This window comes from Panthera pardus, unplaced genomic scaffold, assembly GCF_024362965.1.
Source record: "Panthera pardus isolate Hobbes unplaced genomic scaffold, ASM2436296v1 HiC_scaffold_6, whole genome shotgun sequence".
Lineage (NCBI taxonomy): Eukaryota > Metazoa > Chordata > Mammalia > Carnivora > Felidae > Panthera > Panthera pardus.
The window spans coordinates 113,794,510-113,866,598 of record NW_026526991.1 but is presented as its reverse complement, the minus strand read 5'-3'; the positions used below and the strand labels follow the sequence as shown (position 1 = coordinate 113,866,598).

General features: G+C 46.7%; 1 long non-coding RNA gene across 1 annotated transcript; it reads right to left on the bottom strand.

Moving 5' to 3' along the window:
- Positions 1-21,129: 21,129 nt before the first annotated feature.
- On the bottom strand, positions 21,130-58,700 carry LOC109276335 (uncharacterized). The gene is made up of 5 exons (XR_002084611.2): positions 58,504-58,700; positions 56,832-57,016; positions 38,731-38,943; positions 23,261-23,310; positions 21,130-21,680 (listed from the first exon to the last, which is right to left on the bottom strand). It is a non-coding gene; the product is annotated as an uncharacterized LOC109276335 (long non-coding RNA).
- Positions 58,701-72,089: the final 13,389 nt, after the last annotated feature.

The window sequence follows — 72,089 nt, the reverse complement described above, 5'->3', positions numbered from 1 at the left end:
CCCTGATACACAGCTGTCCCAATTGCACAGGAAGGATAGATACTAGGAAGAGTGTAGTGACTTTCCCTCCTCAAAGCCTTCCCAGAGCACTTTCTAGTCACCCCCATGAAGCTGTGTGCCTTCAGGGATGGGGGGAGGGCACTCACTTTGACTTGTTGATGGCACCCAGTCCTGAGGCTGGTCAGGTGGCATCTCTCCCCTCAGGGTTTTTGGTCATCTGTTTAAGGCAAATCAAATCCTCAGGAGGAGGAGGGGAGAGGTCAAAGGTTGGAATGGCTTGGCTCTCATCCTTCTACTCTGCTTAGCCCAGGAATATCTCTTCATTAGTGTTCCTCCTCTATCCCACTGCCACCCAGGGTTCTGGGCGAAGAGGCCAAAGATGCTGTTTCTGGCTCCTCCCCAGTGCTGGAGCCACTGGAACTCCTACCTCTCGTCCCCGCCCATCCAGCAAGTCAGCTCTGTGTCACTGCGTGGGCCGTGTCCATGGTCTTGCAAGGCCATGTCTGGGCTTGCTGTGGCCGCCTTGCAAACACACCCACATTAGCGGTGGGTGTCATCTGTGGGTTGTACAGTGTCCCTGTCAGGAATACCTGCGTACCTATTCAAGTGTACCTTCTGGAGGTTGCTGTTCGATACCTGTTATGGAATGGACTGTATTCCCCCCAGTTCATATGTTGAAGCCCTAACCCCGCCCCCCCCATGTGACTATATAGGGACTTAGAGGACCTTTAAGGGGGTAATTAAGGCTAAATGAGGTCATAAAAATGGGACCTTGATCCAATATGACTGGTGGCATCATAAGAAGAGGAAAAGATACCAGGGAGGCAACAGCACAGAGAAGAAGCCATGTGAGGACACGGGGAGAAGGTGGCTATCTGTGAGCCAAGGAAAGAGGCCTCAGGAGAAGCCAAACCCGTCAACACTTTGATCTTGAATGTTTGGCCTGAAGAAGCTGAGAAAATTAAATTTCCGTTGTTCTGCATCTCATCTGTGGTATTTCATTATGCACGCCCTAGAAAATGGATACAATACAGCTATGTTGTTATAATGGGGATACTGAGAAATCGAGATGGGAGGGTGGCTTGGGGGGAGGGAAGAGGGTGGGAGAGGGAAGCAAGGGGAGGCATTCTATTCTAAGACATCCACGCTTTTTAGTAAGACAGAGCTGGGCTGGGCTTGAAAAGCGGGAAACAGGACAGGGTAAATGCTGTTCAGTTTTGTCCGGATCCCACAGGATCTCCAACCTATGGGCTGCACCCTGCCGCTTTCCCCTAATTATCATTAGGAGCCTAATCCAGGGCCAAATGTTCTCCCATGGCCTCCCGTTTGCCAAGAGCAGACATCTCCAGCTGGGAGCGTAATGATGCAAGTCCCGCCGCAGCTGGGGACCCCCCCACGCCCACCCCTGTCCCGGCTGCAGACAAGTCCTTATGTTGAGCCCCTAGTTTTCGCATTGAAGTTGGAAACGCTGGCATCCCAGGCAGGCGTGTGTTAAGCCGGGACTAGGCACAAATAGCTCTCCGCATTGTTCGACTACAGCACGGCAACACGTGCCTTTTCAAAATAGCAGCGCTGTGTTTGAAATTTCCAAGCGAAGTCCTGGAGGGCGGGTATCTGTCCGTCTGCCGCGCCCTCCACTGTGTTCATTCTAAGGAGGTACGAAATTAGAACATTTCCGAAGGGGAAGGGAAGGCAAGACCATTAACACACAGCCACACCCCCACACCCCTCCGCCACCCCCCCTTCCTGGCGAGGTCCTCATCAGGCACACGGCCTACAGACAGGGCTCTGCTAAGAACTTGCCTTCTCCAAGCCACTGGGGTGGGCCCGTAGTGGCAACTGTGCGAAAATAAAGGGGGAGACTTGAAACTCCGTTTTACTGGTTGAAATCAGATGAAAAGAGCTAGGCTGTGCGAAAGAGGAAGAGAGTGGAGCGATTTTACGCGTGGGCCAGACTTCACAAAGGCAAGATCTCTCCGGTCTCGAAGCCACCTTGGGGTGCGGGAGCAGGCTCCAGTCCTGACCCACGGTCCTGGACTCAGCTGGGCACCGCTCTGTAACCCGCACGGGGTGGGACTCCGAGAGACAGGACCCCAGGCGTTCGGACCCCGGTGAGCGAGAACAGCGGTGCTTGGAAGTGACAGCTGGGATGATCGGAATTGTTAGGGGAGATTCCAAGAGGGCCAGACACTTCTAGGAGAGCCTGTGGGTGGAGGTGGGAACGAACCTTCCATCTGGGGAAAGAAAGACGTTTAAGCAACCCTGTCATGCCCCCCCATCAGCTCCGAGAGCTAAACAGAGCAAAATGCTGCTTGCCTTGGAGAAGGAAAAGAACTGAGCCCCGAAGCTGGTTGGCGTCACTCCTACCAGGGCTTCCAGACCTTCTTACAAATCAGGCCACCTGATTCCTACAGCTACCAGCGTCCCCGTGGCAGCTTTCAGAAGCAGCCCTGCCCCCCGCCTCGGCTGCTCCGAACGACAGCTGTCTTCTGCTGTGGATCCCTCACGCCACAGACATTCCACCAGAGGCCAGTGGTCAACTCCCGTATCCGTTCTGCTGATGTTCCGGCCAGTTTTCTTCCCCTTCCTGCTTCCTGCTGCTTCCCCCCTTCGTTTTCTACACAAAGTGTCGATTATTGAGCGCTTACGGCAACTGCACACTAGCCACTGGGTTGGGAGCTGTGTGGACTCTCGGTCATCACAACCACCCTCAGGAAAGAGGAGATTGTCCTCAATTTACAGAAGAAGCAACGTGGGCAAGGAGAGGTGCTTATTTGGACCAAGGCTGTGCAGGTAATTAGCATCGAGAGAGGAGCCCTGCACTTCTCCAAGCCTGCACCTCTCCCCACAACCTTTTAGGCCTGCCTGTGGCATCAGGACCGTGCAAGATTTCAAGATTGCTGCCAGACTGTAACCCCTCACCTTGTGGATTTCCAAGCCAGGGCCAGCTGCCCCCTGCCCCAGGGCTGGGGCTCCCCCATAGGCCCAGGGCCCCGCTTTCCTGGGGCACTTCCCAGTCCATGCCTCCACAAACTGCAAGGTGTTTGTGGAAGTGTAAGTAACCCCTCTTATGGGGATATTAGGGACCCAAGCCCACTTAGTCACAAAGGTGTAAGTGGCCACAGAGGGAAGGGGATGGCGTCTTCTAACAAGATCAGACAGAGAGCAGGCTCTTTAAGTGCACTGTTTAAAAATCTCAGCAGAGACTTTGAGCTTCCACGTGGGAAGAAAACCACCTGGGGCCAGGCTAAGTCTTGAACATGTTGCTCTCGGCCACACTGAGCCCCTTCATTGGCACCTGTCCCTCCAGCCGCAGACAACACGGCTGGCCCTGGCTAGGGAGGTCTCTGCACGAGCAAGCGGCCCCAGCAGGGCTCCGCTGAGAATGGACCAGAGCCCAGGGTCCAATACGAGGAGGAATCCAGGTCAAGGCTGCACCCTGAACAGAGCTGATGTGTTAACTAACCTCTGTAGTGCTGAGTTTCACATGCACCTGAACTCCTTACCGTCGGGGTCCCCCAAAGCACAGTGCCTCCCTGCAAACAAATGTCGATTTGTACACTTCCTTTACCCTCAGCTCATTCCCTAATCTTGCCCACCGTCTTCTTAAAATAAGCAAAAAATGGTTTGGGTGCCTTCCCCAAGTAGAGAGGAGAGGAGTTAATAAGCCCAGTGAGGGAACTGCAATTAACTATGGGATTGGTGTTACAATCAGATCCTGTCTGAAACAACACAGGGATTTTCCACGTTTGCTCGGGTTGCAAACTCCCTCTCAGGTTGCAGGTTAGCGCTTGGTGCAGCCTCGGTTCAGAGCAGAGGAAACGCACAGAAGGGGACAGGCTACTTGTTTCCTGGGGGGCAAGTCTGCAGAAGATAATGACAGCGTGAAGCCCTGGAGGAGAAAACCGGAAAGACAGACGTGTGTATGGAGTGACAGGAAGAGAAAAGGGGCAGGAAGCGGGAAGGGTTAAAGCTTGACAAGGCAGGACCAGCACCTGGCTGTATTTGCTCAGCTGGCCGGCCACCTCCCCCAAGCTAGGCCCAGGTCACACTCGATCAGCAGCAGGCTGGAGGATTTGCTCCGTGAAAGTGGCAGCTGCTCCCGGTTGGACTTTGCTCGAGCTCCCTGGGTAGAGAAGCGAGATGTCCAATTTCATGAGCATCTCACTGGCTCCCCAGGTGCGTCAGAAAATGGAACACTTCTTACCTAGTCACTGCCAGCATGCTTGCGGGTAAGGAGGAAGCGGATCAAAGCCAATCAACACTTGCTTTAGGAAAAGCATCCGCTGGCGGTAAGGATGGTCCGCTGTCTGGGTGAAGGGCAAGCCCGCTTCCGGAATCTGTGTGCTAAGCTGTGACCCAGGGGACTGGACAGCATGTCCATGGCTGTGGTTGATTCGGAAGTTCTGCCATGACACGGTCCGCCCGATTTGCTGAAGTGTAGTGATGTGATTCAAGGACGAAGACTTGTGTTTCGAGGGCCTCCCGCCATGCTTCTGACATTTCACGTTCCCTACTAGGAATACACGCATAGAAATTTAAAATTTTCTGAGTAATAAAAGGGAGTCCCTGCTTAAGAAATGTCACCGTAACGCTGTGACGTGAAGATTGATATCACAGTAGTATTAAGAAAAAACAGGATCGCCTTATCTAAAGCTGTGCCACTTCCTTTCCAAGCCATTACTAAGACCAGAAATGAAACGAACTCTATGTGACTTTAACCTTCATAAAGTGTAAACTTGGCCAATCTGTCAAGCAAATAGCACGTAGTTATTGTCTGCCTCCGGCTGGGTGTCACTGGACAAGTGTCTCGGAAGTGTGACACTTGTTTCTGGGACTCAAGACCTGCCGTGCTACAACCAGGACAGTCCCAGGCAAACCGGGATGGCTCGTCACCCTTGGTTTAACACACAAGTGGGCCCAACACGGGGATTCCTTTACTTTCTGCCGAATTAACTCCTGCCCTCTTGTCAGGGCTCAGTTAGGTCTTTGCACGCTCAGTGCCTGAATCTCAGGGTTTCCCCTCCGAAAATCTCCACGGTGCTATGACCCACCTAAATGCTCCCCTCCTTGGCACAAATGACATGCTGTGCTCCTGATACCCCAGCAGCAGCAGCACCTGGGAGCTTGTTCGAAATGCAGCATCCCAGCCCCCAACCCCAATCTGCACTTCTAACAAGATCCCCCCCGAGGATGGCATCCAAATTTGAGGCACAGTCCTCTCCCTTTCTCCAACTGATTTGAGAGACGGACTCGTGTCTTCTAACCAGGGTGTAAATGTCCGCACAAAATGAGGCTCTATCTCCTGCTGTGCTAGGCACGCAGCGGACACTCGAGTACCTTAAATACTTGGATTGCGCAAGAATGCTGGAAAGTAAACTGGCCGTGTGCTACGTGGAAATCACATCGTGCTCTCTTTGCTTCCTCAGCCTCCGACACCATGCTCTCTTCCTGTTTCCAGCTGCCTCTAGCCTCCTCTCCCTGGGCACACCTTATTGCTTCCTGCGGGAGTTAACAGACCAAAAAAGAACATAGGCACAAAAAGACGGTGTGGTGGCATCTTGGTTAGGGAGTGTGGACGTTTGTGATTCGTCTTGGCAGTTTGTGTCTGAGCCCCTCCCGTGTGAGGAGAATCCCCCAGCCTTGAGTCTTAGGGGAAGGCAGACAAAGCCTGGTTTATGTCTTCCTTTGTGGGCCATACTTTGAGTAGTAGGACCCTGGACAACAGAATGTCCTCAAGTGTTCACTAGGAGTGTTGGCATGTGACCTTGGCTTCTCCCTTCAGACACTCTCCACGCTGGTCCTTGCAGACAGAACTGGTTCTGCAAAGACTAGGAGCCCAGGCAACTACTCTCAATGGGGGTGGGGGTAGTTGTGCAAGATTCCCGGGGCAGACAAGGAGTGAGGCTGGGAGGGCAGAGCAAGGCGGAGGCTCCAGACCAGCAGGAGAGATTGTGGTTCTCTCCCCAGGCTAGTCTACAACAAAGTGATTTTGTGGCAATCAAGTTTCTGAGCCTGGTTCTCAGACTTTCCAGTTCTTCAGCTACTCGGTATACTTTCAATAAATTTCACTTCTGCTTAGATGGTTTCTTTTAAGAGCACTGACTTATAGGAGATAGATGTTCACTTGTGAGGGTAAGGACCTCCCTTCTGGATAAGGAGGGTTCCAGGTTCTCAGGAGGCAGGAGAAGCCAGGGGATGCAGGAAGAGTAATTAGTGCTTGAGAATCCAATCCAAGAAGTTACATTGTTTTGCTTTCCTACTACCTTCTCTGAGCACGAACCAATCAACGGTTTGATTACATTGGAAGATATTCAGCCAAGTCCCAGGGACCTATGGAATATCGCACACATTGTACTCTTTAACACAGGAAAAGAAAGTCACAACTATTTTCTTCACTTTGGAAACTGCTTGATCTGGCACAACAGAACTCAGTCAATCCATCAAAAAACTATGCATTGAACACCAGCCATGTGGAGACTTGGCTAAAAGTCTGCCCAGTCTGCCTGGTGGAGAACATCCAAGCCTCAACTCACAACACCCCACAACTGGGATCAGTTAGGCCCGTGCAGAGTCTGCTTTAGATACTTTTGAGAAAGTAAATGTCTTCCTAAACCTTCCGTTCACCCTGCAGTTCTTTTTCCTTCTTGTTGGGTGATGGGAGAAAGAGGACAGATACGGCATCCCCTGAAAGGTTTATTCACTGTGGCCAGAGCTTCGTTATTGAGGCAACAAAAAATCAAAAATCACAGAGGAAAAAAAAGTATCCTCTATTGTCCAGGAATTAAATACGCATGGTTGTTTTTTTGTTTGTTTGCTTTGTTTTGTTTGTTTTCCCAGCGGAAGCCTGCCTTTCACTGGCTGAAGTCTTTACATCTGTATAGCCTAGAACAGGAGGAATCGCCTCTGGGAGCAGTGAATGATGTGGTTCCTGAGTGTGGCTCGCTCCGGCCTGGCCTGGAGCCCCCGTGGAACACCCTGGAAGACTGGAAACCACTAGTCCCCTGAATAGATGGAAACTTGCAGGGGGTCAGTAGGACAGTACCCATTCCCCAGTGGGGACCAAAGGGCATCCGACACACTGACAGCAACATGGACCTGCTTCATCCTTCAGGACATAAGCCAGGTGGTCCTTCCCATACAGCGATGTCAGCTCAACTCAACGGACACTCTGTGAACACACTCCCTCGAGTGCTGCTGTGAGCAAGGGATTGGCTATCCGTGGAGTTTACAACTTGGTGACCCTCAGAGGCAAACTAGTTACGACGGAGTGGTCAACTTTCGTCTTTCCCAAGGATTCTTTTTTTTGGGAACTCATTGGAAAGACAGAACTAACGAGTCATTTGAAAAGTTTGGCTCACCCTTGTGTTTGGCTATTGGTGCATAACACCCGATCTTTTTTACTAACCTTGGAAATGCAGTCGACTTGGGGCTTCTGCTTCCTGCTTGGAAATTCTGCTGTAATGTCTCGTGCTCCAGCAGCTCTTATAGCCTTGGGGATGAAAGCTGTACCTGGATGGTGGTAGAGCAGAAAGGTGGAAAGAGACTGTCCCTAATGACTTCTCAGCGCTGTCCATGTCTGGGTTCCTTTACAAACAAGAATAAAGCCTGGATGGTGAAGCTACTGTGACCGGGTTTTTAGCTGAGTACAATCCTTAACTGATAAAGGCTTGTCATGGCGGCGCTATTCAAAGGAGAAAAAAGAATACTTACACATCCAACAATAAAGGACTAAGGTGCAGTAACATATAGTTGGCCAAATGGCTCTTTGTTAAACACTCCTTCATCCATTTACAAAGTATTTATTAAGTGCCTACTATGTGCTGGGAATAGTGCCAGACGTTGTCGAGCCAGTGGTAAATAAGCAGATATGGACCCTGTCCTCCAGGACTTGTGGAAGACCACGAAACGGAACAGAAACACGTTCCTGTACGGTCTACGATCCCGTTACACTGTGCTTCCAATGTCTGCCCTTTGGGCGGGACAACGTGAGTGGACCTCCCGGACTCCTCCATTGTGAGGACACCTGGGGATATCTCTCAGTCTTCTTTTCGGAACCTCAGTAAAACTCAAGTTTGAATATCGCACAGAACCCAAGAAAGATGCTTCCAATGCAGCGTCTTCTTCGGTGCAGGTAAGACTGTCTCGGGCAGGCTTCTTAACACAGGGTGTAGGATGGGCCGGGTTTGGAGGAAATGGGGGCACAGCGGCTGTCTAGAAGGCTACTGCAGTCACTGGGGTGAAAAAGAATTCCCTGATGCAGCGAAAGTAGGCAAGGAGAGAAGGGGACAAATGTCCAAAATGTTACAGAGAAGGAGTTTACAGGCCGCGGAGGCCCTGGATGCGGGAGCGTAAGGTGAAGGGGAGATTGGAAGGCGGCTGCAGATGTCCAGCTTGAAGACTCAGGACGGAAGTGTCCAGAGTTGGGGCAGGGAATGGGGGAGGAGGAGCGGTTCTCTGAGATGAAGCTAAGTTACCAACAGAGGAAGAGCAGTGGTTTTACACATTTCGTTGCGCAAAAGCAAAGCCCAGCAAACGCAATTCAACTGGTGGGCGACTTGTGGGCACCTGCAGTGTGTTTAGCACAGCATATTCCATAACCTCATTATCACCCACTGCTGGCAAATAAGCCGTCCACACTTCCCCTCCACAAGCGACGCTATTTTCAGACGTCTAAAATTTTTTGCTCCCCTTAACTATTTCGGAGGGAAAATTTCCAAGCTGTTGCTACAGACTTCCTAACTTGTGAGCTCCGTTAACACAAGCATCGTATTCTCTCATTCATCTGTACCATCCCTGCATCACTCATAATCCTTTGAATACGGGAGGTGCTCAGATCGAATGAGGGCATTTAGCTTTTCACACCAACTCAGAGACAGCGTGACGTACGTCAACTATGTCCTTGTGATGCTTTAACACATAGCCAAGTGTGTGTGTACACAATACATCCCAGAGACTCGTGTCTGCATTGCTCGTTCTATCCTCCCTTGATGGGTCTCTCGGCAAATCATTTATGATTTCTGCAGACTCTTCCTGTGACGATCTCCGCACCCCTGCCTTAGTATGCCAAAACCAAACAAGCAAGGGGAGTAGAAATCTCATCTTAGTAGAGCCAGGAGGGTCTGAGTGACAAAATAAGAACACGTCTTTTGAGAAAAGCCATGAACTTCCATGCCAGGTGACAGCACCAGCACCCAGCAGCTTTGCTAAGCAGGTAGCACACACTGGCCGGTCACCGTGCAAGGCCACCACAAAGAGTGCTTGGAGAGTATCTTCATCCAGTGTCCTTCTAGGGCAGGCACTGCTGTGATGCCCAGTTTGAATAGGAGGGAATCAGGCTGATGAGGTCCCATCATTAGTAAGTCACAGAGTCAGGATTCAAACTTACATCGTCGGACTCCTAAGCCCATGCTTTATAATAGGGTTTTACGCATTCCTGGAGGCCTTTGGGCTCTGCCTTTTTTCTCTCTTCCTCGTCCTCCTCCTCCTTCTTACTTCTCCTCCTCCTCCCTCTTCTCTTCCTTCCCCTCTTTTTCATTTTCATTTGTTTTGACATTCAAAGTTTTATTCCCAAGACACAAGTCTGCTAGGGCCCAACCTTCAGATAAGCCTTTTCTGTGTGATTTTGTATTTGCCCTCGAGTAGTTTAAAACGTGGCTGGAGACTCTGGGCATGGAATACGGCAGAAGTGCAGACAGCGTGTCTGGCTCAGCGACCCACTGCACGTAATGAAATTTGTAAGTCTTTAATCCCCACCACGACCTGTTTTCATTCTTCTCGCCCACCACCGCAGACTTTGGCGCCCTATATCCAGTCTTGATGGGTTTCCAGGTTTGTACTGTTTCTTTCCTGCCCTCCTTCCCTCATGTCCCCTCCATCAGAAATTACATGCAGTCTTGAAGACACAGTTCAGGGCACACCTTCGGGGTGCCTTCCAAGCTTCAGCTGCAATTAGCAGCATGTTCCGTGTTGCTTTTCTGCTTGACCAAATCTCTCCTGTTCGTCTTCTCTGGAGTTTATGATGGTGTGTTTCTCTCCCACTAGATTATGCCCAAGAGGCAAGAACGATGTCTCAACCCCTCTCCCGAGTCCAGAAGGGTGCTGTGCTCCTGTTTCTGTGTGTTGGCTGAAATCTTCATATGGGAAGACACTATGTCTTTCAGTATGATCACAGGTACGTAATCTCCAACACAAACAATGCAGCACTGGAGAACTTCAATGACTCTTGCTCTCCAGCATCACTCTCGGTAGGAAATTGCTTCCAGCAACATCGGCCTTGGCATGTGCTAAATTAAGTCGTGTGTCTTTGTCCCGTTCATGCTACAATGGGCACAAATATATGACGCTTTGATTCTTCTCAACAAGGGTCAAGATGTCTTATAATTTAAATTAATAAACCTTCAAAAATCATCTTACTGGGACTTTATGAAGCTTGCTTCAATCTAATACAATATTCAACGTTAAGTGACTTTTTAGCGTATTTGCTTGAGACTATGACCTATGCCAAAAATTACCAGAAAGGTCAGCAAAAATAAACTGGCGGCTGTACTTAAAGGTTTGTGGTACGCTGCCCAAGATATCTTCAGCCAATATTTTTTATGGCTGCCCAATCAGTGTAGGAAAGGTCAGCTAGTAAATCTTTCATAGCCTGCACTGAAAGTAGTCTTCACTTATTCCTTCTTACAAATGACTAGGACCTATCCAAAAATACGGACTGGAAGTATATCTCAATAAAAGTTTCAGGGAATTTTTGTGTGTTATTTACTTAGTTAACTCAAACACTTATCGGGGCACCTGGGTGGCTCAGTCCATTGAACATCAGACTCTTGATTTCAGCTCAGGTCATGATCTCATGGCTCATGGGATCAAGACCCACACTGGGCTCTGTGTTGGCAGTGTGCAGCCTGCTTGAGATTCTCTCTCTCTCTCTGTCTCTCTCTCAAAATTAAAAAAAAAGAAAAAAGCTCAACACTGGGAAGGGGAGGGGAAGAGGTAGGATCACACAGGGAGAAGGTGAGCTGCAATGAAGTCTTAGGGCAGCCTCAACCGACAATGTAAGGATTCTGAAGATGAGACAGCTCTGCAAAGCTGTCCTGAGTTGGGGTCAAGACAAACCAGGCCTTTATATCTCCATGCCAATCAATTTGTGGACATGGTCCGTTCCCAGAAGGGAGCATGACCTTGAACAAGGTAGCTTTACTCACCTGAGCAAATCTCCAAAGGGGACCAACAGCTGAGGTGGAAGGGGGCACGGCCAGCAGGTGGGGTAAGGAATCTCTCATTCCTGTAAAGGTCCATCACAGTGTCCCCCAGCTTGTGGTGACTGCAAACATGAGATTAAACGAAGCAGGAGTCTTTACGGTTGTCTGCTTAGAATCTTTCGTGGGCAAATATGTGCTATGAACTTCAAGAGGGGAATTTACTGTACAGACCTTCCCAAATTTACGTGAGCTCAGAGTACTCCTGGGGGTCCGTATTAGGTAACATTCTTTGATGTTAGGATACTTAGGGTACACGTGCACCAGCAATCACAGTGCCACTGGACAAGTGGGAAATAAAGGAGATACAAAATGCACTAGGGTACAAAAATGGAGTCCAAATGGATCACAGACCCTAAAACCATGAGACTCTTAGAAAAAAAGCATAACTGTAAATCTCTCTGATCTTGCATTAAGCAATGGTTTCTCAGCTAGAAAATCAAAAGCACAAGTGACACAAGAAAAAGAAAGACACCGGCCTTCACCAAAATGTAAAGCTTCTGTCCTTCATGGAATGCTTCAAGTAAAGAAGCAACCTAAAGAATAGGAGAACATACCTGCAAATCCTATCTCTGATAAGAGATTTGCACCCAGCATGTAAGAAGAGGTATTACCGCCCACCAAGAAAAAGACAAATAACCTAGTTTAAAAAGTGGCAAAGAATTAAAATAGACATTTGCCCCCAAACAGAGGTATGAATGGCCAATCAGCACATGAAAAGATGCTCCATGTCATGAGATATCAGGGAAATGCAAACCCAAACTCCCATTGAGACGTCAGTTCCCACCCACTCGGAGGACACGGTCAAAAAAACAATAACAAGTGTTGCTGAGGATGCGGACCGATCGGAGCCCTCCTGCATCGCTGGTGGGAATGCAAAATGATGCAGCTGCTCTGGAAAACACTTTGGCGGCCCCTGAAAATGCCAAAAATAGAGTTAGCGCCTGACTCGGCCGTTCCACTCCTGGATATATACCTAAGAGTGGAGACCTATGCCCACACAAAAATTTGTACACAAATATTCATGGCAGCATTGTTAATAATAGCCAAAAAGTGGAAGCCACCCAAATGTTCGTGAACCGATAGATGACCCACATGTGGAATATCACTTGGCTCTTAAAAGGAATGATGTAGTGATGCATGCTACCAGACGGATGAACTTGGGAAACATCTCGTTAAATGAAAGAAGCCAGACCCAGAGGTCAAATACTGTGCGATTCCATTGGTAGGAAGTGTCCGGAATGGGCAAATCCAGAGAGACACATACAGCAGATTAATTGTCAGGGGAGGTAATGGGGAGTGACCGCTGATACATATGGTATTGCCTTTTGGGGTTAACGGAAATATTCTAAAATTAGACCGCGATGAAAACTGCACAACTCTGTACACATACTGAAAACCACTGAATGGTACTTAAAATGGTAAAGCATATGTTAGGTGATGATATCTCAATAAAACAGTAGGGGCAGAGATGAGAGGTCCACGAGTTTTGTCAAAGGGCACTAGGGAAGTCTGTCAGAGCTCTCTTGCTTGCAAGTGATAAAACTCAAACTATATTAAGAAACTTTTAAAAGGAAGTGAGAAAGGAATTTGTCGCCTAGCATAGCTGGGAAATCGAGAGGTGCAGCTTGCTTCAAGGCCTCACCAGAGGCACCCATCAACCACAGACTGTTCCCCTCAGTGCCTAGCAAGTCCAGCAGAAAGAAAGCTGTCCTCCAAAATCCCTAGAGCAATCAAAGGGAAGAATCTGACTGGTGCTGCTTGGAATGCAGAGCTATTTCTGTACCAATTACTGGCAATAAGACAGCTAGCATATTCTAATTGGCTGTCCTAGGTCATGTGACTACCCCTGTGGGTGGGTACTCATGGGGGTGGGGGCGATGGTGATTTACAGTCTTCCAAGGGAATGGAGAATGCAAGCTTGATGTAAAAGGAGAAATGAATTTGCAGGTGAAATAGAATATAGGAAAAAAAAATAGCAAGGGAAGAGAATTCCAGAAGAAGGATTCGTATGATGCCCTTTTGGTTACCTGTGATTTTCATGTCACTTCCCCCCAACCATCAGAGTCCTTCCTGGAGGATTAATAGTAACGATATTAATCTAATAGTTTTACAGTAGTTTTATGTTCTACAATGAAGACTAATCAACTGTATTCTAAAAGGCAATGATTGGTATGAGGAATTAATATAGACTCCAGGTTAGGACTTAAGCCTTACGCAGAACTTCTTGCCTTCGGGATAATTTGGCTCAGCTGGCCTAGTGTAACCCACCCCAAGATCTTCCTTCTGCCTTTCTTCTCATAGCTCCCCTCCTTGGCCATCAAAGAAATCGGCACTGCTTCCCCACAGATCTAGTCTGTGCAGCTCAGTGAGTAGAATTAAAACTTTCTCAGTTGCCCAAGGCAGAAACTTGAAATCACCTTTAACTCTTCCCTTGACATGCAACCTATTATCAATTAGTAGAAATGATGCCTTTTACCTGTCTTGAGCATTGCCTTCTCACCTCTATTCCCAAGGCCAATGCAGTGATTTACCTCTTCATGAATTCCTGCTTGGGTGGCCATAATGGCTTCTCCTGGTGTTCCTTCTCCATCTCCTTAATCCATCCTTCATACTCGGCCACAGTGAACTTTTAAAAATGCAAATGGCTACACTTGGGCTTAAAATTCTGCTCTCAAGATGTAGTCCACTGTCAGTTCCCTTGGATGTATATTCCCAAATCCCAAACGAAGTCACCCAAACTTTGGTGCGTAAATAAAAACACCTCCGGGCCCCCAGCTCACAGTGATGGAAACATGGAGCTCTCGTTTATCTTCTTCGTCTCAGAAACCTGAACCAGCCCTGGATCCAACCTTCATTTATTTGTTTCTGACTTGGTCCCAGATGCCTTCAGTATAAATGTGAGGTATATCAAATTGGAAGCATTGACCGAGTCACCGAGAGACAATCAATGTGTTTTCAAGTGAAATAGGCCATTCTGTAGGGCTTGCAAGAAGAATAAGCCAAACCCTGTTAAACTCTCAAGTCCCTCTTTCTCTTTGAGGCTATAAAATAAGTCAAAACTGGACCTGAAGAGAAAGGATTTGTGAGAACAAGTTCCTTGGACAGCTGCGCTAGCAGGCCCTTCCTTCAAAGCAGGAAAGGGCGGGATGCGCCCTTGTCACCTCTAGTTGTACGCAGGTGGCTCCAGGCAACTATTCATAGACTTTAATATGTATCCCTGGTTTGGGGGAATAAGTGACGGAGTAGACTCGACTGGTGTCTTTCTACTGGAAAGTTGAAAATGGGAGAGACAGGCTGGCTAGCTGCTGATGAGCAGATCAAAACAGAGGTGGGCACCTGGCCTCAGCCTGCATAGCTAGACTTCGCTGGGACAGACGAAGTAGGATGCTTCCATGGCCCTGATGCGGGCCATGAGCAAGAGGAAGCCAATGATGACAGCTTAGGATCAGTTATTAAAGCCTCCCGGGGTGGGAGGGGAGGCTTCATTTTAGGTGCTACAGAAAGAGTAAATGACCAGCTAAACTAGAGAAACATCTACCCAGGTAAGAGATCTCTGGAGTCAGGAGGGGGAGTAGGGTTGAGAGAAATGGGATCTCCAAAGAACGTGAAAAAGTGTCCCTTCCGATAGGGAGCTTTCAACAACTGTCAACATTCGGAAAGCACAGAGCCATCTTAGGATGGCGTCCGTGAAGAAAAAACTTTCTTATTCCCGTGACCTGTCCTCCACCCCTGAACCAGCACCAGCCTGAGCGATAAAAGGTGGGGGAGAAGACGGAAAAAAACAGGAGATTTTCTGTGGAAGGCCAGACAATAAACATGTTAGGCTTTGGGGGGAGGGGGGGGGCGGGCATCCAGTCTCTGATGTAGCTACTGAATTCCGCTGTTGTAGTGTGAAAATAGCCAGAGATGATCTTTCAATGAATGGGTGTGGCTGACTTCTAGTGAAACTTCATTTACAAAAGCAGGAAGATGGAGCTCATGGCCCATACTTTCCAGATCCCTGTCCTCCCTACACTGTAGGTTTCAGGAGGGGAGGAGCTTTGTTTGGTTATTATTGTATCTGAAATGCACATTGTAGATAGCAGCAGTTTCTCGGTTACCTATAATGCAGATCTGGTTAAATACAATGAATCCTTTTGTTATCTTTCCATTAGGACCCAAGAGAAAACAGCCAGTATCCTTGGAGAGAGGAAACTAAACTAAAAGATACTGGACTGTAGTCAAAGGGCTTCTTTCTGTGAGGGTAAGCCACATAGTATGGGAGCACAGCAGAGCAGGTAAGCTTGTATAGGTTACAAAGAAGGCATATTCTAGCACATTAAATGCTATGCATAGGCTTATAACTACATCACAGAAATGTAAGCTTCCCATTGGACGTGGTTTATCTTCTTTATCTTTTCAAGACTGACTTAGCACCATATCCTGTACGTAGGGGACAAAGCTAAAGGGAAGACTAAATAAAAGAAGGTCAATGCCATTTATAAACAGCCAAAGGGATGTTCAAAAATGCATGTATGATTGAAGACAGATCTTTCCTGAGAAAATTCTGTTAATTAAAGGTGCGGTAGTAGAAGAAGGAAAGAAGCACCATCTGATGCCAAAGAAGCAGTTTTATCATTTGGAAGCTTATTATAATTTTAATTTAGTCCAGGTATGACAGCAAGACATTGTGTTAATGACACACACTTTTACAGGGATCCTTTTCGTTGACCGTGTTGGTAGCACAGGTTCTATCAGCATTGAGCTGCTGAGATCTCTGGGCTACATAGAAATGCTAGGTGCGTACTTGAATTGTTCAGATCCAATTAAAATTAACTACATACCTACTTTTCTCTGGGCAGGGGGATATAGCATACTGCCTGGGGGCACCAGCTCTGAAGCCAGACTGCCCAGATGTGACCACGGGCTCCACCACTCACTAGCTATGAGGCCTGGAGAAACTTAACCTTTCTATATCTTAACCTCAGTTTCCCCATCTGTAAGATGGAGAAGAAAAATAATTGCTTCACCAGAGGTTGTTACGAGGATTAAATAGAGAGTATGTGTTCAGTCCTTAACACAGTGCCCAGCCCATAGTAAGCGCTAAAAAAATATTAGCTATGATTATCATCCTATTTAATTTATCCTCACAATATTGCACTGACTTTGGTGTGATTACCATATCGTACCAAAGAGGAAGCTGAGGCTCAAATGGTTACGTCCCAGAAGTCATCAGTGGCCCATAGTCAAGGATAACTGGGTCAAGTTCATCACACCAGGAAGCCTCCTGGAGGAGGGCTGGGTCAAGTGCCATTATATGTGTGTCTCTAGCTTTGGTTCCAAATTTGCTTTAAAAAAGAATCTAATCCCTGTACTACACCATTTCCATCTCCTCTAAAAGTTAAAATTATTTATGAGAACTTCCAGGTAGACTTTCCATTAAAAGTACTAGATTTTCCTCTATAACAAAAGAAAAACTTATTATTCGAAAATAGCATTGCTTTGTTAGGAAGTGTAATAATAGTCATCGTTTTGTGTAGTGTCCCTGGCTGCTATTCAAAGCCAAGCCCACTATCCTTTCATTGTTTTTTCTTTAAATCAGGAAAGACCTGAAATTTGGCTCTGAAAATTTCCTTAATTTGTAAGAAGAAATATTCCCCTGGAAGTCCAGTTGTTATGACCAAAGAGGAAAAACAAAGCTCTAACAAGAAATGACCAGCACTGAAACCACGGGGTTTTCAGAATTAAATTGTTGAATTTGTGTCACATCCTTTCTTGGCCATTCTCTAGACATCTCTGCCAAAACTAACAAAAATCACTGCTTCAAGCAAAAATCTTCATAGGTAGTGACACTGATAATACCTCCCCATGCAGAGCCTCAGGGAAGCATCTGGATGGAGCTCAAAGACAGGGATGTGCTGAATCATTCCCCCAGGGAGGGGATTTCTTTAAAGCAGTTTCAGACAGAAGAATAGTCACCCTCTGACCTCTGAACAGCTTTCTCTGGCAATTTCCAGAATGTCTGCTTCCAGAAACATTTCTTCCTTTGTTTCACCCCCCATCAAAAAGCACTTACACAACACTCATTCACCTCTGGGGAAGCATCAAAGATGCAGGGGAAAAAATCATACATATGGTCCCTGTAGCCTTGGAATTTATAATCTGAGATGCAGACACGTGTAAAAAGGGTACACAGACAAGAAGAGGTATTATGCCAATACATGGCCAGACAGTAAATTACAGAACTTACCTTCTACCTACCTAATCTACTTATTCTCCTTCTGCCTCAATTTCCTCTTTTTCTTTTAATTGAGAGAGAGAGAGAGAGAATGAGAATGAGTGAAGGAGGATGCAGAGAGAGAGAGAGAGAGAGAGAGAGAGAATCTCAAGCAGAGTCTCTGCTCAGCATGGAGCCCTACTCAGGGCTCAATCCCGCACAACTCTGGGATCATGACCTGAGCCGAAATCGAGTCAGATGCTTGACCTACTGAGCCTCCCAGGCGCCCCTAAGTTTCTTCCTTATAACTGAGGGAGGTAGGGATTCCATCGGGCACTAACACTGTATGAGCTTAGGATGCATAAACCTCGAAACTGAAGAAAGTCACCCACACTCAAGTAATTCTCTGTCCAGGCAGATTAAAGGGAATCCACAAGCTGCATAGACTGTAGACGAGACAAGCCTGCCTAAACTGTCAGAATGACAGAAGAGATGGCTCTGGGCCCCAAAGTAAGAGACAGGGAAATATAATTTTCAAAGGTTTAGAATGAACTTGTATCAAAGTATTAACTCGTTAGTGAGAACCAGGAGGCCAGTCAAAGCTGGTTCGAAGAATATTTGAGAAAACGAGTTTTTATAGCACTGAAGAAAGAATTTTGGACTAAGATTTCTAGGGTAGGTTCAAAAGTGGTTCATGTCCAGAGGTCAAAAAAAAAATCACCATGTGGAGTTTCAGGCAAAATTTTAAGAGTTAACACATTGCTTTAGAGAGTCTGGGCCCCAGTCAAGGGGCCAAACAACAGGGAAACCCATCAATAATTAAATATTCCCTGGGTGGGCCTGTTGGGTGCGCTCCAGTGGAAAGACTTCATTTTCCTCGCTCCCAAATTTTGGGTAGAACTGGGGGTCACAAATGATCTCCAAGAATAACACACACACACACACACACACACACACACACAAAAGAGGCTGCTCCCCCTGCATTTTTGTCTTAATTAATTTACCTAAGTATAGAAAGAAGGGTCAATAAAATATATAAGCTTCAGTGAGGATGGTCAGAAAACACAGAATCGTAGAATGACACTCACAAGATGTTTGCGATTTCATAAGCGATCTGGGTTGCATTTTCAATGGTCTCTATCACCTCTCTTATTCCGTAGTGTTTTCTCTCTTTCGTTTTAGGATTTTCTTTTTTCATTGACTCTTCTTCTGCAAGCTAGGAAACCATACCTAAGAAATTCATCTCCACTGGTTTCACCTGGAGGAGCTACACATTTGAGTGAATTCTTCTCTCTTTTTCTCTAGGTCCCCCAAATCTGCAAAGGTCCCTGGCTGCCAGGAAGTGACCTTCTTTACTGGTAGGAGGACTCTGCAAGTTATAGAACAGATATCAGATGAGTTTCCTAGAAAGGTTTTATGAGTGTTAGTCCCACATAGAAAGCACGGCTATTATCCCTTGGTGGTGAGTTTAGCATACCTGATAATTTTTTTTTTTTAAGAGAGCATGTGCACGTGCAGGGGAGAGTGGCAGCAAAACAGAGAGAGAGAGAGAGAGAGAGAGAGAGAGAGAGTGAGAATCTTGAGGCGCCATGCTCAGTGCAGAGCCTGACACAGGGCTTGATCCCATGACCTTGTGATCATGACCTGGGCTGAAATCAAGGGTCAGATGCTCAATCGTCTGAGCCACCCAGGCACCCCTGATTAAATAAAATTTATTTGTAAACATGACCTTCCAGGTATAACCTTTGCTATATAATTATTTTTTCTAATTAGATCCAGGTTAAAAAAAAAAGATTCTTAATGAGACTCTACAAATAACTGTATTATCATGAAAAGGAAAGAAACTCAATAAAAGAATTTTCCCTGAATTCTGAGAGGTCAAGGAAAACAACCGACATGTTTCATTTTAATTGTAAAAGCACCACCTACCCTACTAAGTGTTAAAGAAAGCTATAAGGGAAGAGAAAGAAACAACAACAAAACAGCCTGATTACAAAGGAGGCAAAGGATTTGAATAGACTTTCCTCCAAAGAAGAGAAACAAGTGGCCAGTACGCACCTGAGAAGATGCTCAAGTTCACCAGTCATTTGGGCAACGCAGAGCAAAACCGCAATCAGATACCGCTTCGCCCCCCCCACCCCCCATGATGGATTTAAAAAAACAGAAACTAAGGTGTGCTGGTAAGCGAACTGGAACGCTCGCATTACTGGTGGAAATGTAACAGGGCGCCGCTGCTGTAGACACAGCCGGGCATTCCTCAAAAAAATTAAACACAGAATTACCATATCATCCAGCAATTCTACCTCTGGGTTTATACACAAAAGAAGGGAAAGCAGGGACTCAAACACATACGTGCACGCCCAGGTTCACAGCAGCATTATTCACAGTAATAGCCAAAAGGTGGAAACCCGAGTGTCCCGTCGACAGTTGAATGGGCACACGGAATGTGACACAGACATCCAACGAATTATTATCTGGCCCTACAAAGGGAGTACACTGTGACGCAGGCTACAACATGGCTAACCCTTGGGGACATCATGCTAAGTAAAATAAGCCAGTCACAAAGGACAAATACTGCGCGATCCCACTTACATGAGGCCCCTAGAGTAGTGAAGCTCCCGGAGACAGAAAGTAGAATGGCAGATGCCAGGGGCTGGGGGGAATGAGGAAGTAGAAGGTAGTGTATAAAATAAGGAGAGAGTTTTCGTTTGGGGTGATGAGAATGTTCCGAAGAGGCAGAGGCACAGTGGTAATGGTTGCAAACAAATGTGAGTGGACTTAACGCCACTGAATTGTACACTTAAACGTGGGTAAAATGCTAGCATATTTTACCACAATAAAATGCCATTGTATTTTCCCTAAAGGGAAAGCACAAATTGACACAAAATGCAGGCATGTGTGGGCATCCAGGACCCGTGGCGTATTTAATGTGAATGCGCATACGGCCGCTGAATTATCTGATAATAAAACCCAAAGGAACAGCTTCTCTGTAGTGCATAAAAATAATAGGCACAAATATCTACACACATACATACAGAACTGATTACACAGCTTGTAGGGCTTAGGGCAAAATGAAAATGAGGGCCTCTTATTAAAAATATGTATATGCGTATACACACATACATATATATCTGATTCAGTAAAAGGTATTTTTAAAGATGACATGCCAGGCATGACCTTGGTTGCCAAATTATTTGGTCTAATTATATCCCGGTAAAAAGAAGGTCACATTTCCAAAATGAAGTTGGCTCCATGTTTCAATGGGCTAGCTTATTTAAAAACTCTTCAGGTATCCAAACACCGTCCGTTCATGACTTTGATTTAATATTAAGCTAAGGTTTTACTTTTAACTAAGGACGTTGAGAATTATATTTAAGCTGATACACTATAGAAAGGATACGGTAATAGTTGATGTAAAACTTGTCAGAACTCTCATTCAGATTAGTGAACACTAAATTTTACGCTTCTCTTAATTTTAACCGTGACACAGAAGTGATGTTGGTTCATGGGATCTATAATCCACTGGAGCCTCAGGAGAGGCAGTTCCTGAGACTACGCAGCACGCGAGGCCCTTCTTGGGCAAGTGAGCCCTTTTGGGTCTTTATGTGGAACAATCTCTAAAGCTGCCAAATGTTCAAAATGTTAAAAACACGAATGCATAATAACAGCGTAAACGCGTCAAAGATTCCTTTTACTCATTCATGAAGGAACAGGCAGGGAGACAAGCTGACTGAAGGAGCATCTGAAGTATGGTGTTAAAGCCACTGAAGAAGAATGTGGGATAAGACAGCTACTGGGTTAGATTTTCAAAATTAGTGTATGTCCCTCCATAACCATACCCTTTGGGGTCATCTTTTCTACCAGGCAGAAATCATTCGTGTCTCCATCTGGCGGCATGAATCTCCAAGTAACCAGTGGATCCACGTCCTGATCAATAGCAAACGGTGAGCCAAGCGAGGGTACGCATCATTGAAGAGTCCTTGGAAGAGCCTTCGTATCAAACTCCAGCACGGCAGTGAAAGGACACGCGTTCCTCCCTTGCCTTATTTTCACATCGTGGGTAACTGTTCTTAGCAAGGCAGGCGGCTGGTGCAGTTCGAAGAAGGAAGGGTGAGCAGGTGAGCCCAGCACGAGAAGGCAGATGGCTGAGGAGGCACGGGCGTAACAGGAGTGTCCTCGTAAGATGGCCCTTGGATCTGCAAGGCCCAAGGCGGCACGGTTTCCTGGAAGAGAGCTGCGCTGTCTGCACCGACAAGGGGAAAGCTGTGACACGATCTGGGAGCTGACTGGCCCAGAGCTCCTCAGGCAGGACCCTCAGAACCGCTCCGAGAGCTTTCTTACTCCGATTCCTCTGTGACCTGAACAGTCAGTGCGGGTCTGTGTCAAATGGACTTCTAACGTGTGGTCTAGAAAAGGCATTCCCACCACTTTGCTCTGGTGCGCAGGGTGAAGGAATGCCAAACCACTGCCCCCTTGGAAGGGACCCCCGTGAGCCTTCCTTTGCTTGAGGAGGGCTGTCCCCGAGGCTCTCCCACTGCACACGGAGCTTGCTTCCCAATTCTGTCCACACCTCTACCCTCACCGCAATACCTCATGCCAAACAATACTCTGCAGCTCAAATTCACCAGCCCCGTGCCAAAGACAACCCCCTGTGGCCCCCACCGCATCACAGCCCACACCCCTCAGGCTCTCTGCCTGCCTGTCTAATGCTTTCTGTCTCATCTGCCAGCCCACAGGTCCTTGTCCTTGTCAGTCCCTCCCTGACACTGCTCAGTCTGTCCTCTTCTGAGCATGCTCAGCTGCTTTTCTCCACCACCAGGCATCTCTTGGCTCTAGGTACCTCCCCCCTCTGACTAGCTCCCCGCTCTGTGTAATCCCACACCTCCAGCAGCTACATCCCACCGTCCCAAAGTACTCGGCTTTCGGCTTCTCTGTGTTCTACATCTTTCTTGGCTAAGGCTTGAGGCATCCCCCTCCACTCTGCTTCAGGAACACATCCCGTTCTCCCCAGGGTTTCAAACGCACACCAGGTGGCCTGTGGATTAGACCTATGGTTCCCTGGGGTTATTCAGGACTTTGGGCCATTTCCAGATTGTCTTTGCAGCTGTAGCTTTCCCAGGCTGGCTGCAAGTTCCGCACATGACCCAAGGCTGGGGTGGGATTAAATGTGGAACCCCTCCCTCTGCCCAGGTGTCTACCTGCACCTCAGGGCCCTGGGGCTGGATCCTTGGAATCACTTCATCACCTTAGGTTCCCAGAATCCCAGAACAACCCTCTGTGATTCTCAGAACAGCTCTAAGACGGATCCAGGCTTCTTTCTTTTCAATCGGCCTTTCCAATTTTTGGAAAAGGCAGAGATATAATTAGGGGAAGTATCTGTGCCTGTCATCCAAAGCTTTTAGAAAAACCCACACAGGCAAGAGCTGTGTTCACCACTTCTCCTGGCCTGTCAGGGACCAAAGAGGTAAACAGAGGGAAAAGGAGATGCCTTTCTGGCTTCCCTCCCTCGCCCCCAGCCAGCCCCAACTCTTCAGGCTACCAGGGGAACCCTCACGGGGCACAAGCTCCCACGATCCCTTTAGCATCAGCTCTCGGCTACACACAGGCCGCGACAAGTATTTGGGGAGCCTTTCCTCTGACGCTTCCAAAGGAATCCAGAGGCCCTGTCCATCCTGCTGGTCTTCCCCCAGGAAGGGTAGTTGTAGGGCTCGGAGCTGCTGGCCAAAAACTTACAGCTCAGGTTTGAGTCCCAGCTGTAGCATCTAACGGTCATGTGAATTTGAACGACTGACTCGTAACTTACCTCATCCACAGAGGGAATATTATCAAGGCCCGTCATACAGCAGAGGTGTTCTGAGAACCAAAGGAGGTTTCAATCACTTGGCAGACAATAAGCATTAGAGACATCTTAGTATTACCATTCATGGTAACAACACAATCAAGAATCATAGTAACATTTTAGGTATATCCTTGATACGCTAATTGTAATAACCTCTATTCTCTGAATGCCTATCGTGATAACAGATCTTAACAGGTTCTCAGTCCCCCATAGACTCCCTTTTCTTAACCTCACACAGTGAGCCTCTATTTCCCCATTTCTCTTGCCCAGGCAAGACATGCATTATTTCCCGAGGATTTTTGTTTGTCGCACCTTCTTTCCCACTTCCTCCCTAAATTCTCTCCGAAGACCCACACCTTGGACGGGGGGGCAGAGTTCCATACCATCGAGGCATGCCTCAACCCACTCTGTCCCTCCGTCCGGTGCGGCAGTTCCTTCCTCAGCTCCAGTGTCACCATGGCACCTCCCAAGGTGCACGGGCATCACACGGAGCAAAGGTTTTGTGACCAGGCACATTCTCGGAAATTAAAGTTCTTTTGCTTCGCTTGGAGAGACTTTTCAGACTTGAATGCCCTGACATACATCACAAATTTCCAAGCGAAGGATGTAGAATGCTACTTCCCAAACCCATCTGGCCCTGGAACCCTTTTTTTTCCGGCACAGTATCTCACGGGGTCTGTGTCCCAGTGTGGACGCTCGTCTTCCCACATCAATGGGGATCGCTCTTCTGATCCTCTGCCAGACAAAATCTCACCCTGCAGAGAGGTTTCCTTCCACACTGAGCACCCAGCGCTGCCCGGCTCGCAGTCCTGTCATCCCCCGCCAACCTTAGCAAAAAAAGCCAAGGATATACTGTGGTGGGGGGTGGAGGAATGCAAGCAGGACTAAGTGCACAGGTCCCTCTGGCACCAGCCTCTCTAGAGAGAAAAATCCCAATCTGCCAGCGGGTCTAGACCTATGGGCTCCTTGGCCCTGGAGACCACCCAGAGAAATTCCTATCCTTGACAGATGAGGAGAGATTTATCATCCCATCCCAAGCAAGCAAGAAAACACTGATCTCCTGGGTAGAAAGGGGAAATTCCACCTTTCCTCTGAAACCGGTTTGGGAATTTCAATCCTACTTGGGGATCTGGGTTTCTCCTTCAATTTAAGTTTTCATTTCAGCTTGCATGCAACCATGTGTTGGCTGTGTGCCAGGTGCTCTGCTAGTCCCTGAGGGAGCCAAGGCTGCAAGAAAATTGTCACCAGGGGAGCACGATTTGCCCTTGAAGGGCCTGGTACACATGTCTTCTTTGTCTTGCCTTCTGTCTAACAGAGATTCTCGGAGCAGCCTTAGTTGTTGGGGGAACCAGAGCCTTGTCAGGCCACCGGGGGCCATCGTCCCTTTCTGCTGTGATGCTATGCCCGAGGGATAAGTCTGCAACAAATAGCCTAATTGCTCTCTGCTGACAACCCATGGCCGGGGGCAGAGATAACTTACCGTGAAGTTGCAAGAGCCTCTGCCCTGCACAAGCCCCTTCCAAGACCATGCCCCTGACATTGCATTTATAATTTAGTTTCTTTCCCTTATTCCTCAACAGAATAAGTACTGACTTCACAAATCCCATCTCCACCTTTGGTGGGTGAGAGGCCCACACCTTTCTAATTTGGTCCCATTTCATGGAAAGTTGATGGAACATGACAGAGGTTCCTGTGATCAGCTCTCGGTTGGGTACATTTGCGGAGAAGACTGTTTCCTGGCCAGGCACTGGAGTTGCTGGGACTGAGTCACTGGGACGGCCCCAGCACAGCCATGTGCACCATGGGACAACCGAAAGCCAGCCTGTGACCTTGAGCAAGCCAGGGTGCTCAGAATCCAGCTGGCCAGTGGGCCGAGCCATAGAATGAATGACTCTTTTCCTACCCAACCTCACTTTCAGGAAAGCTCTAGTGAATATTAGGAGTTGTCCAGCCCTTCTCACCCTGTTACTGTATGTGTATATTTCCCCCCAGACCTTATTTTTTTTTCTTGACATCGTGCAACTCATCATGGAGCTTCCACAGAGAGCAAGTAGCCAGCAGAGACATAAATAATGACCAGTGTTCCCCATGACAGGACTTCCTAGTCAAGTAACGGTTGTGTGTGACCAGCTTGGGACTCGTGCCCTTTGCCTCAAACATTCTGACCAGGGTCAGCTTCCTGGGGCTCAGCCCCCCTTTGTGTCCTGAAACTTCAAAGCAAAATGCTTCATTGTCTCAGGCATGTCAGAACTCACTGGATTCTCTTTAAAGTTCTCTATAATCCATTTCCCCCACTTGTCGCTTCTAAGATAAAACAAGTTTCTCTAACCTTTTGCTGTAAAGCACGTTGGACAAGAAAATCCAACCAACGGTTTCAGGGCAGTCATTTATTTGCGCTCTTCCCCATCCCTTTGGGGATTAAAATAGAAAACAAAATCCATTCTACTGACCAACAGAGCAGCCTCTCTGGAAGCATGAGATGGTTCTGTGGGTGGAGAGCCAGTGCCGGGGAGACAGGCGGCTCGCTGCTAAGCAGAGCCGCCGCCCTATAAAATAGGAGAAAGCCCCAATAAAAAGGCGGGCTTTGAAAAAGAACCCGCAGGGCCAGGCCTACTTGGTGGGAAACAGATGTGCTTGTGACAGAAGGGGGTCTGTGGGCCCCGTCTCTCACTCCCCTAACAGTACAGCTGCGCCTCATGCCTCGCTGGCAGGCCCCGCGTGGAGCCAGGGCCTGAGAGAATTGTCCCTTGCAGCCGTCAGTTACTGGCTGGGTGACTGGACATTCCCTGAGCTATGACCCTAATAAAAGTGTTCCCAATTAACAGGGAGAAGGGAAGGGACTTCAGATCCAGTACTTGGAAGGGACAGTTAGGAAAACATGTCTTAAAAGTGCATCCTCCTCTGCTTTGAGGGAAAAAGAATTGATAGCTTTCTGTCTTCACTGTTGAAGTCCTCTCTCTACAAAAAAGAAAGAAGGCTTCATGGACAAATGCTTCCCACATCAGTCTGCCTCCTGTCTGCTCCTTAACTGAACAAGGGTCACATTCTGCACTCAGCCACCCTCCGGCTGCTAAGACATGTGGGCTTCTTCTCAAGTTGGTCGTCGGGTCCAGGACCGGGGCACTGTCCTTGTCCTCTACATCGTGGGCCGGAGGTCACTGCTCATGCCAGCAGCTGTATCCACGTTCAGAAGACCCACTTCCGGTTCATGCTGTCTTTATGATACATTATATTTTTACACGAATGTTGACAGTCTCCCGGTTTTCTCCTCGGTTTACACTGCTGAGACGGAACCCGGGTCCTCATCCCGTCCCAAGTCCGCGACACAATGTTTACTCTGATTCTGTTCAAGCCTGTCTCCATATGGAGGTTCGGTTGATAGAGGTACCGTCTTCTTCGTCCCCCTTTTGACTTTGACCTTGTTTTTCTCTGTGCCACCTACCATACAGTGAGCACCTGCTCTGAGCCAGGCACCACGTTAACCGAGCATTACACACTCACTCGGTCTAATGCTCGGTCGCAACCAACCTCCATCAGAGAGGGAGGCGGTCTGAGCCCAGACAGGGCCTACAGCTAAGCCTGGTCTGTCCAGCTCCGGAGGCAGAGCTCCAGCCACTGACTGCAACAGCTTTACTCTCCTGCTGCCCCACTTACGAGCACAGCAGAAGGAACAGAGTTATCGGGAGAGGATCATGAAAGGTCCACACTCTAAGGGACCCCTGTGCCCCCAGACTAGTGCCATCTTCATTATACAACCGGAAGGAGTGAGTGCCAAACCGGCTTGCTCAGGGCCAGCCAACTTATTAACTGAAGATGGAGAGATAAGGTGGAGATCTAACAATGTTGCCAGCTCGTGATGCCTCTGGGAGAAACTTTATGGGGAAGATGCTGGAAACCATGACTGAAATTTGGGACTGAGGTTTGTATACGGATTGGTTTTTCCATGCTTCTCCTCTTCTCACATGGTGGAAACACTGACAGCTGTACAAGCACCCCATAAAAATACGGGATTTCTGCATGGAAGGTAAATAACATTGGAAGCTACTCTCTAACAGCCTTGTGGCTTTTCACATAATGTCTCCTGTAACTGTCCTTTACCTGCCCCACCTGTGACAACTGAGGTGACAGTAGCCTCATCTTTTTTTTAATCTTTTTTATGTTAATTTTAATTTTTTAAAATTTACATCCAAATTAGTTAGCATATGGTGCAACAATGATTTCAGGAGTAGATTCCTTAATGCCCCTTACCCGTTTAGCCCATCCCCCCTCCCACAACCCTTCCAGCAACCCTGTTTGTTCTCCATATTTATGAGTCTCTTATGGTTTGTCCCCCTCCCTGTTTTTATATTATTTTTGTTTCCCTTCCCTTATGTTCATCTGTTTTGTCTCTTACAGTCCTTATATGAGTGAAGTCATAGGATTTTTGTCTTTCTCTGACTAATTTCACTTAGCATAATACCCTCCAGTTCCATCCACATAGCTGCAAATGGCAAGATTTCATTCTTTTCGATTGCCGAGTAATATATATATATATATATATATATATATATATATATATATATATACACACATATCCCACATCTTCTTTATCCATTGGTCCATCAATGGACATTTGGGCTCTTTCCATACTTTGGCTATTGTTGATAGTGCTGCTATAAACATGGGGGTACATGTGTCCCTTCGAAACAGCATACCTGTATCCCTTGGATAAATGCCTAGTAGTGCAATTGCTGGGTCGTAGGTTGGTTCTATTTTTAGTTTTTTGAGGAACCTCTATACTGTTTTCCAGAGTGGCTGCACCAGCTTGCATTGCCACCAACAATGCAAAAGAGATACTCTTTTGGCATCCTCGCCAACATTTTGTTGCCCGTTGGCCATTACGCCAGGTGTCAGGTTGTATCTCATTGTGGTTTTGATTTGTGTTTCCCTGATGATGAGTGATGTGGAGCATTTTTTCATGTGTCGGTTGGCCATCTGGATGTCTTCCTTGGAGAAGTGTCTATTCACGTCTTTTGCCCATTTCTTCACTGGATTATTTGTTTTTTGGGTGTTGAGTTTGAGAAGTTCTTTCTAGATTTTGGATACTAACCCTTTATCTGATATGTCATTTGCAAATATCTTCTCCCATTCTATTGGTTGCCTTTTAGTTTTGCTGATTGTTTCCTTTACTGTGCAGAAGCTTTTCATTTTTATGAGGTCCCAGTAGTTCATTTTTGCTTTTGTTTCCTGTTTGCTTCCAGAGACGTGTTGAGTAAGAAGTTGCTGCGACCAAGATCAAAGAGGTTTTTGCCTGCTTCCTCAGTAGCCTCATCTTTTTATTTAAATTTTTTTTATTTTTAGAGAGAGCGAGTGTGAGTGAGGGGGAGAGAGACAGAGAGAGGGGGAGAGAGACAGAGAGAGAGAGAGAGAGAGAGAGAGAGAGAGAGAGAGAGAGAGAGATCTTAAGCAGGCTCCATGCTCAGCATGGAGCCCAACGTGGGGCTTGATCCCACAACCTGGGCATCATGACCTGAGCTGAAATCAAGAGTCGGATGCTCAACCGACTGAGGCTCCCCGGTGCCCCAACAATAATCTCATCTTAACTTGAGATACAGACACTTCACAACACCTGGCCTCACTGCTGACGTCTGGGTTACCCCACAGCACAGGAAAAGCATGGCTGGAAATCAAAGGTATGTGGTGTGACCAAAATAAGCCAGAACTTTTCTGTGTCTCCTCTCTGTCATCCCCTGATGGGGGCACCTAGGTCCCCTCTTCCATAATGTTGGCACCCTACAGCAGAAACTGCTTGCAGTGAATGAAGTTCTCTCCATGTTTAGAGGGGAAACGTATCACGTTCAAAAGTAAGTTGAGTCCCCTTCCCAATCTTGGACCCAAGATTGAATCCAACCTCTTCATCCCCTTCAGCTGATCTCAGGCTAATTCCTCAAGCTCAAGTCCTAACTATATTTGCTCCTGGACCCTTTGCTGATAACCCAGTCCACAGCGATGTGCCCCCCACCTCCAAATCTCTCTGAACTGCTCTGGTATTGAGCCTGAGCTAGCTGGAAAGTTTTTTGTTTATATTTTTGATTTGTCTTTTTTCTTTTCTTTTTCCTTCCCTTCCCTTCCCTTTTTTTTCTTTTCTCTTCTTTCTTTTCTTGCCTTCCCTTCCCTTTTTTCTTTTCTTTTCTTTTCTTTTCTTTTCTTTTCTTTTCTTTTCTTTTCTTTTCTTTTCTTTCCTTCCCTTTTCTTTTCTTTTCCTTTCTTTTCAGTAGCTCCCATCACCACACCTGAATTTGGAGGCCCTTGAGGACCAAAGCCTGGTTCATCTAATACCCAGTATGCCTTATATCTAGCGCAGCTGAGAAAGGTCCTTGGGGATGATCCATCCATGACAACATTGCCATCTGTGCCGTGGTTCCTGTTTCCTGAAAGAGGGAGCCAGTGGCACAGGTTTATAAAGAGTCTGTCTCTCACTAGAACACTGGCACTTGTGGGGCAAAGAAAGCTTTTTATAGATTAAGTGGTGCTGCTTGGGACTTGCGAATGGGGGGCTGGGCCCAGTGAGGGGAAAGAAATGCTTTTTCTCTGCTTCACCTCTGTGTCATGAAGTTGTTCTGGACACTCTCGCCCATGGGGAGGGGGAGGGCATTGACTGCCGGGACAGAAGCTTCTCCAATGGCCTCTGATAGGAAATACAGGCTAAGGGGGTCCCGCAGCAAAGGACTCAGCCTTCCTCGGCCGACTGCCCCAGGGCAAGTCCAGCCTGTTGCTCAGGCTTGTCCGGTGGGGCTTTGGCTTCTTTAATAAACTGTGTGGTAAATCTCACCCCCGCTGACATTTGTTGAGAAGACATTTCATGAAAAGTCCCAGTTGAGAAGGAACGCTGGCTGGGCTCAGGCCACTTCTGAAAACAAGCAGCTGCACAAAACCCCTGGGCGTTTCCGTCCTGTGACCTAAAAGGATGTCACAGGCTGGGCTGCGGACATGAGGTGCTGGGGGAACCACGGGGGACAGTTCACAAGGTGGCCTCTGACACTGAAGCGTGTTTAAGATGGGGATCCTGTTTGGGAGTAAAGGAATCTGGAATGTTCCCCTTAACAGCTAGATTAAACTATGTTGGCTTGTTGGTGTGCAATGAGCCCAGCATGATGTTAGGTGACACTTGAAACCAAAAAAAATACCGATCACTGCCAGAATAAGTATTTAAGAGGCAGGGTTCCTCCGGGCATGCTTAGGGGAGAGACAGATATGACCGAACATGGTCAAAAAAGGCCGGTGGAATTTGTGTAAAGTCTACAAGGATTGCGTACTAAGTACAGGTGTGCGTGTGTGTGTGTGTGTGTGTGTGTCTGTGGGGTGTATCTGGGGGTGCATCCTAGGACCAGGGCATGGCCTGAGATACACAAGAGGAAATATGCACCATGTTTGGGGGTCTTACACTGTAAGAAGGTATAGCCAGCCAGAGACAAAGGGTGACTAGTAGCAGATAGGCAGAGTTTGTTATGTTGTGGGGCCTTGAATGACAAGCGAGGTAGTTTGGTTTTTCTCCCATGACCAAGGAAGAACTGTGGGGGGCTGGGGCACATGGAACGGAACAGCAGGATAAGGGTTTTGGAGAGAGTCTGAAGGCAGAGTGCAGAGGGCTGCCGTCATGATTCGGGCAGGATGCTAGCCAGCAATGCTGTCCCCAAGACTGCTCAGCAGAGGACAGAGACAGCAAGCATCTGGGAGGAAGATTCAGTCTCCTACTAGCCCTTCCTGGAGAATGTGCTTGTTTCCCTTCCCAGCTGACTCCACACACACTGAAGAATTTGAGAAGAGTTTGGAAAAAGCACTGCTTTAGTCTTATTGTTCTTCTGTCCACATCCTCACAGCTTCCCTACTGTTCACCACATGGAGCTCAAACTCCTTAGCTTGCCTTCAAGGCATTTACCAGTGATTTTCATACTTTTTAAAAGCAGCATGACTTTTCTTCAAAGGTGACCTTAAAAACCAAGAGGTAATTGTCAAAAGCAGAGCATCTCTGCCCAAACCTGCCCACAGGCCTAGCACATTCTCCCTCTCCAGGCAGTCGACCCCCGTATGTTCTAGTCTCCAGTCCTTCAGCCACCACCCTGTCCCTATTCCCCCAACCATGGAGTCTCTGAGACCCCTCCCCAAAAAAACCCCAGGGCTTTGAACCCAGGTGGAACCCGTTTTCCTACCAGGTCAGTTTCAATCTGCCTTTTCTCCCATTGTTCTTCGTGCCCATCAAAGAGCTCCATCTTCTGCCCTAAACACACATTGGACCTTGGTATTCCACTGCTGCTGCTTGCCCTTACCCTGAAATGATGACCCCCATAGCATCTCGCATGCTTCCAAACCTCGCCATGTCCCACTCGTGCCTATCTTCTGCCATCATTGTCATCATCACCATCATCGTTACCACCATGAGCATCACCACCATCATCACCACCATCATCATCATTGAACAAAAGCTTTATTGAACACTTACAATACCCATTTAATGCAGATTTTTCTCATTTCATGTTCAGGTACATCCAGCTAGGAATTATTATTTCCCTCACTTTACAGACAGACAGGAACTAAAGTATAGAGTGGTTAAGTCACATTCTCGAGATTATCCAGCTAGGGAGCAGCTGAGCCAAGAATCAGACCCAGGCACTCCAACACAAGAGCTCTCAATCCCAATAAGCGCTCTACAGAGCCTCCACAAACACATATATGTAGGCTGGCTGATGGATGAATCACGTTGATGAGTGAGAGAATACAAGTAACAAAAGAAAAAAGTCATTAAAACATTCAGCAGATATGCATTATTCCTACCGTGTGCCAAGCACTGTGCCAGACTCCAGGCAGATGGTGGAGAAGGTGGACGCTATCTCTGCTCCCCTTGGAACTCAAAGTCTGGGGAAAGGAGTCACAGGTGACCATGGGTTTTCCAGTGTGAGTGATTCAGAGATGAAATGACAGTGCCACTGGGAGAGAATTCAGGAGGAGGAGTGAACTTAGAGGCAAGAAGATGATTTTGGCGGGCGGTCTCCTGAGATTTAGGTACCAAGGTAAAACAGATTAACAAATGAAATTGTTCAGCAGGTGATGGAGATACTGGCTGGGAGCTCAGAGAGAGACAGTGGTGGGAGATGTGGACCTGGGAATGACATAAATAATGCTGACGCCTAAAGATAGGAGCCTATACCAAGATTAATTTGGAAAAAAATTAAGTCGAGAGCCAGAAGCCAAGCCTTGGAGAAAGTTCCAGAGAGGATGGACACCTCCTCAGAGAAGAAATGATCACAAGGTATCAAAGAGGCCAAGAACTGAGGTGTGAAGGAGAGGACAAGGTGGTCAGCAGTGTCAAAGATCTCAGGTCAAGCAACCAAAAAGAACACGAGTTCTTTCCATTTCACCTTGAAGAAATTTTTGCTAAACTCTAAGAGCACGGTTTTAACAGAGGTGTGAGGGTTAATGACAGGTTACAGGGGGCTCGTGTGTGTGTGCGGGGGGGATGCATGATGAGAAAAAGGCAATAGCCATTTTCTAAAGTCACATCACATTGAGACACTGGCATGAAAAGAGAGTAGTAACGGCCAGTTAAAGGAATAAAATACCGGACAAAATCAGTTTTACTAATGATGTGACCTGACCCATATATAAATACATTTAACTAGGACAGTCACTAGATTTAAAATAGAACTCTTTAAAGCCATGCCAACTAAAATGGAACCCCCAGAGTTGACCTACACAAATCCCAGGAGTTCCTACTTCAATGAATGGTGGTCTCTGCTCTCTGTTTTCTGTTTGGGATCATAACTTAGCTTGGTCGCTTTCTTCCTTTTATAACTAAAATTTTTAAAATAAAAGAAACAATCTGGTTAATCCCCCAAATGTATTTTTCCTTAGGGAAACATTTACATTCTTATGACCCCAAATGCTAAGCCAATAAAAGCAGGAGCAGAAACCATTATTCATTGTTATCGGCAAAAAAAGCAGAAGGGAATGAAAGGCTCAAAGAATTTTGGTGTTTTGGGGGGAGAAAAATGACTTTTTTGTCTTTGTATTTTTATCTCGTCTGCCACCATAATTTAGATAGACAGAAAACAGGCCTGGCAATTGGCCGCACACATAAGGCCAAATAGCGCATTTCCCAGAAGATTTAGAAAAAGACCACTGGGGCTTCTTTATAAAAACGTGACAGACTTAGACGTGGGACCATGGGAGATCATGAGAGAGAACTCTCTCTTGTTGAAAGAAATTGCTAAATTCAACACCAGAGTGCACTGACTTGGGAACCATGAAGATACAATCTTTCTAGACTACTCATTACACACTGACCTCTGTTCCAACTCAGGCCCAGACAGTACAGCAGTGGGCAAATCAGAAATAATGAAACAGCAACAGCCTTGAGGAGAGGCTGGGGCAACCGAGGTTATCTGGGCTGGAAAAAGAGGAAATGGAGAAAAACATATGGATCACATGAGTAGCTGTTAGCTCTTTCAGATGTTAAGAACCAAACAAGAAGAAATGGTTTTAAACTCCCACAAGAAGTCTTTAGCTTGAGATTAGGAAAGACTTTCTGACCATCTGGTTTGTAAACATTGCATTGCTAAGGGTCATTGACATTACTCAGGTTCAAATCCCATATCTTCCTACGTGATCTTGAGCAAGTTATTTAACCTCTCTGTGCCTGGATTTCCTCCAAAGCGGGAATTCAGTAGTAACTGCGTTGGAAGGATTTCATGAGTTGATCCACGTACAGTGCTTAGCAGAGGAGCACACATGACATCACCAACACCTGATGAGTCACCGTTGTCATCATCTGCTATACCCAAGCAAGCATCGCCTCGGCCCACAATATCAGATATGAAGGAAATGTATTACGATTTTTCTAAAACTAACTCAATGTCTATTTTAAGCCCCCATTTGGAGGAAACATCTCTGGCAATTCAGGGCCACCTCCTTTCCTCGTGCACCGGGAGGGATGACTTCTGTGTGGTCAAGGTGTTGGGGGTGGGGGGACTGGTGCAAGTCTTGTCCTGGGGTTGTCGTTAGTCCACACCAGCATCTTCACAGATCCACACAGGCACCTAGCATCCTTGAGGCCTCCTTAGGCCCAACTCTCTTTCAGCTATTTCCATGGTCTGCTTGGGAACAGATGGCCATGGGATCCGGAAAGCTCCTCATAGGACTCCAGACCTGAGCGGCCATTTCTATTTGGGGATCTAGTCACTTCCCCAGAGCTGGGTGTAGGAGCGGTGAAACCCATGATCCCTCTGCCAGCTGATTTCTCCAGGACCTTTTATTCCCTTCCTTAGGTCTTGACCAGAGAGGGCAGGGGCTGGGACCTACTTGGTTTGAGACCCCAAACTCTACATACACAGCTTACTTCTGCTCTGAATCACTCCTCCCTGTGAATTATAAGGATAAGTGATGGACTGAAGCTTTGGTTAGCTCGTGACATTATCCCACTGTACTCTGAAGATATTAATCTTTCTTTCTTTTTTAAATTTTTTTAATGTTATTTATTTTTGAGAGACAGAGAGTGAGCCATGGAGGCACACACGTTTCTAGACTGCATTTTAACCTACCATTTTCTACAGACTATTTTATTATTGTTTTCTTTTATTTATTTATTATGGTTTCTAACCAAACAGTAATAATACTCAAACCAGAAAATTTGGAAAATCCAAGAGAACATTTAAAAAAGCCAGTCATGTTGGGGCGCCTGGGTGGCTCAGTCGGTTGAGCATCTGACTTCAGCTCAGGTCATGATCTCACAGTCTGTGAGTTCAAGCCCTGCATCGGGCTCTGTGCTGACAGCTCAGAGCCTGGAGCCTGCTCTCTGCCCCTCCCCTTCGTGTGTGTGTGTGTGTGTGTGTGTGTGTGTGTGTGTGTGTGTGTGTTCTCTCCCTTTCTCTCTCTCTCTCAGTATAAATAAATAAACATGGGGTGCCTGGGTGGCTCAGTCCATTGAGCGTCCAACTTTGGCTCAGGTCACGATCTCACGGTTCATGAGTTTGAGCCCTGCATCTGGCTCTGTGCTGACAGCTCGGAGCCTGGAGCCTGCTTCAGATTCTGTGTCTCCCTCTGTCTCTGCCCCTCCCCCACTTGTGTGTGCATGCACGCGCGCTCTCTCTCTCTCTTTCTCTCTCCCTCTGTCTCTCTCTCTCAAAAATAAATAAATAAACACGGGCGCCTGGGTGGCTCCATCAGTTGAGTGTCAGATTCCGGCTCTGGTCATATCATGATTTGTGAGTTCAAGCCCTGCATTGGGCTCTCTGCTGACACATCAGAGCCTGGAGCCGGATTTGAATTCTGTGTGTGTCTCTCTCTACCCCCGCCCCCCCGCTCGTGTTCTGTCCCTCTCTCTCAAAAATAAATAAATATTAAAATTTTTTAAAAAATTAAACACTAAAAATTATATATCAAAAAGTAATATGAATAATAACACAATAACAACTATTTGAACAGTGCTAGTGATGTGCCAGGCACTGCTCTAAACATTTTGTCCATATTCACTCACTTAACTTCATAGTAATATCATGAGATACACGCTCTCATGATCTTCATTTTGCAGATGAGAAAACCAGGGCATAGAGAATAAATAACTTGCCCAAGATCACCCAGCTGGTAAGTGAGAGGGTTGGGATTCGAACCAGACTGACTTCAGAATGCACGCACTAACCATTACACAACACTGATGAATGGATAGGAGATGGATGGATGGAGGACGGTGGATGGATAGATAGTGGACAGTAGATGAACGACGGTGGATGGATGGACAGATGATAAAGGATGGAGAGATACTGGGTGGTAGGTGGAGGGATGGAGGGAGGCAAGGATAGATGACGGATGGACCAATGGGTGGTAGTCAGATGAAGGCACTAGGCCAACAACGGCTCAGATACCTCTCTTAGGTACATGTGACATCAATATTTAAAATTCATGCTCTGAACACAAATTGTGGTTTTTAACATTCTTCTGTTTCAAAATGAAGTGGAGGAGGGTCCATTAGGAGGATTACAGGCTCTGAGCTGTGTAAGAACTCAGCCTCTAGTGTATTACACCTTCCTTGGAAAAGAAACACCCCCGCCACTTCTCGTGTAAGCCTCCGTGGAATGGAAGCAAAGAAGTTACACTTTTCCAAGAGGAATTAATCCCAGAAGAGTTCCTTCAGAATCTTGGATACGAAATGTTCCTTTAGAGCCAAGACTAACACATATCTTACATAAAAGTGAAAAGAATATTTCCAGTTACACCCCAAACCATAGATTTCTGTCTCTAGTCAACAAGCGCTTATCTTAAACTTCCAAAGAATTAGATGAGCTCTCCTTAAATTTTATTCTCTAATGAAGAGACCAGTTTGAGGTTCGCCAGCTCTGTGGCTTTGGCATAGCAGTCACCAAACCTCAGTGACAGGCCTGTTTTCCATCCTCATGATAATAATCTTCTCACTACCAAAATTTTTCTCTAATAAAAGCGGTTTGTGTGCCTTACTCTTAGCAGACTCCTAGAGCCTGATTAGATAAGAAAAGAAGGAAAACACTGTGGCTCTAGGGAACTGAGTGGGACTGAGTGCTTACTCTGCCCCAGAATAGCTCACATGCCCCAAGAAACCATGAGCTTTGAAAAACTTAACCTTGGTAGATTTTCAAAGGTGTATACATTTGCCCTTTTCTGATTTGTGTTTCAGAGATAATAATTGAGTTTTATTTCCTTTTTTAACTGTTCGATGGATAGGTCTAATTAATGTCATTAGCGTTTTCCATTGGTCTGGAATTTGTGCCTCAGTGAATTTAATTCTCCATTTCGGTTAGGTCATGTTCTACAGAATTCTGCAAGGTGAACAGCAGTGGGCGGAAGGCTGGTACATGATGTGGGCTCAGTTACTTAGAGCCACAAAATGCTATACAAGTCACTGGACATCTCTCAGCTGCAGCTGTCTGACTGGCAACATGGAGATAATGTTGTTCACTCCACCATGTAGGTATTATACAGGATGTATCATCGTCAAAGCTGGTGGCAAAGTGTAGCAATTAATACAGTTAAGTAACAAATAAGAGGCATTCTGTTAAGCAGAAGAAATCATGATAAAGTAACATTTCATCATTATATTAACATGGCTTTGAATCTACAGGGTAGGTTATAACCAAGCTTCATATACCAGAGACAAATCCCTCTGAAAATGTCAGTGAGGCAAACAACAAAATAATTTACCATCATATGCAAGTAATACTAAAAATGAGTTTCTATTACTGGTAATGGCCTACATGACCTACATTTAGGTACAACATCATGCCAAAAAACCTTTCCTTTACTCTTAGAGTGGGTAGGAGGGAGTAGGTCGGGTATCCTGGTCTTATCACGTAGAGGGGGCATAGATAGTCAGGGGGCCATCAGTGGCCTTTTCTCAATTTTAGTTCTTTACAAAAGATGGGGGGGTATTTATGAGGGTGAACTAGCTGGAATTTAAGGTAGTTGTGGTTTCCAAGAGAGTTTAGAGTATCAAAGAATCCATAAGCTTTAATTCCACCCAATCCCCTTCCTCCCTGCAAATAACATTCTCCCCAGAGATGGCCGCATAAACTGCCAGGAACAAGTATGTTCTAGAGCCATCAGATTTTCTTCCCTGGTACTGTGTCAGAGTCTGCAGCCTGGTCCTCTAAAGGCTATTCCCAGTGTCCTAAGTACTATTTAGGGCCTCAAATACCAGCCAGATGAGCCCTGACCTCAGAAACCCCTGGGACTCTAAAGATGCTTTGTCCACGTCCAAATGACCAAAGGAGACACCCCACCCCTCCTTCACAGCCTCTTGTCACTTAAGTAGTATCTATTAATAGCTCTTCCCAGTGAGCTGTGAATGGGCCCAGCGCATGAATTTCCAGCGTCCCTTGCTCCAGCTAAGACAGCGAAGGATTTAGGAATCATAACACGTGAGGGAAGGCTGAAGGAGCAAGAAATAAAGTCTTAATGTGCTGATTTTAGACACTTAAGGGCCTTTTTATAAAAAAGGAATTATCTTGATTTGGCATGACATCAGCTAACAGAATGGGGATCAATGAGTAGAAGTCCTGTGGAGGCACATTGTTGGCTCAGTATTAAGAAAAACAACCTTTAGCATCAGAATGGACTGCCTCATGAGGTAGAGTTCCTTAGCACTAAACGTGTGCACGCAGAGGTACTCTGACCACCTATTAAGAGGAGTATCTCGTACCGAAGAGAAATTTGGTCTAAAAGCTGGACTCCAAGAGTATGAGGCCCTTTCCAATGGAGATACCAGGATTCCAAGTTCATTAGCGAGTCTTCTCGGACCTGGAAATTCCCCCATCGTTTCTTAGGCCAGACCTCCCCTTTCGATCTTTGCAGAAAGCCCGAAATAAGAACAGTTCACATTCTCTGGATGTCATTCTCCCCACCCAGCTGAAAAGGTGACTATGACAGACACCCACCTGCGAGATGGGGTTCTTGTTACTGTCCCTCGGGGCAGATGCAGGAGGCCGGTCAATGAGGTTAGCATTTCCTCATTTTCTCAGAAGCCCACTGCTCTTGTATAACCTTCTTTCTTCCCGTAGAATGAAGGAATTTGTCGAGTTCATCACATCTTTCTCAGGAGTATACGGAGACTAAAACAGGGCCTGGGCCGCAGTAGGTACTCCATAAACCTTTGTTCAAAGAATGGATAAACACATTTTAAAAGCAGGAGAAAACAGTGTACCATGCTTGACCCAACAATTAAATATCTGAGCCATTCCCGACCCACCTGTAAGATAGAGACAGATATACTAATGGTGCCTTGCTTTTGGGTTGCCTTTAGGATTAGAGGGTATGCAATGAAGGTAATGTGCTTAGCAGGGTGTCTGACACATAATCAAGGTTTAAGCAATGCTTAACCTGGCTCCCCTCAGCACTGTTATTCTGTTATTATTACTTTTATTTTCAATAATAACCATCCAGGACGGGGTAGAGAAGACAGATATTTAACATTAGAACAGAACTTCTTTCCCGTTACCTCTTACATCACATCATATCACTCCATCTGGAGCTAGCAAACTATTTCATGACTTTGAGGAGGAAAATCCAGGACTTCAGCTAGCAAAAGGAAGCCTTTCCTTGCTTCAGAGTCAGATTCCTCAGAGCACCTGGGACCAATGCTCACTGGTAATTCTAGAGCCGGCTGTGACATTGTCCATGTGGATTTACACATGGAAATGAGCCTTGGGCTTCAAAGGGGGCCAGGGGACGTCTAAGAAGACTGTATATGGTGAGTACTTGCTGGAAAGCATCATAAAAGAATGGGTCTGTGACTTAAATTTCCAAAAGTACTTATCGACAGTTGAGACAATCTGGGAAAACCAAAACATGTATTTTTAAAATCTTGCCAATTCTAGCTATGGGCTCTGCCAGTCCCTCTGGATGGGGCGGGACCACTGTGTCTCCCTTTTATGGGTGATATGCCTGTTGGACCCGAATGAGGAGGAAAATGGAAAAATGAGGAAGGCACGACATCTTCCCCAGTGAGCAGCCTGCACACACATTTAGAATCGGCAGTAACATCTTTCCTTTGTGCTAACATTCCAGCAAATGACCTTTTCTTTATTAGCCGTGAAACTCCTGAAGTGTTCTGCTGATTAAAGACTTAGTATAGAGGCAAATGATTTATTATCATTTTTTTTTTTTAAATTACAAAGGCCCAAAGAGATTCTATTATTTGTCAGTAGCCACAAATTATTCATTTGCTAAGTGGCGTGAGAGGCCTATAATCCAGGCCCCTAATTAACCATGAAACCATATGCCCTGGCAATAAAACTTCAAAAATTATCTAGTTACACCAATGACTATAAGCACTATACAAGTACTTGATAAAAGCTCCAGGACAGCCTGGATGTGACTTATTAGCAAATTATAAACCAAGCCCTTTCTAAACAGGCGGGTAACAACAGGCCTTTCAAACACCTTTTCAACATAACTTATTCTACCGGGTTCTGCTATCGCATAACCACAAGCACAAATGCAGTCCGCTCTCCCTTCTTTACGGATTCAAGATGGTGTGTAGATAGCAATTCTCAAAAAAGGGTTCTAGGAAGGTCAGCTGTGCTCTTCTCATTCATCAAAAGAAACCGAACCGTGAATACAAGTAATGTACTTAGTTTTAGACTACTTACGTGATTAAAACCATATCCCAGAAGAGAACTTGTAGATTTATCTTTTATTAAGTGTAGGTGGTCATGACATTATTGTCCTAAAAACAGAAGTTGTCTTTTTTTTTTTTAACTGATCTTCCCAAGTCCTTCTCAAAAGTAACTGCTTCAATGTTCCCCAACTGATGTGAATTTAATCTAAATTCTATGATGAAGAGGTTCATTGTCATTTGCAATAAACCTTTGCCTCTTTATTTGCCCAACATGATGGCCATCTGACATCCTGGTTTCCTTCTTCTAGACCTTGGCCAGGACCCCAGCCATTGTTAAAACAGCACAGCATATTCATACCTAATTTCAGTGGATGGTTGTCATCAGATACTCATGTAGTCCATTATCCCGCAAAAAAAAAAAAATTCTGGTGGCTATACTATTAAGCAATTATTAATTAAATGGAGTGTGATGGGATGCTTAAAGTGACCCCAAGATTAAACTCTCATTTGGACCTTGTTTGATGACTAACAACCACTATCACCAATTTGGAGATATTACAACAAAACTCTGCTGCTGACAAAAATATTAACCATGAATGATGAAAATTTTCAGCTGGGACCAGAACATCTGGAGTCCATTAAAACTGGAAGATTTTCCCTCTAAGTCCTGATTGCCAAAGTTAGAACCAACCACCCAGAAACCGTGGCCCTCATGCAAACTCAATGTTTATGTTTCATTAAAAATGATTTCAAGGATTTACATCTTGCTCTACATGGCCCAGTTCCCACAATTACAGCCTCTAATCTCACTGGACATATCCTTGTGCACAGCAACGTTCCTCCTCTCTCGGGCTTGGAAAGAGGAGCTTCCTGGGGAATAATTCCAGATTCCTTTTTTTTGTATCTAGAGGCCAGTCAAGAGTCTGAGGAGCACAGCATCCTGAGATAAAGGAGGAGAAGAAAACTAGGATTCAAGACCCCACAAATCAATACTAAAATGTAAAAGACACTATGCTAGGATTTGCTCCCAAATATATAATAAATCTGTAAGAAGCAAGAAAAATGACTAATGGAAGTTATATAATTTCAGCTATGTATTAGTGTTCTATTGTTCTCGTAACAAATCTCCACAGATTTAGTGGCTTTAAAACAACACAAGTTCATCATCTTGCAGTCTGAAAGTTAGATGCCCGACACAGGTCTCACCAGGCTAAAATCAAGGTGTGTGCAGGGCTTCCTTCCTTTGTGAAGATTCTGGGAGAAAAATCTACGTCTTTGTCTTTCCCAGTTTCTAGAGGCTGCTCACACTGCTTGGCTTGTGGCCCCTTCTTTTATCTTAGAAGTCAGCAAGGTCACACCTTTCTGACTGCTCCACAGGTACATCTCCTTGATTAATTTGGGCCTAGCCACATAATCTAGAAAAATCTCCCCAAATCAAGATCCTCAACTCAATCACTTATGCAAAATCCCTTTTGCCATAGAAGGTAACATATTCTGGGCTCCGGGGATCAGGATGTGGACATCTTTGGGGTGGGGCATTATTCTACCTATCATAAGCTACTTCTAGACTCCAGATAGTAAAGAAGTTTGAAATCCAAACTTCACCCATCTTCTCCCTCCTCATCATTCCTTTCAGAATTGAATTTTAGCCTGTTGCTTTTACCCTAGGAAACAGGAAAGAAGTTTTCACTGCAAAATGCCTTAAACATAGAGCAAACCCAAGTTTGAATAGTCCACAATTAACTTCTTAGCTGAAAGTTTTCCAAAATTTTCAGAGAGACAATTTATTTATTTTCATTTTTTTAGAGTTTATTTATTTGGAGAGAGGTGGGGAGGAGGGGAGGGGCAGAGAGGGGGAGAGAGAACCCCAAGCAGGCTCCACAGCTGTCAGCACAGAGCCCGACACGGGGCTCCCCATCTCATCAACTGTGAGATCATGACCTGAGCTGGCACCAAGTGTGGGAAGCTTACCGACTGAGCCCCCCAGGCGCCCCTGGACACCTTAGTTGTTAAAGGGACAGTGCAGCTATTAAAAAAGCAACAAAACAAAGCAAAACAAAACAAAACAAAGCCACAAATATGATTTTCCCTATGTTTTCTGCTGCGAAGAGTGTTACCAAATATAATCTTCACTTATTCGTTCAACAAATACTTGCTGTTTACCAAGGCCTAGGTTCAATGCTATTTTGTGGATTTTCCTTACAGCAGCTTCCTATCTCTGAGAGTCTAGCTGATATTCTCCCACTCTTATGACCTTAAATATTGACTTTAGTCAAGGGGTATCTGGGTAGTTAAAAAAAAAAAAGACAGAAAAAGAATGTTCTAGTCTGTCCTAAAGACAGCTGAGTTGAACAACAAAATAGGAGGATGTTCTCTTCTGAAGACAGCCGAACAGCTGTTCCAGCAAATATTAGGTATTCTTGCCATGAAAAATAATGCATGAAGGGTAAGTGAGCCATGGAGGCACACACGTTTCTAGACTGCATCGTAATCTACCATTTCCTACAGACTATTTATTTATTTATTTATTTATTTATTTATTTATTTATTTATTATGGTTTCTAACCAAACAGTAATAATACTCAAATCAGGAAATTTGGAAAACCCAAAAGAACATTTAAAAAAGCCACTCATGTTGGAGCGTGTGGGTGGCTCAGTCGGTTGAGCGTCTGACTTCAGCTCAGGTCATGATCTCACAGTCCGTGAGTTCAAGCCCTGCGTCAGGCTCTGTGCTGACAGCTCGGATCCTGGAACCTGCTTTGGATTCTTTGTCTCCCTCTCTCTCTGCCCCTCCCCTGCTCGTGCTCTGTCTCTCTCTGTCTCAAAAATAAATAAAAACATTCAAAAAAATTTTTAAAAAAGCCAGCCATGTTATACGTCAGTTATATCTCAATAAAGCTGGGGGGTGGGGGGCAGTCATAAGGCAACCATAAGGTAACAATTGACAACATAGTATGTTTGAAACTAAACTCTCAATATTTTTCCCTATGCATATGAAAAATACATGTATTATAACCCAAAACTGATGTATATTCTTCCTTCTACAGTATTTCCTGTGCTGGTTAACAGGCACCGAAACAGAAATGGAATGGTTGCATCCTTTCATATGAATACACTATAGTTTTCTCCAAAGGTCACCTTCGATATTGGATACCTAGTCTGTCTGCAAAATTCATTGTCACACATAATGCTTTAATGAACTTCCACATGAAATTCTTTGCAGACATCTCTTAATTCCTCTGGGTAAAGTCCTAGAAATTGAAATGCTGTATGAAGGAATGTACAGTTTTTAAAGTTTTTGATAATACAGCAACAAATGGCCTTAAAAAAAACAAAACTATGCTGATCAACACGTCTGCACTATGTAAAATTGCCAGGGAAACTTACCTGTCACCCTGGTTAAGAATGAGGCTTTTTTTTTTTTTTTTTTTTTTTTTTTTTCTGAGAGTGTCAGAAATTTAGCATTGGGAAGGATTATTGAGGAAGGTCATCCAGTCTTTAACCTTAGTGGTATATAATACATTAGCCTCATCTGGTGAGATTCTAAAAACTGCCAGTCTCAGGCCCGACTCTTGGAGACTCTCATTTTATTAGTCTTGGGTGGAGCCTGGGCATGGAATCATCTTAAAGCTCGTCAAGTGGCTCTAATGTCAGGCAAGGCTGAGAGCCACTGAACTCAAGGGTCTTTTAAATGAAAGAACTTTGCAGATGTTTGGGTTCAGATGTAGGTCAAACAAATTCTTGGCTTTTTCCTTTAATTCTTTGACTTTACAAGACTATTTTTGAGAACACTGGGATACTTTATAAACCTCTTTAAGGGAATCACATATTTTTTTAGTGATGTCCAGGTGAACTAGAAATGGCAGCCCTGGTGCCATCACCAAGACTTCAGTCCGAGGGGAGAAAGTAGTTCCAGTGAGTGGTTTGGCATTGCAATCTGGTCAGAGATGGAGAGAGCCCACTGTGGACACACACCGAGTCTTAGAGGACAGTGTGAACTAGGGGGATAGGCGTGCCTTTGGAATTCAACATACTATTGAATTCTAGCCTTGTCGTTTGTTACTGGGTGACCCTGAGCAAACGCTTCACTGTTCTGGGTCACTGTTTTTCCATCTGTAAAATAAGGCTCTATTCCAACCACCTCATAGGGCAGGGGCGAGGTTTACGCTGGGATAATAACATATGGTTCCCAGGCACTGATCAAAGACAACCACCTTTACCAGCCAGGAGTGCTTCATGCATAGCTTTCTGTGCAGTGCACTTATTTCTTGATTTATTTTCAATATAAGGGGACCCACTTGTTCCGACTATACTCCCAGTTAGGTCACATGGGTTTTAAGACCAGCTTTGCCACTCCCTAGAGTGCAAGTCACAATTTCCTTGTTTAAACATCTCAAGGCCCCTCCCAACTTCAACAATCTCTAGAAGAGATCTTTTCCCCTGCTTGGAATTTTTGATATTCACATTAACTGTACTGTAAGAGAACATTCCATGGTACTAGTTAAAAAAAAAAATCTGTAACTTATGGAGCGCCTGTTATGCACATATACATGTTATGGCATTTAAAGGTCACAACAAACATGGGAGGTAGATATTTGCATCCCCATCAATGGGGGAGGGAACAGATCCAATGAAAAATATTTTTTCCATAATTACGAAGTCAGCATTTGGCACAAATGAGATTTGAACACAACTTTATCACAGTGCCCTTGTCCCCAGCATGCTGAATTCCTAAATACTGCTGGTTATTACAACAGGACTGATTATTCAGAGATAAACTCTTCCTTCAGGGTTTTTCATTTTCCTCTTCCCTATTCTCTGACTTCTTACCAATTGTTATATTAACCCCTCCACAAGAGGTTTTGCAGAAATGGGAAAAACTCTAAATTCCTAGTGATCTTCTAGATTCCTTGGAGTGACCCATATCAGTATTTCCTGCCAAATTCTGGGGCACCTGGGTGGCTCAGTCGGTTAAGCGTCTGATTCTTGATTTCAGCTCAGGTCATGATCTCACCGTTCATGGGTTCTAGCCCCACGTCAGGCTTTGTGCTGACAGCATGCGAAGCCTGCTTGGAATTCTCTATCTCCTCTCTCTCCTACCCCTGCTCGCATGTGCACTTTCTCTCTCTCTCTCTCAAAATAAATAAGCTTTAAAAAATTTAAAAATACATATCCTACTAAATTCAAAGCAAGTATATCCCCAGCTCATCTTTTCTTAGCTGGATCCCCCAAATGTCCCAGACTACCCCAACCCTGACCCAAGAGCTGAGGAAGCAAGAATGGAAACCAATGGCAGTCTGAACAGATTCCAGCTAAAATAACTGTGCTTTTCTAGGTTTATAAAATATATGAACATGTAATCATATTGCTCAAGCCCCTTCCAGGGCCTCGGAGAGGGTTCACTGAAATGAGGGGCCCCTAGGTGTTTGCTCCCTCAGCGGCAGGAGACCCACCTCCAGCATTTCCTTGCTCAATGGCATTTTGCAATGAGACTTGCTCTCATTCACACATGGCTACAGACACATTCATAGTCAAGAGGAAATAATGACTGCTATCAAATATGGTCTAATTTCTGTTACTGCTCTCATAACTGATGGATTTCCTTTCTTAAAATTCAGAATTATTTGATTTTAATTATTTGCAGCCATCACATGATCAAAGAACTTCAGGGCTAGAAATAAACAGAGGCACTACTAATCCACAAACCGTTTGGATTTCCAGGGATGAGAAAACTGAAGCCTAGAGAGCCTGTGTGACCCAGGCAAGCTCCAGAGACAGGCTCTTGTCCATAGCAGGGCACTGCTGAGCGCTTATTCTGCCCAGGAGAGGGAGAAGCACAGACGTGCTCACCGCCCTAGGGATTTTCCTCTGCTTGGGGAATCTGGATATATTTCAAGAAAGACAGTAGTTGATAAAAGTGAAATTATTGCCAGAGGCAAGAAGTGTGACTTCTACCCCATTCAATAGTTTTAACATTCAAAATATAGAAAGCTTATTAGCTTTACCTATCAAATGTGAGCCTCCTACCACTGATTCATCCAGCTTCTCCTGAACCAACTGGGCTATCAGTGCTGCAGAGAAGTCCCTTGGGGGTTGAAGATTATACGATTTGAAGAAACTTCCAAAGGTTCTCCCTTTTTATCCAAACTTTATTGTTTTTTGCCAGAAGCACTATAAAACTTTACTGCAACGGACAGGTCCAGTGTGTTTTATAAAGTACAGGTGTGTGTGTGTGTGTGTGTGTGTGTGTGTGTGTGTGTGTGTGTGTGTTTAAATAAGGCAGAATATAATGTTTCTGAGAATAGAAATACAAAATAGTTGAGCTAATCCCAGGAGGAAAATGACAACCCAATAAACTATTTTCCAAATTAACTGCATCCTCTAAAATAATTTTGTGGATCCATTTTTAAAGAGATCTTCACAAATACAGAAACTCCACATAATAAATCCATGTCAACATTCAAGAGCAAATGACTTGTTGCTTCTGGTCATGGTCTTAGGTGAGAAGGAAAATCTTGGCCAAACGACTTGCAGGAGATTATGGGAGGGGACAAAGAAGAAGTGGGGTGGGGACCCTCCCTCCAGCCTTAAGGTTTTAAAATCTTTCTTCTTTTTAAAACCGTGGAATCTTTCTTCACATGGACTGGCATGAGCTCAGCAGTGAAACACAATGGAGGAAGTTGTTCCAGTGAAGGCAGGGGTGAAGGTCTTGCTCCCCCATCTTCCCTTACATACACGGACACACAGACACACTCCCCCCAGTTCTATTTCCTAAGGCGCCTGTGAATCCCTAGAAGCCCCTTGAGGCGCAAGTTCTTTAAAGTCTAGTTAATGAGCACTACCAACAAATACAAGTTTAAGGAGCTTAAGGAGTCTGATAGTACCCACTTGCAATCATGCTGATGGATATGATGTGGAATAAGATTTAAAAAAAAAAAACAACTTACTTGAAATTGAAAAAGATCAAAACTCTAGAATAGTGTGGTCTAACAGAACTTTCTGCAATGATGGAAATGTTCTGTGTCTGTGCTACCCAATACATTAGTCGCGAGCCACGTTTGGACATGGAGCCCTTGAAATGGGGCTAATGGGACTGGGAAATGAACTTTTAATTTTATGTAATTTCAATTAATGTAAATGTTAATGTAGACGGCCTCACATGGTTACCGGCTACTGAATGGCGCAGTTCTAGACCATTTCTCTTATGTAGGTAGAAATACAAGGAGAGACTTTGCAATGAAATACATGTCTACTCTCCTCGTGGAAGCATCTGAGGAAGCCGATCATTCCCTGCCCCCCACCACCTCATCCTTCTTAATCTCCTCTCTGTTCCACCAAAAGGAAGGCTCAAACAAGAGCTCTTCTGTATGAGCTTCCTGTTGCTGCTGTAACAACTTACTACGAGCTAATTCTTTTTCAGTTCGTGAGGTCAGAAGTCCACCCTGAGCCTCTGTGGGCTAACATCAAAGTGGTGGCAAAACCGCATTCCTCCTGGAGGCTCTGGGAGAGAATTTGTCTTCTTCACTTCCCTAACTCTCGAGGTTGCAAGCACTCCTTGGTGAAAACCCCTTTGTCTATCTTCACAGCCAGCAGTATGGCATCTTCCAGTCTCCCTCTGCTTCCATCATCACATTTTCTCCTCGGATTCTGACTCGGAACCTCCTGCCTCACCCTTATTAGGACCCTGTGACTACCTTGGGCCCATCTGGATAAGAAGAGATAACCTCCTGAAGCTCAAGATAAACTCAAGAACCTACTTTAATCATAGCCACAGAGCCCCAGTTGCCATGTTATTGGGCAACATATGCACGGCTTTCCAGGCTGTAGGCATCTTTGGTGGGGGGCGGGCATTATTCTGCCTACCACACCTTTTGTTGTGGATTAACTTGAAGTAAGGCTAGTGCCTTTCATTAAATTCATTAATGGCCAGGGGCGCCTGGGTGGCGCAGTCGGTTAAGCGTCCGACTTCAGCCAGGTCACGATCTCACGGTCCGTGAGTTCGAGCCCCGCGTCAGGCTCTGGGCTGATGGCTCGGAGCCTGGAGCCTGTTTCCGATTCTGTGTCTCCCTCTCTCTCTGCCCCTCCCCCGTTCATGCTCTGTCTCTCTCTGTCCCAAAAATAAATAAAAAACGTTGAAAAAAAAAATTAAAAAAATAAAAATAAAAAATAAATTCATTAATGGCCAGATTTGAAAAGGTAGCCTTGGTTGGTAAGGCTTTACCACAGTTACCCACAAGTGAGGTGAGGTTTTCTCACTCTTTACTTTAACCTGGAGGTTCCCCAAGTTTAGCCAGCATCAGATCACCTGTGGGCTTGTGAAACAGATTGCTGGACTCAAACCCCGGAGTTTCTGATCCAGCAGGTCTGGAGTGGGCCCAAGAAATTTGCATTTCTCAGCCAGGTGCAATCATTTTAAAATATGTCCATAAATTCTTTGACATCCCTCCTTTCAAAAGATGGAGTCTTACTTTCATCCTTTGGAGATGGGCTAGATTTTGTGACCCAATTCTAACTATATTTGATGGATGTGAGGGCATGTGATTTAAAGACAAGGCTCTCTCATTCTCTAAGCATCAACTTCCAGCCACAGTTGAGCCTTCAGATTACTGCAGCTTGCGGTAACAACTTGACTGCAACCTCCTAAGGAGCCCTGGGTCAAATTCACCCAGATAAGTCACTTCTAAATTCCTGACCCACAGAAACTGTGTGAAATAAGACAAGTTTGTTGATACTTAAAGCCACTAAACTTTGGGGTAACTTATCACACAGCAACAGATAACTAATATGTCAGGTGGTGCTGATACCACTGGTTTGGGGACCACACTTTGAGAACCACTGGTCCAACCCACACACTGTGGAAGGCACTGACATTTCCCCTGCCTGCCTGGATATGCTTCAGAAAACCAGAGGAGGGTAATGTTCTTTGGTTTATATGCACTGCATATTCATTTTCTGTTTTCTGCAGACGTATTGTTACCAGCAGCCACTCTCTTGCGGAAGAGCTTTTACTGGGAAGAATAACAACAGTATGTCAACTGATAGCTCCACTCCAGAAGCCCATTTCTGTCTACTCAGGCATCAAAAATGTCCTGCACATGGGTGAAGAACCAGGCAGGTTTAAGGAGAAGAGGAAATGATTGAAAGACTAGACCATCACTCTGTCTCGCCCTCTATTCAGCCTGGAGGTGACGATGAAGAAAGAAAACAAAACTCTTGACAAGAGAGGGACGGATAGTACTAGGAGCCAGGAGAGCAAAGGGGTGTCCAACTGTTAAATAATGGGAAACCGAAGCTTCTCCCATTGTGTCGGAGAGGCCAGTTCCTGAGCCAGCTGTAGAGGAAATGGGGAGTTTACATTATCTGGGATGTCAGTAAGAACTGAATGGACACACTTCCTGTCTGGTTCTCCCCAGGGATCAGCAGCCTCTTCAGCAAAGATGCTCTTCCAGAGGTTTCATTTGTTGTTTACTTTCTCAATCGGCAAACGTGGTCCAAGAGGGGAAATACGGCTCCAAGAGGGAGGGAAGGGAATGGTCGTGGATACAGAGCGCCACACAGAAGGGAGCAGAGGGGGGCTGGGAGGCGGGGAAGGGTGGCAGTTCGTCAGGATGGCTGTCTCTGATTCAGGCAGCGTCAGGCAAGCTGGCCAAGCTGGTGCATTTCAGCGATACCCGTTCTCTTTAATGGGGTGTCTCTGGCTTTTCCATTTATTTTATACAAACTTAAAATATGACATATGATTCCATTTATGTGAAATTCTTGGAAAGGCAAAACTAATCTAGAGTGACAGAAAGCAGAAAAGCGGTTGCCACAGGCCAGTATTGAGGGAGGAGTGGGAATTTGGGGTGTGATGGAAACGTTCCATATTTTTGCTGTGCTCGTGGTTACCCGGGTGCACACATCTGCCACACTTGATTGAACTGTACGCTCAGAATGGGTACATTTTATTGTACGTAAATTATACCTTAATAGTATGGATCTTAAAAAAGTATGACTCATGAGGAGCCCTCTGGTGGGGCATCAAAGACTGGTTTGGCAAAAACAAGAGTTATCTGGTAGAAAAGGGATTCAAATAGTTGTGTGTGGTCTGAGAAATGGAACCAGAATAAATGTGTGCATGCTATAGGAAGCAGATTTCTATTCAACGTATTTATGTCAGTCATTTAACAAAGGTTCATTGAAAGCCCTATCTGTAAAGGTCTTTAACTCTCAGATGTAAAAAAAAAAATAATAATAATAATAAATAATTTGGCTTCTCTATTACCCATTTTCCATTTAAAAAGCCAATCTTTCAAAGAATGGAATATCCTTTGATTTGAGGTTTTCCCATCTTCCCGGAGGTCGTGTCTGACTTCTAGCAGGTTCTCTTAGTGCCGAGGCATTGAGGAGATGTCTAGCCCTCAAGGCCTACTCCATACATCCATGCAGGGATCTTCCCATTCTCAGCCTTGGCCATGAGCCACGTGGTTGAAGAGCTGGCGCTGGCTGCAGTCCACGTAACCTTGACCTTCTGTGCCATCGCTGAGCCACGTTAAGGGAGGGCATCATGGTCACTCTGCTGCTTTTGTGCCATGGTGGATATGGGGTATCCCACACCCAGCTCTTTGCGAGTCTGTCTCTCACCCATGTGCCTAGAACTGTGACAAAAACACAATATGTGTGTGGTGTTGCTGCTTCCCAGGACGCCACCTTGCAAAGTGGACCCCAGGTTCTCCAGTCTTGGGTCCCCCGAAACATCCTGGAATCGTGGAGACGCGGCCTTAGCCTAGTGGTTAAGAGCAACAACTCTAGACCCAGACCCCTCGTATCCTTGCTCTGCCAGCTGCTGGCCATATCACTGGGGGAAGCATTCATTTCTTCTGTCTGAGTCTCTGCCATCTGGGGGAAGTCATAGTTCTTGGTCCACAAGACGCAGTGGGGGGTCTGATGAGGTAACACCCGAAGCTCTTAGAAGCATGTGTGGCACGAGGCTCTTGCTGACGGACATTCCACACCTCTGCACGCCCTGCCATTACGGTTTTTACCTTTATGGCTGCTTCTCTCTCTCCTTGAGCCACTCCCTCGCAGAGAGAGGGTTTTGCCTCTTGGGCACCTGGTATAATCTCTTTAATGGTCCCGGTTTGAGAAAACACTTAGTCCAAAGGCTTTTCTTTATTTTTTCCTGCTTTCCCCTCTATGCAGGCCTCTCCCTTGAAGCAATAAGGAAAGAATAACTGCTTGAAAGAGCATAGGGAAAAGAGGGAAATACGGACAGAAAAAAGTTCATTTGTATTGATGTCGTCAAATCCAACACGACATCAAACACATTCCATTTTCATTAAAATGCAGGGAAAGGTGCATCTTACAGTAAATGAAATTCTGCATTTCCTTCTACACAATATAGTATCTGTTCTACGCAATACCCTGATGAAGGAAACCAGTAGGAACCCTGATCAGGGTTCAGAGGAAGAGATGTGGCTTGAGTTATTCCGGTCAGAGGAAAGCTCAGAACCCTGAGCTCAGAACTCTTTATGAGGGCTGGGAGGAAGAAAAGGTTTCTCTTCTGTGCGCTGTGGTAGGAATATTGGTACAAAGCCTAGCATAACCGTAGCCATTCGCTATATGAGTTTCCCAGGATTGTCATAACAAATTGCCACAAACTGGATGGCTTAGAACAACAGAAATTTATTCCCGTACGGTTCTGGAGGCCAGGTGTCGGTGGGTTCGATTCCTCCTGGAGGCTCTGAGGGAGCATCCATCCTGGGCCTCTCTCCTACATCCTGGCAGCCACTCCAATCTCTGCCTACATCACCATGTGGCCTCCCCTGTTTTTTTTCCCTTCTCCGTGTCTTCTCCTCTTCCTCTAAGGACACCTGTCATTGGATTTAGGGTCCATGAAGATACTCCAGGATGATCTAATTTTAAGATCTTTAATTACATCTGCAAAGATCCTTTTTCCAAATAAGGTCCCATTCAAAATTCCAGGTGGACATATATTTTGTGGAGCCATCATTCAAGCTGCTGCAGAGTAGTTAAAACGTAAGGGTTTTCTGACTGGGCTTCTGGGAACCTACATGATACTCAAGAGTACGTGGCTGATGTTCAGTACTTTCCAAACGGCAGGTTTTGAAAGGCAGTGGACATCTACTACCTGGTTGAAAGCCGGGAAACGAAATTAAAGGAGAAAAGAAGGGCCAGGTACTCGGAAGAAAAACATAACTTTAGAGCTTTCCTAAATCTCTCCTGGTGCCCAACTTATATCATTTCTAAATATTTAACCACATGTCAGAATTACTGTGGTCTGAGTCTTTCCACCCACACAGAAAGGGCTAGAAACTTGACCATGGCCAGACAGTCATTCCTTCCATGAAGCTCAGGAAGCAGACGGGACATTATAGCCCTATAGGTTCCCGGATACTTGTTTAAATAGGCTTCCCCTGCCCTGCCCTGCCCCAAATCTGTTTTGTAACTGTGATCTCTCATTCCTGCTTCCTAGGAAACTTCTCAAAGGGGTAGCCCTCAGCTCTGGCTCCATTTGAGCCCCCCTGGTGACGTCTCAGACCTTAAAATATTTAGAGAGGACAGCGGCCTTATTCTAAGAGTGCCTTTGCCAGTCAATTTAACTGTCAAGTGACAATTTAACTCTTCTTGAAAGGCATATGGGGCATATTATGTACAGATCAGGATGCTTTAGTTTGGAAGGAATAGAAATTCGAACTTAAAATGGCCAAGACATTAAAAAGAATTTAGTAGGGCTCACAAATAGAAGTCCAGATGTATGATGGGTTTTAGACTTGGATTGATCGGGGCTCTGGCCCCATTTTTCTGCAGTTCTCTTCTTTTCTACACGTTTCGGCGGGCTTTCTTCTTGGTAGCAAATGGCTACAGTTATTCTAGGCTTTGTACCAATATTCCTACCACAGCGCACAGAAGAAAACCTTTTCTTCCTCCCAGCCCTCGTAAAGTGTTCTGAGCTCAGGGTTCTGAGCTTTCCTCTGATTGGAATAATTCAAGCCACATGTCTTCCCCTGAACCAAACAGGTAGGATTATTCTGATAGGTAGGATTGATTAGATTAATGAAGGCCCACCCCGAGCAGGAATGGGGACAAACCCCCAAACCAAATGTGGCTCCACCAGCAGGGAGAGACGAACTGGCTGTCAAAGAGGCAGCACCCAGTGTTCCTCTACCCCCCCTCGCAGCCAAGCAGCTGACGTTCTTTCTAGAAGCATTCCTTCCTCCAGGGGTTCACAAATGTGCTTTACACTTTGCAAAGGATGTTCATTTGAAAATCACTGTGACGTAGCAAATCACACAAATATTTGGCATGGAGATAAAAAAAATCATCTAATGACCTGTGGTCCTTTCAGAATTAATTTTCTCTGATCCGAGGCATGGTACGATGAAGCCCCAGGTCCCCAGTCTGTTTAAGAAGGTGTTTGTTTGTTTAATTAATTTATTTATTTAGAGAGAGCGTGCACACACGCAAGTGCAAGCCGGGGAGGGGCAGAGAATGAGGGAAAGAGAGAATCCCAAAGAGGCTCTGTGCTGTCACCAGAGAGCCGATGCTGAGCTCGAGCCCATGACTCTGGGATCATGACCTGAGCTGAAATCGAGTCAGACACTCAACTGGCTGAGCCTCCCACAGGCCCCAAGAATATGTTTTTGATTACTGTGAGGTTTGCCCATAACAACAAACATCTTTTAAATTTGCCTCTAAGAGGTCATAAGATGAAGGAAGAAAAATAGATAACAAAATTAACCCAGGAAAGAAAGAAAGAAACCTAGTTTTTCGCCAATGGATGATGTAATGGCTATTTTGATGTGTCAATAGGGGCGCCTGGGTGGCTCAGTCGGTTAAGCATCTGACTTTGGCTCAGGTCATGATCTCGCGGTCCGTGAGTTCGAGCCCCGCGTCGGGCTCTGTGCTGACGGCTCAGAGCCTGGAGCCTGTTTCAGATTCTGTGTCTCCCTCTCTCTCTGACCCTCCCCCATTCATGCTGTCTCTCCCTGTCTCAAAAATAAATAAACGTTAAAAAAAATTTAAAAAAAAAAAGAAAAAAAATGATGTGTCAATATAGCTGGGCCACAGTGCTCATGTACTGCATATAGGTATAGATACACATATAGATATAAATATAGATATACCAAACATTATTCTGGATGTTTCTGTGAGGGTGTTTTTGGATGAGATTTACACTTAAATTGGTGGACTCTGTGTAAACCAGACTGCCCTCTAAGTGTGGGTGAGCCACATCCAATCAGTTGAAGGCCCAAATAGAGCAAAAGGCTAACTTAACATCCCCCAAGCGAGAGGGAACTTTCCAGAACAGCTTTCACTCTCCCTGGCTTTCAGCAGATGCCCTCGGACTCAACTACCGCTTGCTGAGTCTCCAGCTTGCTGGCCTCATCCATCAGATGGAGACTCACCAAGTCTCCATAATCGTGTGAGCCAATCCCTTAAACTAAACCTCTTCCTATAGGTAGCCCCATCCTATCGGTTCTGCTTCCCTGGAGAGCCCTGACTGGTACAGATGGTGATAGACACGAGCGTCCCCATGGGAGGGGAGGTTACAATCTTTGTCCTGAGAAGTGGGCGGTTCCGGTAATTACTGCTGCGTGACAAACTATACCAAAACTTAGTGACTTAAAACAACTACCTTACTTTTTCCCAGAATTCTTGACAGCTGAGTGGTTCTTCTGTCGGTGTCACCAGGGGTCACTCGTATGGGCACACTCAGCTGGTTTGCTAGTGGCTGGGCTCAGGCGGCACGTGGAGACGGTCGGACTTCTCTCTACATACCTAGTGTCAGGGCCCCTCTCTCCCTGTGACTTTTCCACGTGTCCCTGCAGTGGTCTATGTCAAGGCAGCCTGACCTCTTACACAGAAGCCCGGGACATCGAAAAGGGTAAAGCAGGAGCTGCGAGGTCTTCTTGAGGCTAAAGCCCGGAACTAGTGCAAGGTTAAATTCCATCGCAGTTTATTGGCTAAAGCCAATTACAAGGACAAGCCTCGATTCAAGGCGAGGGCACCTCCCAAGGGCCTCCATACTGCAAGTATGGTTTATGGAGCCCCATGATCTTATCTGATTGACACCGCAGGCTAAGCGTGCCATTCTGCAAATGGATCCTTCGGCTCTATCACCACAGAAGAGAGGTTGAGATCTCCTGGCCTCAAACAACATACGGCAGCCAGTGAGAAATCCGTGTGATGGCCTATAGGTTTCCTCTCCGGCCCAAATACTCAGGCTCCCTAAAGCCTAGCGGCACCTGTGAGCGCTCTCTTTTCCCATTAGCCTTCTTCAGTACCTACTGTCCCTACATGTATCATTTCACTTTCCCCGCCCACACTAATCTGGTGACTCGTATTATATGACTGATTATGACCAGATTCTCTCTAAAAATGGGGAATGGAAGATTAAAGTAATTAACCGGCTCCTTCAGGCAGGCTATTTCCTATATTAGGTCTTAATGCCTTCATTTTATCATTCAAATAATCAGGTGAAAGCTGGAGCTTTGGAAACATTGTCCTTAGAGGACCTGATTTTGCCCTTGGCTTCTGGACCCCAGCTTGCCCGGCAGGCGTTGTCAGCAGAACCCCATGTAGCATCCAACTCGCAGATACACAGAGCCCATCTGAGCCACCGTGAATGTCACGAGTCGTCCGTGAGAAGAGCATCTAGGAATCCCTGACGTCCAGGACAGGAGGGTCTGGGGAGCACACACTGGTGGGAGGGGGTGGATTCCAGGCCAGCGTGTGGGTCACTGGGGGTTCTGGACCTTCTAGGCACAAGAAATCCATGCTCAACCAGAACCTTCTCCAAGACTCTGACTGACGATGCCCAGGACGTGGCTACTTGGCTGAGCCTCTGGGAGCCCAAGAAAGAAAGTGAAGCCTTGAGGAACACATTTCAAACCCATTCCATAGCTCCTGGCAGAAAGAAAGTCTAAATTTAGATTTCTGACCAGACGGTTTCAGACACAATGTCTTACACGACAGGAAATAAACAGGTTTTCAGGAGAGAGGGGCCGGCTCCTCACCCACGGATGTATCTACCACACGGGAGGGGACACGTGTCAAGCACTTCTTACAGATGAGGCTCCGTGGAAGAGGAAGGGGACGTCACAAAGAGCAATAAAGCCGACCTTGCTTTAAGAAGCCTTTGGTCCAACAGACGTGGGTCCTACCTCTGCAGCCCGGGTCCTGCCTGGCTTTGGGATCACAGAGGGGGCCAAATGTGCCGGGAGATCATTCTGACAACAAGAAGGTTAGTCCTGAAAGAAGTGAGAGTCAGCAAGATCTTAGCAGGCAAAGCCATGGGCAGAACAGAGCCATGCAGGGTGGCTGGGTGAGGGGGACTGGCACCTTACCTACGTTCTATAGTCTTTCACCTTCTTGTCTCACCTGACCCTCACCTGACCTTTCACCTTCTTGTCTCACCTGAGCATCACTGCCTCTTCTGCCGAGGAGGACGCTGAGACCAGAGAGGTGAAGCGGCTGCCTTCAGGTCACACAGCCAGTTCAAGGCAGGACTGTGCCTCAGTCACGGCACTCAGGCCGCAGAGATCCCGACACAGGGGAGACAGGGAGGAGGAATGTCAGTCTTCTCCCCCAGAACAGGCATCCTGCCAAGTCCAAAAAGCAAAGTGCCTTGAGTGGAAGACAGCCCGCAGGTGAAGGCAGCCCCCTGGCCATCTGCCCAAGGGAGGCTGGCACAGTCGCCTCTGACCTGGGGACAGCGGCCTCTCCTGTCCCAGACAACAGCACCTGCTCTCCTGATCAATCACCAGGCAGAGGAAAAACAAACCTCTGACAGCCCCACATCCTTCTGAAGCTCTCCCCAGACGTAGCGCCCACGGCAACCAAACAGAGGGCCAACAGCACCATCCCGACCGCCCTGAAGAACCCCACAGAATGCAGGTGGAGACATGACCGCAGTGGGACTGCCCACCTAACTGAGCACTTACTATGCGCCAGGCGTCACACCAAGCGCTTGCAGTGGGTTACCCATTTAGCCTTTCCACAGCCCTGGGCGGGAGTACCATTACTACCCCACGCACCAGCTATAACCTCCACCCTGGAACTTCCCCTTCAGACACTCCAGTAACACCTCCCCTCGGGAGAGCCTAGCAAGTGACAAGTGAATGACACAATAGAATGCAAGCGCTGGGAGACCGAAGTTTGTGTCTGTTTTGCTCACCGATGTCACCCAAGCTTCTAGGACATTGCCAAGCACATGGCAGATTTTCAATAAATATTTGTCGAGTGAAGTAAAGAACCATAAAACCACCCTAAGATGCACATGCTGAGTTGGCCAAGCAATTTGCTCCCACACGTTGGTCCTGAGGGTTGAAATTCAGATTTTTCCTTACTAAAGCCTAAGAGTAAAGTCCCTCGATGCTGTAATTCTATATACAATGTGATTGGTGAATGAGCCACATGCTCAGCCCCAGCCCTCGTTCACAGGGAGAAGGTTACAGAGGGAAGGGGACATACTTATTTGCCCCCAGGCTTATTTGCCTAAGGTGCACTTGGTCTGGCTGGACCCCTACCGCTCTGTCCACCGCCCCCAGGGTCCGGATTCACCTGCTCAGATATACCCCAGCCACAGGGAGTGTAGAATTGGCTTGAAATAATATGTGCCCCTGAGCAGTAAGAGGGTTCCTCCCACACTGGCGTTTCGCTAGGTCTACACAATCTGCCAAGTGAGTGTGTTTGGCTCTCCAGATAAATGAGGAGCCAAAGGGTGTCTTTCTGACTGTGAATTCTTGGCATTTTTTTCGCGCTTCAAAATAAGCAAAGTTAACACTGCCAGTGTTCTCTGGCACCGCTGAGGGCTGTTTAACGAATAAGAGAATCGCAGATCGTGGTGGTAAAAGGGCCACAGAAGTCACCTGATGCGGGGGTTTTCAACCCTTTTAGTCAATGGAATCCTTCTTTCAAACATAACCTTACCCTGAAATTTATCATTGTATACTATCGATCATATCATATCATATCCTACAGAACACACATGAGATTATATTACAGGAGAGAAGCCGGCAGTGCTGTGGATAAAGTCAGGGGGCAGCCGAGTCCCCTCCCCCCCCCCCCCCCCCCCGCCCTCTCTTACCTTTCTTCCTTCTGGCAGCCAGTATGGGTTCCAGAAACACCAGTCCAACTTCACCCCCTCCCTAATGCAATGGGAAACAAAGGATCGGGGAGGTGAAGGGACTCGTCCAAGGTCACACCGCTAGGTAAGGACCATGCTAGGGCTTGGGGTTAGCACTCGGTGTAGCGCAGCGCCCGCGCACACCCACTTTCTACGGCCCGGCGCCTGCGCACACCCAATTTCTATGGCCCGGCGCCTGCGCAGCACACCCACTTTCTACAGCCCGGCGCCCGCGCAAACCCACTTTCTACAGCCCGGCGCCTGCGCACACCCACTTTCTACAGCCCGGCGCCTGCGCAAACCCACTTTCTAACCCTTGCACTGGAAGAAACACCTGCCGGCGCCGGGCAAGTGTGCCAAGAGGATGCTCCGCCTGCGTTGGTTGAGGGTGTTGCTTATGAAAGACAGTAAGGGCTACTTTAATATAAAATCTCAACTCTAAGGCAGAGTGCCCCAGCTCCTACTTTGGACATCTGAAAGGTGACAGAGCACTCCCTGGCCTTAACTTCTCGTGTCCCGAGGAAACCTTAGTCCTCAAAATGGGCTCTTCAATGGCAGAGAATGCACAAACAAAACAGTCTTTTATTTATCAAAAATGAGGCGCTGGGAGTCATGTTAGGGAACCCAGCCTGCGCTCACCCTTGTGCAACCATCAAGACACAGTGTCCTCCCTGTGAAAGGCATCACGTGATTCCCTAGACTCTCGAAACTTCCTCTAGCTCAGAGATGCTAAGAGCCTAACAGATACAGAAAACAAATAGCTTCTCCCCCAGGTGGAGGAGTCTCTTCTCATCCTGTCTCCTACCCAGGCAGGGAAAGAAGTGTAACCAGATGAGCGGGGGGCCACAGTCAGGGCCATGTGCCCTCCCGTGAGCAGAAATGCTGTGACTCACACAAAAATACTACATAAATGCCTCCAACCCCCAATATCCCTGCTTCAATAGGTCTTTCTTTTGCTCGGCTTCTCAGTTACCTTTCTCCTTAGCTTAACCTACTTGAAAAAATTTTTTTTGAATGTTTATTTATGTTTTAAGAGACAGAGAGACAGAGTGTGAGCGGGGAAGGGGCAGAGAGAAAGAGAGGGAGACACAGAATCCGAAGCAGGCTCCAGGCTCTGAGCTGTCTGCACAGAGCCCGACGCAGGGCTGGAACCCATCAGCCATGAGATCATGACCTGAGCCAAAGTCGGACACTTAACCGACTGAGCCACCCAGGTGTCCTGTTAGCTTAAACTTCTTTAGAAAAGCTGTCCACAGACAACTGGAGCCCCTAATTTTTCCTTAGGCCTCTCTCCTGTTGGCCTTGTCTCAGCTGATAGCCTAGTGCCAGAGACTGAGAGGGGAAGCTCCTCTCCTGCACCCTTCCCCTCCCTCCTGCACCCTGCCCCTCCCTCCTTATGCCCTTCTTCATCCTCCCTGTACCCTCCTCCTTCCTCCCTGCACCTCCCCTCCCTCGCTGCACCCTCTCCTCCATTTCTGCCCCCTCCTCCTTCCTCCCTGCACCTCCCCTCCCTCGCTGCACCCTCTCCTCCATTTCTGCCCCCTCCTCCTTCCTCCCTGCACCTCCCCGGACTCCTGCACCCTTCCCCTCCCTTCCTGCACCCACCCTCTTCCTTCTTCTACCCCTTGCACCCTTCTCCTTCCTCCCTGCACCTCCCCTGCCTCCTGCACCCTCCCTTCACCTCCCTGTACCCCACCCCCCCATTTCCTGTAGCCTCCTCCTCCTTCCTCTACTGTCCTCCTCCCTCCTGGCACCCTCCCCTCTTCCTGTACCCTCCCTCTCCCTCTCTGCACCCTTCCACTCCCTCTCACACCCTCCCCCACCCCTGCACCCTCCCCTTCCCCCTGGCACCCCTGTGGAAAGTCACATGGGGAGTCTTTGGCTGGAACACTCAGTGGTGCTCAGAAATCCTAAACACTGTGGCCTTTGCAGTGCCTGCCAGGGAGAACAGGGAGTCCTCTCTCAGGCCAGACTCAAGCAGGCAAGATGGAAGCAGCCTTATTAGGTCATCCAGCTCAGGAACGGGGTGAGCCTCTTTCTTCTACTGGCCAGCCCACAAGAATGAAACTCCTGACCCGGACATCTGTATCCTTCTGCCACTAACTCCCCTGTCCCCGCCTATGAGGAAGTTGCTCTCCTCCAAAGACCAGCCAGTCCCTCTGTGGCTGTGCCCCATTCCCCTCCAAACCTGGAAGGAAGGTGCTGGGAGCCGTCTTCTCCCCCAGAGACTCCGGGAGTCATCTTGTCCCCCAGAGACTCCATGGTATTTGTTTCAGTTCTGCCATGTCCTCGCCCCATGCGTGTCCCACACATACAGCACCTTGTAACATCCCGTATCAGGCCCCTATCTGTTATGTTTGTTGTCTGTCGCCTGTCTCCCTGCACTAAAATGTAATTCCCTGGGGAAGGGATTGGCTGCTTTCAATAAATATTTACTGAATGGGTTTCTTGTGCATGGATAATGCCCAGCACACAGTCACTTGCCGTGTGTCCCATGCTTCCTTTCCTCAGCTATTTCTGCAGGTAAAGCCACTTTGTGTTCACATGCAGAGAGAGCACAAGAAGTTTCTCCTGGTCATTTCCCTGACCTTGCCATCTGGAAGTCAGCAGTCTCCCTCTATCTTCTTGGGGAAAGTGGGTTGATCTGAGTCAACCCTCACATACTTGCCATGAGCAGGTGCATTTCCAAAGCCGGGAAAGCATTCTCACGACTCGCAGAGGATGAGAAAACATCAGCAACCCAGCAGCCCTGAGAGGCCCTATTCAGGCCCGGCCCTAACCTCTGACCTCTTGCCCCAGCACCCGCATTCTTCATACTATCACCTCCCAGCGACCAAAACTGCTCCCGAGGCAGAATCTGACGAAGTGCCACATTGAATGCTGAATGAGGCTTGACATCTTTCCTCTCTGAGAGCAGCTGTACTTCCAACAGGCCAGTTCAAGTCAAAGGCATGGGGACATGCATGTAACATGTCAGCGTCTGCGCGAGGTCTGGGGTCCGGCCAACCAGACTGGCTGGATCTCTGCTCTTTAAACCCATAAACCTCTCGTGCCGGGCCTACTCTTTAAAAACATCAATTTGTGTTTCAAATTATAAAAATAATGCATGCCTGTAGGAAATTTCAAATTATAACATTATATTAAGGAACATTTCTTTTTAATGCGCTTCTAAGTATGAAGCAATCCTACCTCCCTGTGGGGGAGGAGAACCGTTATCTTGCCAAGCCTGCTTGCAATTTGTAACCATTTTCTGTTTGCGCAAAGTCTGTAAATTCGTTTTTTAAATGTAATATTTTCTATAAGATACAGTGAAGAACAAAGGGAACTCAGTATTTTTCCACATCTGTGAGCAGAAGCTACTTCTGTAGATACAGTGGCCTGTGCCAGCCCCTCCTGTGGCTTCCTGCATATGGGACAGGGTGACAAGACAGGGCAACTGTATGGTATAGGTTGTTATCCAGGGAATTTTTTTCTTTTCCTTTTCTTTTTCTTTTTTTAATTTTTTAATGCTTATTTATTTTTTGGGAGAGACAGAGAGCATGAGCACGGGAGGGGCAGAGAGGGAGGGAGACACAGAATCCGAAGCAGGCTCCAGGCTCCGAGCTGTCAGCACAGAGCCCGACGTGGGGCTCGAACTCATAAGCGCCCAAAACAAACAGTATTTGATTTTTAAGTTACTTCAGTGTATTTAGTGTAATTACTTCCACTCCTGGGGCGCCTGGGTGGCTCAGTCAGTTACGTCTCTGACTTTGGCTCCGGTCACGATCTCATGGCTTGTGAGTTCGAGCCCCACGTCGGGCTCTGTGCTGACAGCTTGGAGCCTGGAGCCTGCTTCAGATTTTGTGTCTCCCTCCCTCTCTGCCCCTCCCCTGTGCTCACTCTCTCGCTCCCTCACCCTCTCTCAAAAAATAAAACATTTTTTACAAATTAAAAAAATAATTTTTAATTAAAAAAAATAAAACAACATTGGAGCACCTGGACGGCTCAGTCAGTTAAACATCCAACTCTTGGTTTCGGCTCAGGTCATGACCTCATAGTTCATGAGTTCAAGCCCCACATTGAGCTCTGCACCGACAGCGTGGAACATGCTCCAGATTCTCTCTCGCCCTTGCTCTCTGCCGCTCCCCCACTCGCTTGCTCTCTCCCTTTCTCAAAATAAACAAACCTCATTAAAAAAAAAAAAAACCACTTAAAGCGTCTGCCAGCTCACCATTCATCGTTAGCCCTATGCAGTTTAGAAATTTTCTTTCTCTTCCTTTAATCCAACCATTACCATTTTTCTTACTTTTCTTCCTTAGGAAAAAAGAAACAGAGCCAGTCTTTTCCTAACTCCCAGATTTCCTGAAGAAGCACGGAAGAGCTTGTGTTGGTGAAACGGCGTGAGGGATGGTACGGGGCCCTGCAGACAGGGCTTGTACGTAGCTTCCTCAATGGTATGGAAGACGTGCCAAACCAACGCTGTGGACTGACACCTGTCAGGGCTGGTCCACGTTCAAGTGTGGAGGGTGGGTCACATGTGAGTGCAAGGATTACAAAAGGTCTCCTCCTCAAATTAGATTTCTCTTCTGTCCGTTGGCAAATAACCTGCAATGCCATGGTGAGAACCGCATTCTTGAACCCCAAACTCTGTTAACAGGCGACCAAACTGAAATCCCCGAAGGGTAAATTGACTTTAAAAGGCTTTGCCAAGGGGCGCCTGGGTGGCGCAGTCGGTTAAGCGTCCGACTTCAGCCAGGTCACGATCTCACGGTCCGTGAGTTCGAGCCCCGCGTCGGGCTCTGGGCTGACGGCTCGGAGCCTGGAGCCTGTTTCCGATTCTGTGTCTCCCTCTCTCTCTGCCCCTCCCCCGTTCATGCTCTGTCTCTCTCTGTCCCAAAAATAAATAAAAAAACGTTAAAAGGCTTTGCCATGTGTTCAAACGCACATAGCCGGGCAAGAGAAATACCCGGGAGATACTGGTGGTAACCGCACCCCAATCACAACGACTCTGAATGGATCTTTCCCAAGCGCTGAAAGGTGCCAGGAAGGGGAGGAATTTGAGGGCACTGGAACCCAGGAGAATTGGGTGGGAGTGAGAACACAACCAAAGAAGTAAATCCGGAAGAACAGAAAGGCTGAAGACACCAAAATCTGACCGAATGTTTTCCCTTTTCTGGCTTATTTATATTTAAAAAGAATATACCCGACGAGTCTTCCTCTAGTTCTGGCCCTAGTTAACTATGTGACCACGATATGTGAAAGGATTGGACCAGGATCGGTGGTTCTTCTGGTAACTGAGAAAATACAGATGCCTGGGCCCTACCCCCAGAAATTCTTATCCAGATGGCTTGATTCACAGCCCCGGCATTTGGCTTTGTTTGTGTTGGCCTTTCCCCACCCCCCCCCCCGCCCACCCCCCCCCCACCCACCCCCCACCCTCCCACCCCCCCAGGAGCTTCCCGGACAGATTCCAAGATTCAGGAAGGTCATTTCTAAAGTCCCTTTTTAATTCTGAATTCAGATTCTGTAAAATATAGGAGGCAAGAAGCCTTGCATTTGCTCACTTTTCACTGCCAGCAGAGCAGCCCGGCCCACCTACACACACCCCTGGCCTTCGCAGGTGCACGCACAGAGGGTCTGCACTCAGAGGCTGGATGTTTTCACAACGTCACATCACAAGATGACATCTAATGGCAATGCACGCTGTAAATTGTCCTCTCCTCCTTCCTCGGAGGGTTTAAGAAAGAAAAGTGGGGCAAGGGTGTCCCTCACACGAGGGGGTAAATTCTTGATTGACCTTTTGAAAAGATTATATTTCCCAATTAGCACTTACCCAAAGCTCATTGATTAGCTAAAACTCTGTGTGTGGCATCTCTGAGGTTGTTTCTTTTCTGACTCTTAGAAGTTCTTAAAACATGGAGAATCTTTTAAAAAAAAAATTGTTAACGTTTATTTACTTTTGAGAGACAGAGCGCGAGCAGGGGAGAGGCAGAGAGAGAGAAGACACAGAATCTGAAGCGGGCTCCAGGCTCTGAGCTGTCAGCACAGAGCCTGACGCGGGGCTCGAACCCACAAACCATCAGATCATGAGCTGAGCCAAAGTCGGACACTTAACTGACTGAGCCACCCAGGCACCCCAACAGAGAATCCATTTTAAATGAAAAAAAAAAAAGAAAAGTTTGGAGGTGGAAGTGAATGCAATCGTAATTTGTCATGTTTCCAAGCATTATAAACCTCCCTTTGATGTGCTGCTATCAGTTAATGAAGACTGTGGGCTTCTGTCTTCACCTCAGAAGCAACAGCATGAGCATAATCGACTGGTTTTCCTGATAACCTCCGCGAATTTGCTGTAGCACATGTTACCAGAGCCATAATGACACATACACACACACACACAACGGGGGGAAATGAGCTGTGCTCTCAGGCAAGTCAGCTTCATAAGTATTAGAGAATTTTTTGATCCAACTCTGCAGGCCCAGAAACACCCAAGAGCTTTCTCAAGTTCATGCAAATGTATGTAGTCTCCTATTGCCTCAGAAAGTGTCCATTTCACAATAATTAGTGTCTTAGCCGGAGGACATGTGCGTCTATTGTTGTTATTTTCCCATCCCTTAAGTACAACTCCTTTGGCCAACAACCACTTATGACCTCAAACTCCATCTGATTTTCATCAGATGTGCTCTTTGCAGGGAAAAGGAAAGCCAAGTCACCCGTTTACAAGGTCAGCACAGATATATCTTTGCAGGTGCCACATTGTGTATATGAAAAATAATCGAGGTACAATTTCTAGAAAATAGCCAGTTTTTATAGCTGCTGTGAGTTTTATAGAGGAATGACTATAAGACGTCAGCCCCTGGGCCATCTCAACATCTCATCAGCTATAAATAGGAGACCTTGAGCAGTGCAGATGTTTGAAACATACAAAGAATCACAATCCAGGAAAAATGAATAAGAACGTGGATTTTCTGCACACCTGACCATATGGAAAGTGAGTTAATTTTATTCCAATGCATTACACTCAAATGAGAGATTGTTGTTGCCAATGTGAAAAGCCAGGACCTCAGTCTGGGTGTAACAAAGCCATTGATTTATTACAGACCTTCAAAACTAAGGGGGAAAAGTAATCTAATTCTGGGACCAGTGCCATTCTTTCATTACTGTAGGGGCAGGAGACGACGGCCTTCATGGTCTAATTTGATGAGCATTGCAGCCTGCCACGGTGCTTGGAATTTCCACCATTAGACAATCCTCCATTTTGTTCAGATGTTGTACCTCCTGGATTCCAGGAGCCTTTTGGTGCAGTATCCCTCAGTGGATACTTCCAGGGATAGAAAGCTAACTACAATACGACATTAATTTTGGAAAGTTATTTCTTGTGTTGAGTGGAAGCCTTTCCTGTAACTTCCATTCATTCATCCTAATCTTGTCCCCCCCCCACCCCGCCTCCTTGAGTACCATGAGGAATAAATCTATTGCCATTTCCCCATGATGACATGTTAGGGGACAGCAAGCAAGCCTCTGCTAAGCCTTCTTGCTTCAGGCTCAAAACGCTGCACTTACTCAACCAACTAGGAATGATGTCACTTCTGGTAATCCTCACTTGAGTCACCTCTCTATGCACCTGATCATTGACATATGAGGGCACCGTACTAGGTGCGGTCCTCCAGAATTGGTCTGACCAGAGCAGCCTATGGCAAAATGCCCCTACTCTCATTGAAGTGCATTGTAAGGTCGTGTTAATACTTGGGGGGTAATTATATCATGGTTCATACAGAGCTCACAAGAACTAAAAACCCCTCCGGATTCTTCTCGTGAATTCCTGTTAAGCCAGGTCTGCCCCAACCTGAACATGCAGATATGTAACCTGTATAAATAATATGTAAAATCAATCCTAATTAAGCTTCCTTTGTTGTTATGGTCAAGATCCTTTTGAATCCTGATCATTCTCTTTAGGCTATCAGTCAGTGAGCTGCCCCCCCCCTGCCCCCCACCCCCCCGAGCTGTCATCTATAAAGTGATTTAAAAAAAGCTTTGGTTTTCTGGTCCAGGTTGTCAAGAAAGATGAGGAACCCAAACACAGCCGTCGGAGGTGACGTCCCAGTGGACAGCCATCCACTTTTGAGCACACGATGTGCAGCCAGATATAAGCCTACCTGCTGACTCCGTCACCTAGTCTCCGTTTCTCTATCTCACTCACAAAAGACGCCATGGGGAAGTTTTTCAGACTCCTCACCAAATCTGAGTATGGGATACGAAGGTTTGGTGTTGCCTTATCGGTCTGTGAACAGATTTCCCTACTCCACGGAGCTTTCCGGAACTGGGGAGCAGATCCACAGTACCACACACCATCACCCAGAGCAGGTCATTCTGGGCATTTCTCACTGGAATGTGGCTGAAAAGACTATTTTGGCTGGTGATTTTCCTGAGCCTCAGATCGTTCCAGGCTCTCCTGATATTATTGCTACCATGCTCTGCCATTTTGAGTCTCTCTTCTTGCACTGGGAACCTCCTTCCATCCTGTCACCTTTTAAAATGTGGGCTTCTGGGGCGCCTAGCTGGTTCAGTCAGTTGAGCGTCCAACTTCAGCTCAGGTCATGATCTCCCGAGTCGTGAGTTCAAGCCCCGTGTTGGGCTCTGTGCTAACAGCTCGGAGCCTGCTGTGATTCTGTGTCTCCCTCTCTCTCTCTGCCTCTCCCCCGTTCACACTCTGGTCTCTGTCTCTGTCTCTCTCTCAAAGATAAACATGAAAAAATAAAATAAAATAAAATAAAATAAAATAAAATAAAATAAAATAATAAAATGTGGGCTTCTCGGATAATTCACTACACAACCACAACACTTCTGTTGCTGCGTCACTCCCACTGAGATTATGTCACTCATGGGGAGTATTTCTGATCACTACCGCCGCAGATCTAGGGAGGGGGGGAAACATCTCTGGACCCCCATGTAGCAAAGAATTAGCCTTACCTGAAGAGAGGTCTGGCCTTTGCCGTTAGCTACTGGGAGGTGATCTCTAGCCCTCTGGAATGTTCTGCCTAATGAGAGGGCTTTTGTTTGCATGGAGGAATTGGCCACTGTACGTCACATGATTTACGATGGGACATACCATATCAGTTCCAACCTGCAAAGGTATTAGCCCAAGCCTCCAAGAGGGGCTGCAGACAAAAGGTCAGCCACACGGGCAGCATGTGACCGAGTGCCATCAAAACAGTGTTCATCAAAGACTCCTGTGGGCTTCTGTGGTTGGCAATGCTCCGTGTGTACTGTCATAGCCGGGAGGAGGTAATGCCACCCATGACTCCACAGGAAGACACAGGCTATAGAACAAAGGCCAGGCCCCAGCGCCAGCTCTCTTAACACCACCCGAGTCTGATGGGAGCCAAGAACTGTAAACTTGAACTTGGCCTTTGAGATTATCGTCAAGGTATTTTTTTTTTTCAAAGCAGCAAGATAGAACATATTTTATTTAACTGAATAGGTTGTTAGCCTGATTTATTGTCTCTAGGTATCTAGACATATGGTATGTGGGTCTCCATTTGTACTCTTCCCCCAGGCTCTGAAATGTTAAGAGCCAGCCAATGCTGATTGTCAGAATTTTTGTTTTTAGAGGCTCCTTCCTGATGATAGTATCTTTTAAGAAAGGCTGCTAAAGGTTGACAAAGCATCGCATCTAAATCTTCTCAGAATATCTTGAAATGTATGGGACAGGCTGTGAAAACAGGATTCCACTTGTCTCATTGTCTGCAGTTCCAAAAGAATGCGAATAAAACAGTAAACGCTCAGTGTCCCCACATTCCCAGGTGGAGGGCTAGGCCCCCCACCCCCGCTTCCGGTGCCTATTGCTGCATACCTAAAACAGTGAACAGTGCACTAAAACAACAATTTTATTGTCCCCAAGTTCTTTGGGTCGGATATTTGTACAGGGCATGGGAAGAACGGCTTGCCCTCCTGCTGACAGACGGGCTTCAGCCGGCGTGCCCAAAATGGCGGCGTGAGGCTGGCTGAGACGGCTCAGCGGGTGTCGTGTGACTGGGGCCTTGCTTCCTCTGTTAGTGATGGTGGCCACCTTTGGAGATGATACAGGACAGTTACCTGTGTGCAGGTGACTACGGATTCTGTGCAGTTCTTAGCTCTGTACCCCCCAAGGGTTTAACATGTTTGAGGTCAGAAATCAGAGAGTTTCTTCTGAAAAAGTTGCTGGATTGTTGAGGCGCTTTTCTTTCCCTGGAGCCCAGTGAGAGAGGCTTCAAGGGGACGTCATAGTTGGATTCATTTCCCAGCCTTGACTTCGGCACTTCCCCCAGATACAACTTCTGGTGTTTGCCCGCCATCTGCCTCACCAGGGGGAAGGAGCACCAGCCTTTGGTACATCACGTTCATGTTCGTAGCAGCATGAATACACAACAGCCGAAAGGTAGAGGCAACCCAAATATGCGTTGACAGATTGAATGGAAAAACAAGATGTCGTGTATACACACAACGGATTATCACTCAGCCTCAAAAAGGAAGGAAATTCTGACACGTGCTACAATATGGATGAACCTAGAAGACATTACACTAAATGAAATGAGCCAGACACAAAAGGACACATGTAATCTTACTGATACGAGGTAGCTAAAATAGTCAAAATCATAGGGATAGAAAAAGAATGGCAGTTGGCTGTGCCCAGGGGTGCAGGGAATGGGGAGTTACTGTGTAATGGGTACAGAGCTTCAACGGGGGAAGATGAAAAGTTCTGGAAATGGATGACAGCGATGACCACTCAGCAATGTGAATGTTCTTAATGCCGCCCACAGAACTGTATACCCAAAAATGGCTACAACGATAAACTTTCTGTTATATATATTCTACGGTAAATTTTTTTAAGCTTATTTCTTTTTGAGAGAGAGAGAGAGAGAGCATTTAGCTCTGGATCTGTTGTGTGACCCGCATTGCAAACCCCCCAGCCTCATCTATCAAAAGCTGTGTGAGCAGGTTACAGGGTAGGCTGGGCTCCACAGCCAACCCACGGGATGGGAGAGCATTGGAGAAGGAAGGCTGAGGTAGGTGCTGAGCTGGCTGGTGTAAGTGACCTCTCATGGGAGACCGTCAGTTACAATCATAAATTCAGAAAGATAACGAAATTGGCTACGGTGCGGTCTATTTCTCCCCATGAGGTCTGCATTAATCAGCTTTTCCTTCAAGCATGCTCTGTAACAAATAATCCCTAAACTTTACAGCTTACAAACATTGACTTCTCTTGTTTATGGGTCTGCAGGCTGGCTGGGACATTTCTGTTCCAGCCTGAAGGTTGGGCTGTTCCTCCTGTATTTCATTCTGGAACCAGAACACAAAAGAGCAAAACAGATCACACCTGCACATTTAAAGAGCCTGCTCGTATTATGTTCTCTCACATCCCATCAGCCAAAGCGAGTCAGTTGCCCCAACCCAGCACTGATGGCGGAGGGACATATACTGTGCTGACTCTGGTTGTGCACACATTACATTCCCATGGTAGGGAATAGAGATAAAATTCGATTCAAGGAAATGAAGCATTGGGATGGCACCCCCCTTCGCCCCAGGGTGCAAACTCTAGGGTGAGCAAGACTTAAAGGACAGCAACATTCAGGCCAATCCCATCAAAGACATTGGAGAGAGAGTCTGCTTGACTGGGGTGGGGGTGGGCAGTGAAGGCTGACAGGGGCTCAGAGCTTGAGTGGACTGGGCTAGGATTTCAAGTTGAGCCCTGCCAGACCACAAAGCTAAGCCAGGTTCAAGGGTTGCAGTGGATGAAAACTCAGACAATACACTTTGTTTCGCTATGTGGAAGACCCCGGCCACATGCTGGGGCCCTCAGCAGCCGGTGTGTACAGAGCGACCCAGTGGAGGAGGAAGAGCCTAGAGCCTTCGAAGGTTGAGCCTTCGATGTTATTGAGGCTGGGACTTGGGGAGCACCCCTAGCCCTCTAGGTCTTATTTATGTAACATAAATTTCCTGTTGGGCCTAGTTCTATACTCGCGTGTTTATTTCTTGGTGCACAATTGGGCCTCTGGGAAATGTCAGTGGAAAGGGCCAGGCCGTGGCCTTTCACTAAGGCTCATTTTATGAGGGGAGTTGCAAAGAGCCAGATGCTGGTTGTGGGGACAGACACACCCGTAGTCCGTAGGACTGACTGCACACTGCACTCTCTGGAGGGAGAGAGCCCTGAGAGATGGCCAGGCCCCCCTGGCATCAAGGGGCTCAGGGTCCACTGACACATGCCCCTCAGTGTCGTATGCGGGTTCTGGGTAACGCATATAACCCCCCACCTTTTATCTCCACCAACCCTCTAGAATTTCATCCCTTGCTCAGTGCTAGGATTTTATATTTTTCAAAGCTCTGATTGTAAGTCTTTTTCCCCCTGCTTTCTGTTCCCAATATCCCTTCTTTCCTTTTTCTATTTAAAGTGTCATGTGGGGGCGCCTGGGTGGCTCAGTCGGTTAAGCATCTGACTTCGGCTCAGGTCATGATCTCGTGGCCCGTGAGTTCGAGCCCCGCGTCGGGCTCTGTGCTGACAGCTCGGAGCCTAGAGCCTGCTTCGGATTCTGTGCTTCCCTCGTGGACCCTCCCCCCTTCATGCTCCATCTCTCTCTGTCTCAAAAATAAATAAACATTGAAAAAAAATTTTTTTAAAGCGTCATGTGAACTTGCCGGTCCCATCAGAGGGGCCAGGCGAATGGAAGCGCGGTCCTCGTGCCCACCGGGTGCTCAGCGCTAAGGCCCCTGCACGCAGACAGGCAGCAGCTGTCCAGGCCTGCACGAGGCTCGCCCTTCCAGGGAGCATCACCTGTGCACCCCCAGCCCATCACGCAAGCTCGTTAATTCTGGGGCTGACCAGAGGGAACAAGTTTGGGTAGTACAGACTCGGTTAAGGGCTTGCAGGCTACGGGGGCTGACGACGCGGCAGGCGGAGCCCACGGGAGTCCCAGATTTGGAGCTGCTTCTGTGAGCCCATGCATGTTAAGGCCAGACATGGGTGGAGTTTGGGGGCGGGGAAAGCCAAGGGCAGCAGGGGGCCGGTCAGGGACGAAGGAGAGACAGGACTGGTCTTTCCCACATCACTCTCTGCCTGGGCTCACCCCTGACTGCATTCCCCCACACCCGGCTTCCCCGACTTTGGAAAGTAAGGCTTCTTATCGGGGCGCTGCGAGGCTTAGTATGCAGGCCAGCTGAAGCTAACCTTGAACCGTGGTCCTCAGACCACTGCACTTGGCCCCGGCAGGCTGCAGGAGAGCAGAGGGGTCTCTTGAGAGTCGTACTGGGAGGGATGAGGCAGCTGTGTGTGAACACCAACTGCCTGAACCCAGGCTTCTCCCCACTCCCTCCTGCCTTCACCAGCAACTCTCCTGGAGTCCTCCTCCGGCCCCTGGTGGCTTTGAACATGGCTCCCAATTTCTTGACCCCTGTCCTTGAACCTAGGCCAGGCAGTGTCATGGCGAGAGGGAGGCCAGATAGCAGCTGGGGTATAAAAGGCAGGCAGTGTGGCACACATCCCCAGATCTCCTGCTGGGCCCCCGCAGCTGAAATCCCTCTGAGTCTGGCTCTCCAGC